Source organism: Rhyacophila brunnea, unplaced genomic scaffold (genome assembly GCF_057557595.1).
Source record: "Rhyacophila brunnea isolate RB1 unplaced genomic scaffold, BYU_Rbru_1.0 scaffold_88, whole genome shotgun sequence".
Lineage (NCBI taxonomy): Eukaryota > Metazoa > Arthropoda > Insecta > Trichoptera > Rhyacophilidae > Rhyacophila > Rhyacophila brunnea.
Window position 1 is genome coordinate 1,504,773 of NW_028233359.1, and position 72,089 is coordinate 1,576,861.

At 34.2% G+C, this 72,089-nt stretch overlaps 4 protein-coding genes across 4 annotated transcripts in view; 1 reads left to right on the forward strand and 3 right to left on the reverse strand.

Moving 5' to 3' along the window:
* The first annotated feature begins 13,269 nt into the window (after positions 1 to 13,269).
* Positions 13,270 to 13,959, forward strand: LOC147063770 (uncharacterized). The gene has a single exon (XM_085959332.1). It carries the CDS (start codon positions 13,270 to 13,272, stop codon positions 13,957 to 13,959), a length of 690 nt encoding a protein of 229 aa, XP_085815458.1.
* A 4,153-nt stretch (positions 13,960 to 18,112) lies between these two features.
* On the reverse strand, positions 18,113 to 22,943 carry LOC147063771 (uncharacterized). Its single transcript, XM_085959333.1, has 2 exons — positions 22,355 to 22,943; positions 18,113 to 18,132 (listed from the first exon to the last, which is right to left on the reverse strand). Exons 1-2 carry the CDS (start codon positions 22,941 to 22,943, stop codon positions 18,113 to 18,115), a joined length of 609 nt encoding a protein of 202 aa, XP_085815459.1.
* Positions 22,944 to 25,981: 3,038 nt separating this feature from the next.
* LOC147063772 (uncharacterized) lies at positions 25,982 to 42,438 on the reverse strand. The gene is made up of 5 exons (XM_085959334.1): positions 42,254 to 42,438; positions 41,795 to 41,947; positions 31,775 to 31,921; positions 29,536 to 30,321; positions 25,982 to 26,101 (listed from the first exon to the last, which is right to left on the reverse strand). Exons 1-5 carry the CDS (start codon positions 42,398 to 42,400, stop codon positions 25,982 to 25,984), a joined length of 1,353 nt encoding a protein of 450 aa, XP_085815460.1. The 5' UTR covers positions 42,401 to 42,438.
* Positions 42,439 to 61,905: 19,467 nt separating this feature from the next.
* LOC147063773 (uncharacterized) overlaps positions 61,906 to 72,089 on the reverse strand; it is a 12,122-nt gene continuing 1,938 nt past the window's right edge. Inside the window, exons 3-4 of the mRNA XM_085959335.1 lie at positions 71,426 to 71,578; positions 61,906 to 61,989 (exon numbers count right to left, since the gene is read on the reverse strand). Of these exons, the coding sequence (XP_085815461.1) occupies positions 61,906 to 61,989; positions 71,426 to 71,578 (237 nt within the window). The remainder of the gene's footprint in view (positions 61,990 to 71,425; positions 71,579 to 72,089) is intronic.

A 72,089-nucleotide genomic window follows, 5' to 3' on the forward strand; every position in this document is an offset into this window, starting at 1 on the left:
ATATCCATTTACTATGCGCAAAAAAATCTAGAACTATAATATGATAACGGAATTTTTTATTAAAAGGTATTTTCGCGATTTAATTCGCTCTTGGGTATCAATTGTGCAATGGTCGAATGTATGTTTGTGATAGTTTGTCGACACTTGTTGGCTAACCTCAAAATGGACTCTCAGTTTAATTCAGAAATACAAGACCTAACCTAAACTAAACTAACCTAACCTAAACCTAATAATAATAGGTAATATTATATTATGTCCAATTAGAACTAATAAAACCATCCGTATTAAATTTACTTTTTCTAATGCCATGTTAACAGTTTAAGAATTCCATACCCTGGCGAATTCACGTAGTCGGCAGATAATTTACTTAATTCATGAATCAGGCAACAGGCTTGAGTATTACATGAAATAGCCAAAATTTAGCCCATTTCATGTAATAGTCAATTTCGCACATTCGGCGAAACATAAACAATAAAACAAATTAACGTTATTTTTTTTACATATTTTACCTTGCATATCTTAAAAGGCACTCGCGGGAGATTAATTTAACCTACAGTGAATCGCAATTTTAGATACCTATTCTCATTAAAAATTGCTTTACATTCGAATGATTGTGATGTATAAATTATCATAATTAAATACTCATGATTTAACGAAAGATGTACAAACCTACACATATATTGTATTAATATATTATGTGTGAGCTAAAACCAACAAATGAAACAAGTGGAGAGAATTAATAATGGTCAAAGATGCATTTGCAAATTCCAACCTTCTATATAAGACAGCACACATTATAATATCTACTTACAATTGGTCTGTAATCTGAATAGGAACAACCCGGTTGAGGGTATTCATCATCATATATTGGGTGTGAAACATCTTCAATAATTTCGCGCTTGACGACGGCTTGTTGATAATCTGCCTCAGATTTTATATTGGAGAGGTCAGCCATTAGGCACTGAAAGAAGCAATTATTGTATTTTGTAAACAGGGTAAAACCAGTTTCAGTTCAGGTAACACCCATATAACAATGTATAATAATTATATTGAACATGAATTAGTCGATAACCTAACCTAACATATAATATCACAGATGTATCGTAGCTGTCAAATTGCTTAACCAAGTATTCTTTTGTAAGAAAGTTAAATGTAATCGAATAACCTTACATAGTTTGTAAAAAAAGCAACATTTTATTATATTACACGTATCGCTGTTATTGCCAATCTAAAGTGTTTGTAAAAGATATCATTATCCAAAAACTAACCTCAAAATTGCAACTTGAAACGTCCGCATTCTCTTGCGTTACATGAATGCGAGGGTCCGGGTTGTTTGAATGGCCTGTCAGCGTGTCAAACAAAGGCTTGTCTTCTATATCCGAGTGTTCTCCGTCACATTCTTGCTTTACATCCATGTTAAGGGTATATATTCCAGAAGCAACGTGTTACGTGACAGATAGGATCCTTTTAAGGTAATATTAGAAAAGTGTTGCCGCAATACTGAAAAGTATTTCCGTGAAAACTACTTATAATAAAAATACACACTTGACACGGTGACACAATTTAATAATATGTAGGTATGTTTTGTTGTCTATACAAAACAATGGTACGAATATGATCATCAGCATTTCCTCAATCATAGCGAGAACAGCGCATCTCGGTATAAATAATAACTAACGACAAATGAATCTTTTTTCTCCAATAATGTCAACACTGACGATATCTTTTTCGTGACGGCTCCACTCTCTGCTAATCTCCAGCGACAGGACATACGTTTTAGTTAGGTACGATAAAAGTTCTACGTTTAGTCGGTGTTCTTAAAATTAGCATCTGTAGGTACCATAATACCCACAAAATTCAATGGATACATTATTGTTTATCAGATATCACGAAATATTAACAACTTTACTGCATTTTGGCAACACGTACATATTATAATACTACAACAGAACAGAAAGTTGTCATGTTGTCTCTAGCACATTGCATACAATTGTTGATACGCAAACATGGAAGTCAAGCGAGAATCTGATGGAGACCAGTCTGGTACTGAAGACAAGTTTGAAGTAACGACTGGCCATCAAAACAGCACTGACTCGCGCACCTATATAAAGCAGGAGATCACCGACGATTTTAGTTGCGATTTTTTTATTTATTAAGTCCTTTCCTGCAATTTTTTTAATTATTTTAGCAGAATAGCTACGATAAAATTATATTTTTTACAAATCTTTTAAGAACATACGAGGATGTCAAAGTTTCTTTCAAAAACCTTTTGACATAAATTTAGACAGCTACCTATCTCAATTATATAAATAGTTAAGTATTGTTATAAAATAGGTACTTACGCGAGCTCAAAATTGTTTTTTTTATATGATTACAAAAATGTATACCAGTCGTTTCTTTCAGAACCCGGCAACGCATCTCGCTGAAATTAATCCCGAGCATTTTGTCCAGGGACGTCACTGGTGGCGGCAACTATAATTATTATAGTCTACATATAGGATATAATAATTAACCTTAGGAATCTAACAATTAATAAACAATAAGAATAAATTTGTTTACTGTTTAGCATAATTTTATTTTATAAAAATAACCGTTGAAAATATAAAGCCACGTGTTCAACAAAGAAAGACTTTTCATTTATTATTTAATTTTGTGATTCCTGGGTTCAGCCTACATCTTGAGAAGAAGCCAATAGAACTTGGGATATGTCAGTTAGTACTTATTATTTAATAAGATGAATTATTATTCAATTGATTTTAACAACAGCTACTAACTTTGATTTTTTTAATATAATATATCAATGATTGTACCTATCTCTATTACAATAATATTATCTGATTTTATGTAGTTATCTCATGTAGGTATACTTCGTTTCACAAAATATTATTTTCTTGATTTTGGCAACACGAACGAGGACGCTTCTTTTTCCTTTCTGGCACTGAGCAGGGCCGTAGATTATTATACGCAGACCAAAGCCCAAATATTGCAGCAAGGATACTATTATCAAGCGCGATCCTGTTGAGGAAGTGCAGCCTTGGTTTGAAGTACCAATAATTACGAACCCAAACGTCCCGGACGCCTCCACCATAAAGCAAGAGAATGCTGATGATTCAGGTTACAATTTTGAGGTTAGTTTTTTTTAAGAATCATCTGTCAAATACTACTGCAAAACACCAGTATGGAGTATATTATTATGTTTTTATATTTTACAAACTATTTAAAAATGTTTTCAAATTTTGTTCAATTAATTTACCCTCTAACATTCAATTCTACAGTTTTATTGTTTTATTTTAGTAATAATTGTTCATCATTATGTAAGTACATGCTAGGCGTAAAACTCGTTTACACGTGCATGGATTTACTGCTGACAGTACGTATTATCGCGGCCATAACAAGAAAATGAACGTATTGTCATGCAAATTGCAATATTGCATGCATCAATCAAATAAGCTTCTGAATTTTTATGCGACAAATCTGCGCCAGCGCAGTAGAACGATAGTGGCGAACCGGGTGAAAAAAAAACAAACTTCACCGCTCATTTTGAGGTGAACCGATTTTTTTGCCGTGAAATGATAACATCGCGTCTCGCTTACTCTTGATGAATGAGATTGGAGAGAGACAGCACTTTTACGTTTAAACAACTATTGTCACGACAGTTTAAAATAGGTACTCACGATTGCTGCAAATAAATCAATGCACGTGTACAGGCACTATTAATCTATATATGCTGCTAGATGTGTGTATCTTACTAAAAGATACTGCGTTTTTAAACGAATATAGCTATTTGTCAAACACATTTCGTGATTGTATTTAACTTACTTATCATATCATAGCATATATACCTACTCAAATTTTGCATGGGTAGGTGATTATTTTTTAACTCTGTTAATGAAACGTACGCTAACTTCTCTTTAATAAGTAATAACATAAAATAGGTACTCCAATTCTCCTACAAATAACAAATATATAACGATACTTGGGCTAACTATACTATTTATGTTATATTGTGATCTTATAGTATTATGTTCCTTTCAGTACCCCGCAAAATCTGAGAAAGACTGTGGGTTTATTGACGTCAAGCGCGAGCTTATCGAAGATACGGTAAACCCATTTTATGATGAAGATCCTCAACCAGGATGCTCGTATTCAGATAACAGACCAGTACAACAGGTATGTCCGATTTTAGATGTAAAGATTTCATCTCCTCGGTGACGTCTTCTGTCGAAGGTCGGCAACCAAATTGCATTCTATCTCAATTCTGGATCAGCTACAACTATAACTCTATGTCACTTCTACATTGAAGTCAGCAGTGCTCGAAATGGACCGGAACGCACCGGAGCGCCGTTGCGGTTCGTGCAATCGGTAAAGTTATCGTTTCGTCTCGTGGAAAAAACAATTTGACCGTCTGACCTAGATAGGCCATATAACAAAAAAATTAACACATTAATTTTCAGAAAATTGTCAAGCGCTCCGGTTCGTAAACTTTTCCATTTCAAGCGCTGGTGTAGGTAGGTACTCTAGTTAGGTACTTACCTTCATATAAGTACTTGAATTAGTTTAGTATTTGAACGTTGTACCTGTGTGTGCTAAAGAAGCAGACGACTATAGTATTAAGATTTCTTCATTATCACATTTGAAACCTAAAACTCCAAACCCTTCAAACTCCATAGTTTGTATGTTATTTTTTTTTGTTAAATACCCAAGCTTATTTCGTTTGTGTGAGCGCATTAACTTGTTTTATGTGTGTAAAAAGTAAACCGGATACGGTTTGAGATTTGACGTTTGCCTTAGTGTTCCAATGAAAATCATACCATTCCAAACTGTCAAAAATGGTTTGAAATGAAACGTCAAACCAATTATGACGATCCATAGACTAATGACGATCTGTTAAAATTAAAGTGATGAAAAGCCTTATTCGGCATTTTTATATCGTGAGCTGCTCATATTAATATTTTAGACATTTACACCATAGTTCACTTGAAATAGGTATTTATATTAGGTATATCTTAATAATCAATACCTACCTATTATTCATAAGTTACCATAGGTACGCGAACAAGATATCGCATTTGATCTTATTATCCCAAAATTCCAGCCATATTTTCTATGCAAAGAGTTCGATTTAATATCATTAGGTAACCACCCATGTTATCATGTCAGACCAATAATTTATCTTCATTTTATTTATATTTTGTAACGGAGATTCTAAACTACAAACTGTGTTAAATCAACCCGGAATGATCAGGTTTTATATTACCTAACGAAGTTTATCAATTTGTGTTCGATTGTTGTCAGAGTCACAATATTCATGAAGCATTATTTATATTTTGTACATTTAAAATTAATGAATACGACAGTTAACTTTGTGTTATTGTAGACGCCGAGTTATAGGTTCAAATTTCATAACAAGTTGACATTTTAATAAATGTGTTGCTGTTTTAGAGACAAACAAGTTATTGAATTATTTTTGAGTATCGGCAACACTAATTAGTAGGTAGTCAGAAATCGCGTTCCCGTGGAAATTCTGCCAAATGGTCCGAAATCCAACTGTCCGGTTTGATTGGTTTGATTCAGTGTCAATGGAACGAAACATTCTTATTATATTGTAATTGAATCTGCAAGTATAGTAACACGACAATGACTAATAATTTTATCGCTCAAACTAAAGGCCGGTTCGTATTAGTCGAGCAATTTAGTCGGGTGGCAAGTAATTTAGCAACTAAACATGTATGAACAGAAATTTAGTCGAGTAATTATTTAGTAAAATCATTTAGTCGAGTCAAGCAATTTTGTTCAAATTTTTCGGTCAAGTAGCGACCCCCACCACCTCTCACTAAATACTAAACAAGCCTCGAGACAAGTCTGAACACGTTATCTTTAGCTAGGTTCATTAGTTGTCGTAGAATTTCTTCCTCTAATTCTTCTCATATATGTAGCCATTACAAATGAATTTATTAACTTAAACGGTGGCTTAAACGTTGGAATATCACGTCGTGGGTCCCAGGTTCGAATCCTGGGTCTGGCAAGTACAAATATTGTATTTCAATTTGTGTGTGAGTCAGGGTATGGACCTAATAGGTTGAGGAAGTGGCTGACATCCATTTCTCGTAAAAAACAAAACCTGTTAATACAACCTCTGGTCTGTGGAGGCCCCAATGATCCTATTAGGATCGTGACATGACCCGGCTCGCGGCTAGCTCTTAAATGTGGCTGGGCTGTCACTAAGGATGCAGAGGATGAACTGGGGAGGTGTGGTTCTCCCTTGTAATAATACAACTTTTGATTCCCCAAATAAAACTCTCAGTTGGTGTGGTACCGAATTTATTCAGGTTCTAGTTCACGGCTTCACAATAAAGTTATCTGTCATTGTTCTCGCAATTAAATCCCATTAAAGTGTCAGTAAACTATTTATTTGTTCGCTATAGGATCTCTGTGAAATCTTTCACAAGTTTCCAAAAAGTCACACCTAACTCAGGGAATGTATACGCAGATATTCTTTGAATATTTTTATTTCACGAAATATTTTCTCGTAAGAAAAATTATAATTTATTCTTTAGACACATAGTATTGGATTTATAAAAAGAATAGAATTTATTTTATTGTTGTTTACAAATTTTATTTATATTTACAGCATGTTTACAAATATTTATTTGTGTTTACAAACTTGTTTACAAAAGGTTTGTTTATGTTTACAAACTTGTTCACAGTTGTTTATTTATATTGACAAATTTATTTACTCAAATTTGATTTTATAATTATTGTTTACTTAATAAAGTTTCAAAAATTTATTTTATAATCCCGAAATAATTTCTAAAATTTATTATTACAAACTGAATTTATTAATTTGTTTTTATCAAACAAATTCGATCGCGTAATTTATTCCGATTACGTCACCTCGTACGATGCGTAATGAAAAAGAAAATTTCTCCGCGACACACGTCACTACCGACAGATACGTGGTATTCGCGTTACGTTTCGCCCGCCGAAGGGGACTTACTTTACGTATATATCGCGAATGCTACTGAGAACCATGTCTCGCAAACTTGCAGAGAGGACTGCTGCTCTGCTGAAGATCGCTGGTGAATAGTGTAGAAAACTAACGAATATACGGAAAAAAGTGTCACCTTTTATACCCTCAGGATAGAGGTTTAATAGGAAACAGTCCGTAAAAGATGGAAGATCTATCCCTTTCTCTCATGAGATAAATTTACGTATATCTCCCGTTCCTGACAACTTTCTAATAGAGATAACTTCCACTTTAGTCGGGTTGAATTTACTCTACTTTATTTTTGCAAAATTAAGTTTCAATAGGGGTGTTTTTAACACCTTCTAGAACATGTTTCTTAAATGCGCAGTTACGATGACGTAACCAAAACAGTTGATTTTATATAATTTTTCGTGTTCAAACGAAGGGGAAAGTTTTTAGCTTTCCAACGAGGTATCGGAATAGGTATTCGTGTACTAGATAAGGGGATGGCAGTCTTTAAATTTAAAACGTCAGAACGAAAGGGTTACACCCACGTCCTGGTCCTTTCCACCACTCTCGGCCATTTTAGGCCAATAGAATTTTACTAAGTTTTAATAAAACTGTTTGGTCCCTCTGAGACTTCTTTATTCGATAATTACCTTTCGGGCAAATATTATTACGAAAAAATACTATAATTTCATATTCAACACTTACACGTAAGTATATAAATGTTCGATTTTAACAAGATGTTAATTATGAGTAATTACCAATTTATTTAATCTTTCACAGTAGCTTTTTAATAGTAATTTAAATGCAATCTTTAATCTATTTTTGTCTCGCGACGTGAATCAGCTGGGCGGCGCATTCGACCGAAATAGAATTTCCTAAAAGTTCAAGGTCGCGCGTTAATTTGTGTTTTTAGTTGCGATATTTGATTCTTTTATTTACCTAGGATGCGATTAAGATTTATTATTGTTAATGGGTAGAAACCCATCTATACCATAATCTCAAGTTTTTCTAATAGTTACTTTTATAATATTTATTATAGTTAGCGAGTTATAGTATGACTAAAGTCTATAACTAATAATTACGCGTCTATAAACATAGGTACGCGTTTGTAACATTTTTATAACGATAGTTTGCTTCTATCTTGTTTCAATAAAATTAGTGTTAAAATTCTTTACTCATAATTACACAGTACATAAATTTATAAATGTTAAATTTTCTTTTTCAATTTCCATACATTTCTATTACTTATATAAAAATTATTCAAGCATGTACTTGTCAAATTTTACGTAAACCATCTCTCCCATAACTTATTTTCTAAGTTTAATGGAGATTACGTCGAAATTCACGACGTGACATTTCGAGGCCTGTGATCACAGTGTTACATCTACACTCGATCAGTCTCGATTTTCTGAAGCGAAACTTTTACGTAAAATTTTTATTACATTTACAAAAGAAAAGGTTAACAACATACATTTTACTTTCTACTACTAAACGATTACGCTACTGGTTACCTGTTCATGGTCTTTTTCGACCATTTCACCCCTGCTCCTTCCATAGTTTAGAACCATGGGACTTATATATCCTGTTTGTACTTTGTCGTGAGGTTGTCGCACGGCTATTGAGAAGTAGAATTGACTATTAGGCTAGATTTTTATAGTTTTGTCGTTAAACCATACTCTGCCATAAACACTAACTGAAGGTCGGCGTTTTTGTTCGTGTCACTAACCTAACCCGCTCCTGAGTGTGTGATAATGCTGCATCGAAATGTATGGAAATATCAAACTCTAAAAAATTACAAAAATTATTCGATCTGGAAGCATCTCCGCCGACAGAAAAGGGTATTTAACGTTATTGTCTACGTGGGATAAACTGTTTCCAAACAAAATAATAAATGGTCATGCGGTCATCTGCGGCACTATAACCGAAATACATTTATTATGTACCTACTTACCAATCCATTGTGATTATAACTATTGAACACTTAATGAAGTTACGTTAGCTGAAACTGGTTTTACTGTGTATACAATGTGTAATAATGCCTCTTTCAGTCCCTTGAAGCGGACCTGTCTGATATAAACTCTAAGACAAATGATCAACCAACCGTCATCAAGCGCGAGATTATCGAAAATATAATTGACCCATTATATTGTGATGGTGACGATCCTCAACCGGGTTGTTCATATTCAGATGTCATCCCAATACGTGAGGTTGGTTCAATTATTGTATAATGTGTTATTTTTCTTACCATGGTGCAGCCTTATATCGAAGGTTGGAATTTGCAATATATATTATGTTTTAAACTTAGAGCCGTTTCACACACGACACCATTGCCTAGAGACGCTACATGAATAGGCGCTTTCAGCCGGAGACACGAATAAATGAATAAAAAACAGGTAAATAGTTATGTCAAAGCAATCGCTGTGGACAAATATTCTAAAGCAGGTTATTTTATGGCGGGCAGGCCGTAAAACCCAAGATTTACAAAGCGTTCTGACGTCTTGCAATATTGGATGCACGTTATAGTTGCGTAACAGACAATGCATATTATTAACATACAGACGTAACTATTGAAAAATAACACATTTCTTAGTTTATCCCATAATTTTCCATATTAAACATCTATCTGTAGCCTGTCATACCATACCAGGTAGGTTAAGCCAGTTCCCTGGTGCGAATATTGTAAAAAAAATAATCAAAACAATATTTTAATTGTTTGAAATATCGCTCGGTGAGTATATTATATTCGCATGCCAAATAAAGTTGTACATTAGCGGTCACTGATAGCAGAAGATAGACTTGTAGGCGGCCTACTTTGGCTGAACTGTGATACTGTTGCATAATATTAATAATGTTGTTTTCAGAATCGCGAAAACGTTCTGATAAATATAAAGTCAGAAAATGTAGGAGTGGTCATCAAAAAAGAATTTGTTGTCAATGCAACCCGCCCAATCGATAATGGTAATACTCAACGTGACTGCTCGAATCCATTAGAACAGGTACGTTCCAATTATTATAAATGTGTTTTAAGCCCGATAGAACTTTAAACTGTAAAAAATAACACAAGATAAATTTTGATAGTTTTTTTAATTTAATTGACAGACGTGCATGGCATTTACATTTTTAATGGTTTATGACATATTGCCACTGCAGCTGTTCTCAACGAAGCAAATCCTGGTCGCCCAATTTAGTCCAATTTTTTCGTGCAATGCCAGTTGTATAACACGAATAATGTTGGCTTTCAATGCGCCAATTTGCTTAACTATCAGCATCAGCCAGTGAATTCGCAAACCTCCACAGAAAATATCGCCTGACTTTAGAGATCAATTGATAAATCCATCTATGGAACTAACTTATCCCCAAAATTTGATACCGATGAGTGCTGTCGTGGTATGGCACATTTCGTCCGGATGATTTTCATTATATTCTCAAAAATATTATTAATCAATGTTTCACAACGCAATCTTCAGCCTCATTTTGAAGAAATATTGTCCGGTAATGCAATCAAGGGACATTTATGGATCGATCTCAATCCATGTGCGGCATATTTCCATACTAACAAAGCTGTTAAGCTACAATGAGCTAAATCACTAAACGCAATTTTGCGAGAAAATGCAATTATAGGTTGCGCGAATCGACAACATATTATTTTATAGGTAGATTTAGTAAATTTGTCAACGTGACTCTATTCGTGTTTTTTTTGCTAGACTTAACCAATCAGTAATGTCATGAAGTCAACGGGTGTCACACATCACACAACGATTTGACTGTTATAGACTATTTTCGACAGTTTTAGACCATTAGACTATCTTAGCAAAAAAAAAAACACTTATACAGATACAGAAACATTTGTCTTAACGCAGATTTCCTCAGGACAAAACACTATGCACAAACATCGTCCTTAGCTAAGATCATGTTGTCTATGGTTCACCTCGTCTTAAAGCTTCGGTCGTTTTTTCTATTGAAAATAATACCATGTTGAAAAATTCTCTTTCCTATAGGTAATTATTATTTTATAATTGTTAAACGATGACAAAAATATGACCACTGCACTTTTTAAATGCAATAACTATTAATACATATTAATATTTAATTATAATACTCTTATGTTTCCGTTGTAAGTCATTATACGTGATTCTACAGGCACAGCAAGATATTTTATTAACATGGTAACTCTTGTTTCTTGCGCGGTATCCGGCGAACATGAGAGGGGGAGAAAAAAAAAAGAATAGGCCTGTCTATCCATTGAAAAAGTGTCGATACATGGAATGGGTATCGTATCGAAAGAAAGTATCGTCCTTTAAGGAATGGATGGCCCACACAACCTGAACCGGGCCCCCACTCCCCAGGCCAGGATTTTTAAGTTTACTTAGGATTTAAAGCAATGTGACGCTCAATATTAGCGTTTTCAAAATGAATGCTGTATTTTGAAAACGTTACAAGTCACTATTGTGTTTTAGTCAAAATATTGAAAACAATCCTATAGGTATAAAAAATAAATAGGTAGGTAGATGTAAAATATATTATTTTATAGCAAATGTTAACCGTTGTCTTTAAAAAAAACTACTAACATTTGTGTATTTAGGTAATATGAAGATTTTTGCAACTTATGTCACTATTTTTTAAAATGTGTCAAGCAACGTTATCGAAATACAGCATTCAAACGGTGTTCGAGGTAAAATGAAGGATATTCACTGTATTTTTTTTGTCATTTTGTGTATTTTTTAATATATGTCTATATTAAAAGGTCCGCAGTCCCCATTCACTGAGGACCATTTCATTAATATTTAATTATCACATTTAAATAACATGCTAATTATATCTAATGTCCATCTGATGGGCAACGCACCAGTTGCGTTGGACGCAGTGAATGGGTCATTTTTATACGACCCAAGTCGGTGTGTCAATTGTATTAACTATTGGTGAGTGTGCACAGTGCCCGAAGATGCCGAAAGGAGATACCCATGTCGCAAAAAACGATTCAAATGGAATAGTACAAAACTTAAAACCATTAGAATTTATATCTATTTGAATTGCAGAGTTGTCAAGTATCGCGACATACGATAATAAAAAAATGCATCGTACTACTATTGTTAAAATCGTTGAAATAAATAGTGCGCAGGCGACTTTTTTAGTATTAGAGCAAATTTGTGATGTGTGTTTATTTCACTTATCTGATTGACCCCCAGGCTAGAGCCCTGTTAGCCCCCCACCTTGGGGGGGACTTGTTTGTAACAATCGTTGTTAAATTATGGTTGTTTGCGAAGGATTATTTATAATTTTATTATATATCCATCGTTATCGAAAGAAATTATCAATAGCAAAATATCGATGTATCTTTCATAAAGTATTGATACTTCAAAATATCGATATTTTTGTTACGGTCCTGCACTCATGCGTAATACGGAAGGGGGCGTGTTCATAACAAAAGTAGTCTATGGTTAAGGATTTCTTAACTCTATACTCAGGATTGTCTATAGTTAAGTCATCCTTTTCGGCGACTTATTCTTAGGAACGATTTCTTAGATTCTGCATGCGGCCCCTAGCATTTACAACTGTTAAAACAAAAATTATTTTTATTTGCTTGTAATACTGTTGAATTAAAATATACAACCCTATTCTTTTTGTAGATTTCTTCCCAGCAATGTTTCACATATAATCCATTGGACGTAGATAGAAAAGATGCGCTTGACAATAACCTGACCAATAACAGCATAACAGATTCAACCAATACAATGGAAAATATGATACAATATTCAGAGTTAACTACAGATGAACTAAACGTAAAACAGGAAGTTTTGAAATTATACTTGCCAAAGGTGGTTCAAATTGTGTTGAGAAGAAATACATATTTTCCACGTAACTTTATTTGCAATAATTGCTATGGAGTGTTTGAATCTGTAAATCATCTAAATAGTCACTACATTTCATGCACGGAGTCTCAGCTACCTAAGTTATATCAAACACATATTAGTAAAAAACCACATCAGTGCGATGTGTGTTTTAAAATTTTTCTGCAAATTGGTAACCTTAAACAACATAAAATGACACACACCGGTGAAAAACCATATCAATGCGATGTGTGTTTTAAAAAGTTTAACGCAAATAGTAAACTGAAAAGACATAAAATTATGCACACTGGTGAAAAACCACATCAAGGCGATGTATGTTTAAAGAATTTCCAGGACATTGGTTATCTCAAAATACATAAAATGACACACACTGGTGAAAAGCCACATCAATGCGATGTTTGTTTAAAGAATTTTAGGCAAATTGGTGATCTCAAAAAACATAATATGACACATACTGGTGAAAAACCACATCAATGTGATGTATGTTTTAAAAAATTCTCTCGAATTGCTCACCTTATAAATCATAAATTTACACATACTGGTAATAAACCTCATCAATGCGATGTGTGTTTTAAAAAGTTCAACGCAAGTGAACTAAAATTACATAAAATGACACATACTGGTGAAAAACCATATCAATGCGATATGTGTTTTAAAAAATTTGTCTCAAATAGTTATCTCAAAAAACATAAAATGACACACACTGGTGAAAAACCACATCAATGTCATGTATGTTCTAAACAATTCTCTCAAATGTCTCGTCTTGAAGGTCATATAATGACTCATACTGGTGAAAAACCATATCAATGCGATGTGTGTTTCAAAAATTTTGTCTCAATTAGAGATCTCAAAATACATAAAATGACACATACTGGTGAGAAACGACATCAATGTCATCTATGTTCTAAACAATTCTCTCGAATTTCTCATCTTAAAGGTCATATAATGACTCATACTGGTGAAAAACCTCATCAATGTCATGTGTGTTCTAAAAAATTCTCTCGAATTACTCATCTTAAGGGTCATATAATGACACATACTGGTGAAAAACCACATCAATGCGATATTTGTTTAAAGAATTTCCAGAATATGTGGAATCTCAAAATACATAAAATGACACTGCACTGCAACTAATTGCAATACTGAATTGTGAAACCTGTATGTGCCAATATTTTAATTAGTATTCCTGCTATATTATTAGTCACTTAATATTGTAATAATTATTGTTCACCATTTTATTTGTTTTTCATTATTACTGAAAAAATAAAGGGTTTGTCCCAAACTAAACTGAACATCTTACATGTAAAAATGTAACAACCAAATTAATAATCTGTAACTAATTATCAAAATGTATGGAAGTGTGAAAGAGTGGGTGGATGATTTGCTATTTGGCAGGTAGTAAAAGTAATATTTGAGACTAGTTTTATGACAAAATTCGGTATGTCATAAGCAAGCGGGCTTCTTTCCATTATTTACAAATTTGGATTTAGGTATAAAAAAATTACACAATTTCGTTTGAGGATTTTTGGTTCCTAGATTATAACTAATTATTAAATTAATGGAGTAGAGAATGTTCGGTTGATGTACGTTGCGCTAGGGGAGGCCTTTTTCCAGCACTAGATCGACCCAGGCTATTGATGATGACGATGATAGTAATAGAGTGTACTAAGCTAGTTTTACGAGTGTTTTAATTAAAAATAATAAAATTATCAAAAAGGAAAAAAGCCGTTCTGTTTTTAACCCACTTATTTAAAAATACTTGGCAATGTGTATGTACAAAATGTATGGCAAGTGACGTTACCCCGGTCCTGGTATTACCACAAAGGCGTCGTACCTTCAATCCGCCCTGCCCTCAGACCAGGTTGAGAACCTTTGCTTAAGCTAGCTCAGCCTCTTAAGTCGGAGGGGGTAATCAGCTAAAAGTTCTTATCGACACATTCGAACCCACCACAACAATATTGTTATATTAATCGTTCTGTTATGTCCTAGTGATAAGTAGCTTAAGGAAGTAGGAGATCTGGGTTGGCAGGTCCTGCATGGTTTGATGATATTAACCTTCCTTAAGTTTCTTACCAGAATTGGGACACTCTGTGAGACTCCTTGATGTAATTCTTCACAGTTTTCTTGTACGGTTATAGACTGTACGTCTTGAAGGTAGTTTGTCAGGAGATTTACCTTCTAGGATGCTTGAGCAGTGGGCGTTTGTAATTGATTGTGAACACGGGGAAATAATAGAGTTTTACGTAAAGTAAAACATTACTTTTTAATTCAGTAATAATTTTAGTACAAAGTGTTTGACAGACAGAGGTTACGTACTGTACAATGGTTGGAGACTAAAGACAACAGGGGTGACATTCCCTGGGATTTATATACGATTCTCTTTAATGGGTTTTTGACTTGAACAGACACCATTTCATCTGCACGTGTTCATTATGATATATGCTTTACATTAACAAGAAATAACATTTATAACATTATTTGACTATGCATGTGTCCATTAGTGTCTAAACTAACCCAAAAAGATCCACACTTGTGCAATTAATGTAGATAACAGATTGCTTTACCCTGAGTATTAAACATAAGCTCGTAAATAATATTGATGTTTCCAGTTAAGTGCGTTTTCAGGCTTATTTCTATCCTTGCAAAAGCGTGGGAGCAATTTCATAATGATGCGTTTGTTTAAATCAACATAGTTAAAATAGGGTATTAAGTGCAGGTGTTTCCCCCAAAAGGGTGGGAACAGATTGCATGAGCTCGTAAATAATATTAATAATCAGTTAAGTGTATTTCTTGACTCATGTCAGTATTTTATAAGAGGGTGAGAAAATGCATCTGTTCGAATCAGTATGGATAAGGGACTGTCTTACTTTGACTTAAAAGTGCTATTTGTATAAAAATACATATATCATCTTATTTATTTCTGCAGGTGTGCATTTGGTTCAAGACGTTATTTTAGTTAATTTACTGCTTTTAGATGTTCAACTGAATGTTGTGAGATTCTTTTGAACATTTCTTAATTTGACACAATCAAGTAGGTACATAAATGTTTATATTATATTATATTGTTTATTATGCTATAACCAAATAGTATTGTAAATTAAATAGATGTGATGCCTCATTATAACAGTTACACACCCGCGTGCGCGAAACGTCAGGAAACAGCTGATGGCTTGTCATTCGGTTCATAAGCCGAATTGTACTTGCGAAAATAAGATCGCGGATTTATTTAATCAATAAAATCTTTACGAGTATTGTTTTAATTATTTAATAAAATATTTCTTCGTAAATTAATTTATTATAATTATATTTTATCAAATATCTTAGCACTATATTTTATTTACTAACAAATCAACGATATTTATTTATACTTATAACCTATTTTAGTTACTTAATTTTATTGTATATAACTATTCTTTTGTATTTTAATATTTATTTATTTAATTACACACGTCACACAAATTCATGAGGTGAGAGTTAACGTCCTCTAGGTTGAGGGTTATTGATTTTAGTACTTAAATCCTCGTAAGGGTACTGTTAACCGGTTGCCATTCGCGGCTGATGATGAATTATGTCATCGTAAGATGCAATTATTTGCATCGAACGCGGATAATCGACAATTACGATATCTTTATAAGTACTTAAAATGCCTCTTGAACTCAATTCGTGACAAGGGCTTTCTCACGGAAAACTAATAAATGCATCGAATGCGCCACTATTTACGCAATTAAATCTCGGCTTTTCTCCCGAGTGGATATTTTCAACTTTTTCCCTGCAGAGGAACCGACACAACCTTCCTTTGCGGATTATACTTCCCCACTACTTTATTCAAAATTATAACTCAATATCTTGGACGCTATCGGAAAAATGACAATATTTCTGGCGAATCATAGTCCAGTTAAATGATGACATTTATGTTTAATTTTATACTGTCGCCCATTGGTCGAGAATGTCTTCGGATTTGATCAATCGAATGCTATAAAAATGTCATCATTCTACTTAAGATTCTGCATTGTCTAAAATGGATCGAACATGTCGACTACCTCAAGGAATAACACACCAATTCAAAATAGTGTGTTTTATGTTTTTTGAGCTATTGTTCCAAAGAAAAAAATACCACACCAGCCAATTTTTTTCTCGAAAAACAGCCAAAATACTGTTTAAAATAATAGTCATAAGTAGATAATTATATAACATTTTTTGTAATATCTTAAATAACATGGAATAATAACCCACCTTTAGTTGGTATCACAAGTTATTGTTATTAATTTTTATGTGACACTGAATATGACACTATGCCGAGTTGGTGTGATATTACTCGGAAAAAATATACATGCTCCCTAGACAAATCATTTTAGTGTATCATTTAGCTATGATTTCACCGTGGAATATGACACTAATTCAACTTTCACCTTCAAATCTCGCCTTTATCAACATAGAAAAACACTGTATTGAAAGATCATTATCCTTTGTAATGAATCGCACCTAATTTTAATATTAGTACTATCGACCGATGGTAGGCACTTGATGGAATTTGAATTTAAATTCTAATGGATTTAAGTTATGTAAGTATAGTATAATATGTATATATAGAATATCAAAATTAGCTCAAGAGACGAATGAAATAAAGGATGGAAATAATAAATAATATGTAGCTTTAATAATTTCCTAGTTCAGACAACACATTTATGGGTTATAATTATAAATGATTCAACCGTTAATATTTTGTCGGTACTATTGGCTCCCACAGGATTTTCAATATTCATAATATTCTGTGTTTCGTAATATAAACTATAACGTCTTCCTATCATCAGTAAGCATCGTATAAATGCATATTTGCAACATTAGTTTCTAATTTACAACCTATTTTAATTATTCTTCTTGTATCGATTCCATGACGACTTGTTATAAGTAAGTAAGATAATACTTGCCTTTTTTGCATGTGTATTGACAATACTTTTTACTAGGCTTTTATTATAAATATGGTAGTCAAAAAAGTCAAAAAGAATCATTGCATGTCTGGATGAAAATTGCATAGTCCACGATGATAACCAGGTTGATTTTACCCCATCAGAAGACTCCCAATACATATAAAATTCCAATAATACTCTTAGTGATCCTGAATAATTGTTGGGTTTTAGTTGGTTTTCCAGTGTGCCAGATATGACACAAACATTTGGAGAAGATTTGGAAATTATTGATGATTTGATCGAAGAAATTACAAAATCTCCAGCAGATCTTACACAGAATAAAATATACGGCTCTTTCAGAGCATAATAACATTATACTTCTATCTGAGTACTTCGCCACCTTTAGACACAAATTCACTTGTAGACATCACATCACCAGACACGACGTTGTCCTTACCTAGTGCATCTGTACAAATTATTTCGACCATTGACATACCAGAATCAAGAAAAAGAAGAGAGCTGTAATTTAAAACTTATGGAAAAGGAAGAAAGCCAAAAAAGTATTCAATTCAGGTGAAGAATATTAGAATATTTGAATACCATGAAAGCATCGTGTAAAAATTTTGCCGATTCAAATATGTGCCCCAAAAACGAATGAATCCGAGCGTCAAGTTAGTTTTGATTAATTTTGGATGATTTGCAATCATGAGAGATATTGGGATTTTATCTTACGATATGTCAAGTAAGTGCAAAAGAAAACCTATAAACTTAAAGCTTTTTCAAGACGTTCAAAAGCACTTATTTATAATAAGAAATAATAAAAGTGTGTAAAACTATGTTTTTACAAACGCTTTCAATTTCAAATATGTGGGTGGTGAGTGCTTATTTAAAAAATGAAGAGTCAGAATTGCTATTGGATAGTCGAGGCAGGCACAACAACCATCCTCATACACTCAATGAAGCAACAAAAAATAGTGTAATTGAACATATTAATAATATATTTCCTAAGGAAAGAATCCCACAATGTTAGAAAAAAAAGCCAAAAAGAATATCTAGACGAGAATTTGAATATGGTGAAAATGTTTCGCCAATATAGCATATGGCTTGGATCAAAAAATTATCAGTTTACTGAACGCCAATATAAAGACATATTTTCCACGTATGTCAAACCTTTCCTTTTTTGCCCTAAAAAGGTCCTGTGTGAAAAGTGTTTTATTTCCATTCGTCTGAACAGGAACGGAAACAATATCTGGAAAGTGATTATCAGCAACATTTATTATTTACAGATCGTTCGAGAGAGATGAAACAGGGTGATATAAATCGTGCAAAAAAATCGCATTACAACTGTTACAGCATGCTTTGATTAACAAAAAGCTTTAACTGTGTCACAAAGTGAAGTATGAGTCTATCATTATAAGAGAAAATAATATGCCATCTATAATCTCACTGTTTATGATATTGTTAGCAAGGATAGCTATTGTTATATTTGGCATCTACAATCATCTAAGCGAGGTGCGATAGAAATAAGTAGCTGCATATAAGTACCTATAAATAAGTCTTATAAGTAATATTTTTATATATTTTAAATCTAATTTTAAGAATACAGTTGTATGTTAGTTGATAGTTTTCCCACACTATAAAAAAATATTTATTTACATAACGTTTATAATTATCCATGTGGGTACCTATTTACTTGACAATGCTGCAATGCAACCGTTATTTACGTAATTATTTTTCTAAATTTATAATATCAATCATTATTATGCTGAGTGAAATATTCATTTAATACCTTTTGCAATTATCATACTATAATATTATGTTCTTTAAAACAATTATCTAAAACTGACTGAATGATTAAAATAAAGTTTATTGCAATAAAATATTGTTTAATTAAAAAATTTTCTCATATCCCATATCCCCTTCTCCATCAGAATATCTAAAAATATGTTTAGTTTAATCAAATATCACCGAGAAAAAAAACACTAAGAGCACATAGTATGTCATTCCTCGTAAAATTCAAAACAAAAATCACTATAAGTCGAGATATTTAAGATTATCGTTCAGAATTAGCATGGAAAAAAACACCATCTCAAGTTACGTGGTACTTTTTTTTATAAAAAATAAAAATAATAACGTGGAAAAATAAACCAAATATAGATCGTCAGTGTTTTGTAAAAAGGGCGAATCAGCGATTTTGGCGAAATTGAGATTTTAACAAAAACACAATATGTACCTTACTAGCCTTGTTATGTAAAAACGGCGAACTTGTATCTTCTCGGGAAAGCACTTAAAAACGATAATCGTAAGGCGAATATTCACTTTGTGTTTTGAATAAAAGGCGAAAGTGACATATTAGGCCTTTTAAAATAAAATCTGTCCTAAAGTAGTGGTAAGTGATATGATGTACGGGCGAATATAGAATATTCGCCCTTTCTGCATATCTACCTACATATCAATGTGACTACCTATTGTTAGTCAAGTTCGCCCAACGTCACTATCATTCGTGTCATTTTATTATTGACAAAGCTTATTGGCGGGATTGTTTTTAGAAGTTTCCTCAGAGTAATTTATGGCTCGATGACATTGAGCTACTTTACAAGCTGCTTGTCGGCGAATTTAAAAGCGGGCGAGTCATCTAATGCGATTGTGATGATGACACACAAAACATTTCACTCGCTCAGAAGCCAACAAGCTAGTGATTAGAAACCATCATTTTTGGTACTATTTTGACAGGATGTATTGAATAGTTTTTTTTTACCGGCTGGTGAACCACTATTGCTCTACTGCGCAGACGCAGATCGGCCCACACGCCAGCGTGTAGCGTGTAAAGTGGCCCGGCATTCAACTTTTCTCGATAGACTGTTTACAATCTGCTTGTTAGCTTGTTCGATGATAACACTTGGCGAGTTTATAAGCAGATTGTAAATTCGCCAACAAGCTGCTTGTAAAGTAGCTCAATGTCATCGAGCCATCAGTGATAAAAGAATGTTTAAGTTGATAACTTGTCAAACATTAGTTTGAAATATAGTTATTTGCTTTTTCTACTAATTGAACAGCATTTGTATTCAATATTAAGTATTCATCGAGTGATACAACATACTTTACCTCAAAATGGGCGAGATTTAAGTTTTCTTGATTAATTTTTCGTGTTGTACAGTTGTTAAGCAATTTTGGTTTCGTAATGTAATATTGTAATTTTACATTGACATATTAATATTGTTTGCATTATGTATACATAACATTATTCTTCTTCTTCTTTCACCCTGTCACGTCCCAACATTGGGGCATAGGGCAAGCACAAGTTGGCGCCACTTCCCTCAGTCCATCGCCAACTCCTGTGCCTCTCGCCATCTCAGACCTGCAGCACGTAGGTCGCTTTTGTAGCATCGCTGTAGGGTGAGGGAGGGCCGGCCACGGCGACGGAACCCTTGAGGCTGTGCCACAAGGGTACGAAGTGCCGCACTCTTTGGCGGCATCCGGAATACATGTCCCAACCACGTGAATCGTCTCTTCGTATTAACTTCAGTCACCGAAGGCTGTTGTGTCTGCTCACGAACTCGGGTGTTTGTAACGCGGTCGTACCAATGCACCCCTAAGATTCTGCGGAGACATCGATTCTCAAAGCTCAAAAGCCGAGACTCTTGAAGCTTAGTAAGATGCCATGTCTCACAGCCATACAGGAGCAAGGGTAGCACGCACGCGTTAAACAAACGACATTTGGTCCTCACAGAATACAGCCTTGACCTCCATGCGACTCCAAGTTGGTTGAATGCAGATCCCGCCACACCCATGAGGATTCCAAGCTCACTAGAAATACCACCATCATCGGCAACCGTGGCACCCAAGTATTTGAATCTGGACACCAGCTCGACGGGCAGACCAGAAACCCGAAAAGGAGTGTCGGCGTCGATGCAAGCAGCACTGCACATGGATTTGGTCTTAGCGGCATTCAGATGAAGACCCACACGCATCGAGTTCGTGGCTAGCCTGTTCACGGTCACCTCCAACCTTTCGATCGTCGAGTCAAACACGACTGCGTCGTCTGCATACTCTAAGCCGCACAGTCTTTCTTCGCATAGATCGCTTGTGTCATCATGATGTAGGCGTATCCCACTGTCGGGGCAAACCGTCTTACGCATTATGAAATCCATCATGATGATAAAAAAAGGGCGCATGTACACATCCTTGCTTGACACCTGACGTGATTTCAAAGAGGTCAGAGGATGTTCCGGCTGCTCTCACGCGACACTCTGTATTGGTGTAGAGAGCACTTATCACGGCGACCAGTTTCCGTGGGACACCATAGCCTAGCAGGATTTGCCACAGAGATTCACGATGAGGACTGTCAAATGCCTTTTCATAGTCCACGAAGCAGCAGGCGACAGGTATATTCATCTCTTGGTACTGTTGCAGGAGGCATCGGAGAGTTGAAATATGCTCTGAGCAGGACTTCCCCGGGACAAATCCACTCTGCTGCGCACGCAAAACGTCCAGCATGGGACTTCTAATCCTGTACAGGAGAATCTGCGCCAACACCTTCCCGGGAACGCTGAGGAGAGTGATTCCTTTGTGATTATTACAGTCTTGTGGGTTACCCTTTTTGTGCAGAGTAACAACGGTACCATCCCTCCAGGCTTTGGGGCACTGCTCCCTTTCCCACACCTCGTACAGAAGGTCACACAAGGACGGCAATACAGCGCTCAGTCCGCAGAGCAGAAATTCTGCATGGATGCCATCATCTCCAGGAGCTTTCCTGCGCTTCAGTCTTTTGACAGCCTCTTTAACTTCAGCAGTTGTCGGAGGATCTTCGCAGAATCCCGATGCAGTAGTGATTCCGAGGGCGGTGATCTCCGACGGAATATCGAAGGGATGCAATGGAGGTGGGCGATTCAGGACATCACTGAAATGTTGGCGCCATAGCTCCTGGACCTTTGCAGGTTCAGTGACTGTCACTCCGTCAGAGTTGCGTAATGCGGTGACCACTGGACGTTTCCTACCACAAATTGCTCTGGTGATGCGGAAGAGAGCACTTGGATTATTCTTGCAGGCAGCAGATTCCGCATCCCGAATGAGGTCATCCAGGCGTCGGCGCTTATCGCGGCGGGCAGAACGCTTTACCACGCGGTCCATTGTCTGGTATTCCGCGCTGCGCTGTGGGTCGTATGTACCATTGTCTCGCAATTCTTTCAGGAGCTTCCTCTTCTCAATCATCTCCCATGTACATACCTACTTATTAATAGTCTATTTATTATTTTTAACACTTCCTTATTTCGACTTTCTTTCTTTCTGACACGCTTAAAATTACGAAAAAGTGATACCTACTTGTTATTTTATTGTATTTCAGATTGTCTCGAGGACAACAGTGGTTAAATTAGTTTAGTTCAAATTAGGTGTAATTACTGCAGAAAGATTGAGTTACGCTACCGTTTTTTATACTAATTCGCTGGCGATTTTACCTGAGAAATCTTTAGAAATCCAATCCAACCAAGTAATTGCTGTCTCAAGTAGAGTTGGGTATTTCCCAAAAAATCTCAATTTCGAGATTCGAGATTTCCCGAAATGATAAAATTTTTAATTCTCGAGATTCGGGACTTCCAGAACAGAATTCTCGGGAATTCTCGAGATATCGGGAAATTTTAAAAAAACCTGTAAAATCCTATAATCAGTGTAAAAACAGACAAATTCCAAAAAAATATGATTTATTTTATTTATGTAAGACAAACAAAATAAAAAAAAGAAAAAAAAAATAATAAAAAACATTACCTACTTATTAAAATGGAATTTCAAAACACAGACTGGCAATCGCATACGATTTGGAGATACAAAATACCCTGATGTTGCAAAAATTGCGCTCATTTGGAGTCGACGTTGGTTTATTCGTCTTAAATGCCCCGACCAGTCTTTGAACGTTTTGTGTTTTCTATCCACTTTTTCATATATATAGAAAATCGTTTTTTCAAATATTTGATAATAAAGAAATCCCGAATCCCGAGAAAAGATTGTCGAGATCCGGGATTTCCCGAGATGTTAAAAATTTCTATTCTCGAGATTCGGGATTGAAAATTTCTCGAGAATTCCCGTCGGGAAATTCCTGGAACCCAACTCTAGTCTCAAGTGATTACTTTTGTCGAAGTGCTGAAAACTATTTGATTTTGGATAAGAAAACAGGGAGCTTTGTGTCCGCATTTATTTTTAACGAACGTGGGCAAAATAATCGTTATAAAAGTAAATTAAAAAATCATTTGATTAATAGGCTTTTGTAAATACACATTAAGGGGGTACATGCTCGTCTTAGGTCAAATTGAGTTTGTATTGTATTTTAAAATCATGATCCTGGACACTCCTTAAACGTTGGAGATAATCTATTTATATAATTTTGAAGCCTTATTATCCTTTATAGTTATTTTAAACATTTGATGACTGCATAAAGTATTTTTGTTACATAAAATAGTATTCTTTTAAACCTCTCGCTCTTATGTTTTAGAATATAGTCATATTTCGGTACATAACTGTGCAGTGGTGTTAAGATTTTTTACATTTATTAATTTTTAACGCATTTATAAAACCATTAGAATTATTTATGACGAGATAATTTTTGTAAAATATTCACGATAAAAAATTATATTGATAATCTCTGTGATCCCAAATTTGACAAGAATTAGGCATTTTATTATTCAAAAAATTGGCAAGATTAACACATTTGAAGATGATTCTAAACATACTTATACTTCGAAGATGATTCTAAACATCTTAGATTCTAAACATATATATACATAAGCTATGTCTTTGACCATTCAAGTGTGATAAACATCTTATGAATAATGATTGCTATTCATTCAATAAAATAAATGTTTATTTATTACTTCCAAATAATATGTTGTCATCACATTATAGGGAACTTATTATATAGCTTGTATTCTGAATAGTCCACCACTTCATTTGTATCAATCTTATTTCTTATTTAGCAATATTAAAATGAATAAATATTATTGTAGAAAATTATGTCGATGTTCACGATGGCAGCGCGGCTTAAGCGTTGGTCTATAGCATGGGTTCTTAACCTCTTTGCGGTAGCGGGCGCATTTGAAATTTGGGATAATAGAGGCGGACGCACATTGGATTTAAAAAAAAAAAAAATATGTATTATATTGTGTTAAGTAGGTACATTTATTATATCGGGAGGTAGATAATACATTTATTGACATTTTATCGCCTGTGAAGGAATTTACAAAAGAAGCATAAAACACCCATACAGTTTCATAATATAGAAAATAAAAAGAGATAAAATACAATAAAGAGTGAAAAAAATATTCAAAATAACACGGGCTATTAGTGCAATTTTCTACATTGCATTTCACTTACTGACTTTTCGAAATAGTGTAAGATGTCAGTCAGGATCATGAAAGATCAAATTATCAAGGTAAGTAAGTCGAGTTCCTGTTTTTGATTTCATTTTGTTAAAGGTTGAAAATAAAGATTCGCACAAATATTATGTGGAACCGAAACTGGATTAAATTTGGTAAGCTCCTTTTTTCAAAGTTTCTTAAACTACTTTGCAGGGAAAGCATGACAGTGACTCGGGCACGCGGTTATGAGCCCCTAGGCTATAGCGTCGTGGATCCCAGCATTGAATTCTGGGTGTGGCAAGTAGCTAAATATTTTTTTTTGATTTGTGTATGAGTTAGAGTAGGTATGGACCTAATAGGTTAAGCAAGTGGCTGTCATCCATTTCTCGTAAAATCAAAATCAGTTAATACAAACTCCACTCTGTGGAGACCCATATTACGATCCAATTAGGATCGGACAAAAAAATGTTCTATTTTAGTTTGCTATGTAATTCAAATTGACATATTGACACCAGTTAAAGTGCAGCTGACCGAATCATCGGTTTTCCCAAAGAAAAAACACAGCCTGCCGCAGCCTACTGCCACATAATCCATGGGAACCACCACAGCCTACGACCCTACTCTTCGCTGCTCTCGCAACCCTCAGATAAGCCAAGCCTACTTCCACACTAATCATAGCCTACTTCAGCCTTGCTATAATAATCAAAAGTTAATAATCCATATCGCCGAAATTGCATTTATAACTCATTGCCAATTATTAATATCTCGTAAAGTTATCAGTTGTCACTGTCAAAAGTTAACAGTTATCACTGTCAAAAGAATCATTTTTGCCACGTAACTTCAGTGTTTTGCCAGTGACCTGACTTTGCCGGTGACTGTACACTTAATATTATAAAAATAACTCTAATCTTTGACTTTACCGTAGGTAACCTGATCATAAGAAAATAAATTCTGTGTAACATCGTGTGTTTCTGTTCCCACCCGTTTTTTGGCCTTGACATTGTCCTCGGTCTGCAGTCTCAGCTGAAAAGCGAAGAAGGCCGTGGACAAAATCAATCAACTTCGTAGCTATTTCTAAATCTGCTGGAATATCAAACTACCTACAAGATAGTATGAATGATGACAAGACTGATAATATTATTACTACTCGGGGCCATTACAACGACATTACTAAACTTGCATAAATTGCATTTCAGGTCATGTACCTATAATATTATCGTCAAAAGTGCGTAAAATTTGCTACTAATGTGTGTTACCAGTCAACCAGTTAACGTATGCGGGTTAAACATGGAATATAAATTTAAAAAAAAATAAGATAAGCGCAACGTGGCATGGAATGTGCATGTTGGGCATAAAATAAACTCACAAAATAAACTAATGGATACGGAAGCAGACAAGAGTAGGTAGGTTATGTGAAACAATATGTCGGTCGACGACTGAACAATCATGCTGCCTGATTTTATATTGGTTGTACAAATATTTCGATGTGATAAATTGGTCTTCTGAGAATTTTACTGAAAGTGACATAGAACAACCTGGAAATCAGGCATCGACATGTTGATATACAGTGGCACCGTTCCAATCGGGCACTAAAACAACCACAGGGATCTACAACCAGCTAGTTTGACAAACTCATAAACTTCGGTCGATGTACGTAGCATTGAAAATCTGGGTACCGAAATTGTGGTAAAAACTAAAAGAAGGATAAATATATCTTTTCATATTACAGGTATAAACCAACTCCAGAATATGACTGCTCAATATAACAGTATTATTAAATCTACATTTCGCCACTAATGCGATGTCATTGATGAAAAACATTTTTATTATAAAGATAATACAGATAAATTCAACTTGCTTTACTTTTTTAAATGTATAGCAATTTTATCGCAATCTCTCGCAAAAACCTCAGAAAAAGGCACACATTAGAATTACCTCAAGATAGATACAATTATTTTCACCATCATGGGAAATGAGAGTTCTTCAGAATGGAAAATTTGTTTGACAATAAAAAATTTCTTTCGCATCGTCAGCACTATAGTTCGGAGTGATGTGGAGTAAAAAGTGGAGGTAGGCTGTTAAGATCCGACAAACATAAACGAAAAAAATACGTACTTAGGATTTGTTTTCATTGAACTAATATAACTACGTGTTGATGGTGCTTTAAATTATGCATAGTAGATAAGTCTAAAAATATTCGTTTATCTATAAAATATTGAAAATTATGACATTAAACCATACTTACATAATTTTAGATGTTTTATAGATTGAACATTATTTGTTATCAATAATTATAGTTAGTAATAGGCAGGGCTTGGTTAATTAAAAAAAAGTGAACACCTTCCGTAACAAGTATTCTTAATTCAATAAAAACAAAATAAATAAGTATGATGAACTATTTTAGTTGGATCGCCCATACGCTACACCTAATTTGTTGGTTTGGTGGGGCAGAGTTTAATTGAATTTAATAAATTAACCGGATTAATCTGCGAATTGTACTATTATTTCAATGAAAATAAATGAAGTTGTCTGACAAATTTTAGTGTGCAAAATTTATGTGAAATCTTAACAGCCTTCCTCCACCCTTTGCCTCTGTTACATAGTGGTTGGACCGAAATGTACCTTGCCATACATATGTATTTATAAATAAGTGGGTTAAAAACAGAACGGCTTTTTTCTATTTTTGAATACAAAGTAGGTTTGAAAATAAATGTAACAAAGACGAAAGTCATGTTCAACTGCTTTGCAGGCCAAAAAGAGATCCTCATCAATGGCACTCAGCTCGAACAGGTGAAAAGCTACATCTATCTGGGACAACAAGTATCTATAGATGGATGTATATTTGATGAAATTGTTCGCAGAGTAAAGCTAGGCTGGAGTGCTTTTGGCCGCCTGAATAATGTCTTCAAAAGTGACCTTCCACTGTGCCTAAAGCGCAAAGTGTTCAACCAGTGTGTGCTTCCCGTGATGACATATGCGTGTGAAACATGGACCCTAAGTAAAAGAGAGATCCAGAAACTTAGAGTAGCACAACGTGGTATGGAGAGGTGCATGCTGGGCATAACGCGAAAGGACAAAAAGAGGAATGAGTGGATAAGGAAGCAGACAAGGGTTTGCGATGTAATAGAGTTTATTAAAAGCCTTAAATGGAGATGGGCTGGACACATAGCTCGAAGAAGAGACAATCGTTGGACAAATCTAGTCATCCAGTGGTATCCAAGAAGTACAAAACGTCCACAAGGTAGACCTAGAGGCCGCTGGATCGATGAAATGATAAAGTTCTGCGGAAGTACGTGGCAACGCAATGCACAGGACCGAGAGAAGTGGAAGCAACTTGAAGAGGCCTTCATCCAGCAGTGGATAGATTCAGGCTGATGATGATGATGATGATTACTATCATCGAAACCAAAAGCCTGGGTCGATCCATTGTTGGATTAAGGCCTCCTCTAGCACCACGTACATCCACCGAACATTCTCTACTCCATTAATGTAATAATAAGTTATAATCTAGATACCAAAAACCCTCCAACAAAATTTTGTCAATATCTTTGTAAGTAAATCTAAATTTGTAAAGAATGGAAAGAAGCCCACTTGCATATAACATACCACATTATGTCATCATACTAGTCTCAAATTTTATTTTTATTACCAAATACCACAACTTTCACACTTCCATACATGTTAATAATTAGTTGCAGATTATTAATTGGGTGTAGCATTTTTACATGTAAGACGTTCAGTTTAGTTTGGGACAAACCCTTTATTTTTTCAGTAATTATGAAAAAGAAATAAAATAACATTGATGTTTTTTTTAACCAGTATGTGTCATTTTATGTATTTTGAGAATACTATTTGATACACATTTTTAAAACACATCGCATTAATGTGGTTTTTCTCCAGTATGAGTCATTTTATGTATTTTGAGATTACCAATTTGCTGGAAATTCTTTAAACAAACATCGCATTGATGTGGTTTTTCACCAGTATGTGTCATTATATGACGCTTAAGATGTGTAATTCGAGAGAATTTTTTAAAGCACACATCGCATTGATGTGGTTTTTCACCAGTATGAATCATTATATGACCTTTAAGATGAGAAATACAAGAGAATTGTTTAGAACATACATGACATTGATGTGGTTTTTCACCAGTATGTGTCATTTTATGCATTTTGAGATCTCTATTTGAGACAAAATTTTTGAAACACATCGCATTGATGTGGTTTCATAGCAATATGAGTCATTATATGACCTTTAAGCCGATCAATTTGAGAGAATTGTTTAGATCATACATGACATTGATGTGGTTTTACACCAGTGTGTGTCATTTTATGTATTTTGAGATCACTATTTGAGACAAATTTTTTAAAACACACATCGCATTGATATGGTTTTTCACCAGTATGTGTCATTTTATGTCTTTTTATTTTATTTGTGTTGAACTTTTTAAAACACACGTCGCACTGATGTGGTTTATTGCCAGTATGGGTAAATTTATGATTTTTAAGGTTAGCAATTCGAGTGAATTTTTTTAAACATACATCACATTGATGTGGTTTTTCACCACTATGTGTCATCTTATGTTTTTTGAGATCACCAATTTGCAGAAAATTCTTTAAACAAACATCGCATTGATGTGGTTTTTCACCAGTGTGTGTCATTTTATGTATTTTGAGAGAACCAATTTGTTGGAAATTTTTTAAACATACATCGCATTGATGTAATTTTTCACCAGTGTGCATAATTTTATGTCTTTTCAGTTTACTATTTGCGTTGAACTTTTTAAAATACACATCGCATTGATATTGTTTTTCACCGGTGCGTGTCATTTTATGTTTTTTAAGGTTACCAATTTGCAGGAAAATTTTAAAACACACATCACACTGATGTGGTTTTTTACCAATATGTGTTTTGTATAACTTAACATGCTGAGACTTCGTGCATGAAATGTAGTGACTATTAAGATGTTTTACTGATTTAAACACTCCATAGCAATTATTGCAAATAAAGTTACGTGGAAAATATGTAACTCTTCTCAACACAATTCGAACCACCTTAGGCAAGTATAATTTCGAAACTTCCTGTTTTACGTTAAGTACATCTATAGTTATCTCTGAATGCTGTATCATATTTTCCATTTTATTGGTTAAATCTGTTATGTAGTTATTGGTCAGGTTATTGTCAAGCGTATCCTTTTTAGCTACGTCCAATGGATTATATGTGAAACATCGCTGGGAAGATATCTACAAAAAGAATAGGGTTGGTATAATTAATTCAACAATATTAAAGCAAATAAAAATAAATTTATTTTGACAGGTGTTTTTTTGGTAAGATAGAACTTACAAAAGGGTTAACTGTCAAATCCATGTGTGACACGCGTTGACTTTATGACATTAATGATTGGTTTAGTCTGGCAAAGCAACACAAATAGAGTTACGTTGACATATTTACCAAAACTACCTAGAAAAAATGTTTTCGATTCGCACACCTTATAATTGCATGTTCCCGCAAATTGCGTTTAGTGATTTAGCTCATTCTCGCATAACGGGTTTGTTAGTATGGAAATATGCCGCATATCGAATGAGACCGATCCATAAAGGTCCCTTGATTGCATTACCGGACAATATTTCTTCAAAATGAGGCTGAAGATTGCGTTATGGAACATTGATCAATAATATTTTTTGAAAATATGAATGACAATCATCGAATCAACGAAATGTGGCATAAAAGGGTAGCACCACGTGCTATACGGCGACAGCACTCATCTATATCAAATTTTGGGGATAAGCTAGTTCCATAAATGGATCTGTCAAATGTCCTCCAAATTCAGGCGATATTTCCTGTGGGGATTTGCGAATTCACTGGCTGATTCCGATAGTTAAGCAACAATTGGCGATTGAAAGCCAACATTATTCGTGTTATAAAACTGACAGTGCACGAAACAAGTGGACTAAATTGTGCGACCAGTATTTGCTTAATTGAGAACAGCTGCAGTGGCAATATGCCTTAAACCATTTAAAAATGTTAACGCCATGCACGTGTCTTTCGAATTTAAAAACTATCAAAATTGACTTTCGTTATTTTTTTACAATTTAAAGTTCTATCGAGCTTAACGGGAGAAGGGGGCATGCCAGAAGAGGTACATAGCGGAAAAATACGCAGCTTGCAATTTGAGACATTTTTGATAATTTACAATATCAACTGTATTAATTAATAAAAAAAATGTATCTGAAAACATTAAAAAGATTTTTTTAAATATACATAACAAGGATTTCAAGTTATACAGATTTATATTTTTGTCAAAATCTGTTTTTTAAATAAATATAAAAAAATATTAAAACGTTAGTTAATAAAAAATCTGTTAAAAATCGTTAAAAATTGACAACTTAATAATATAAATTTTAATAATAAATATGACCATAAAATATATTGTAATAATAAGATGGCACCCTGCAACAAATTCACATTTTATTACATTTTTTTACAATTGTAAGTTTATGTTTGACTTAAAAAAAACAAACATATTTAATGTTTGCAGATACCTACATGTTTATTAATTAATACAGTTGAAATTGTAAATTATCAAAAAAATGTATCAAATTGCAAGCTTAGTATTTTTCCGCTAGGTGCCTCTGCTGGTATTCTGCTGGAATAATAATCCCTTTAAAACCCACATTTAAAAAAAATTTAACGTACCTGTTCTAATAGCATGTATTGTGGATCAGAGCCGTCATGTAGACAATCGTCATTATTGATTTGGCGGATTGCGTTGACAACAAATTCTTCTTTGATGACCACTCCCACATTATCTGACTTTATATCGATCAGACCGTGTTCGCGATTCTGAAAATAACATTATTAATATTATACAAAAGTATCACTATTACGTTCACCCAGAGTAGGCCTTCCACAGGTCTTTTTTCTACTGTCAGTGGCCGCTTGTATAACTGTATTTCGCAAGCGACGTTCCGGCACAATGCCATTTCATTAGTTTAGCTTCTTGTCGCATAATATCCAACATGCACCCATACCGTGTTATATTAAAGCTTCTCGTAAGGTGTTGATTATTTTTTTTACACTATTCGAACCAGGTAACTGGCTTGCCCTATGACATCAACATAAATGTATTGATCTTAAGTTGATGCTTGTAGTAGTAGAATGATGACGACATAACTGCAATGTTACCGCCTTGTAGTCAACCCTTTCATAGTTTGAAACGACGTTAACCTCCCACAACAAAGCCGATACAAAATCCTAATATCCTAATAATAATAGCTGTGGATGATAGAAGTCGACCTGAAAAGGTCATGAACAACTATAAGTAAGTAATATAAAAAGGTATCACATAAGTGTGTTTTTTGTAATTTCATAAGTGTCACTCGCATACATCGTGAGTCAATATGTATTTGAATTATTTTATAATATTATCAATTTAAATCGCTGAACAAATTTAAGATGTTATTTCCAGTGTACAGAATCATACAGAAAATTACGCTTTCATGTAAAATGTCATCCCCTTGTGAATTCGTACAAATGATATCACACATCTTCTTTCTCAAGTAAATGCTATATAATCCTTTGTGCTAAATAGAGATAGCACTATTCATGTATTTTACTCACACGCTTTGTTCAGTATGGGAAACTCAGTAAGTAAGAAAGAGAACACTCTAAGACAGATTCTCTATAGCCAGATCTCGTACGTATGAGCGAGACAAATTCACAATCTTAAAATATCGTCGTGGTAAATGCAATAGGTTGTATGTCAAAAATACCAAACTTTTCAGGAGAGACAAAAAACTATCCCATCTTAACCCCATTTCACCGATTTTTTTCACAAATTTATTTTCATGGTTAAATTTGTTCCCTGTTAAGATGGTTATCAACATTTTTACGTAAGATGAATATTTAGAAAGTTAGGTTGACATACGACTATTTGCTCATCAATGTTGGCCACTTTTGTTGACATAAGTCCAATTTTTATGTATACATACCTATATTTAATTCACTAAAATTTGGTATTTATAATGAAACGAATATAATATTATACAGATTATATTATATTAATATACATATTGTTATACACTTGTACATAAACGCTTAAAAAGTAAGCTTAGACTAATGAAAAAGTAGATTTATTATAAATTGGAGATCTGTTTAATTAGGTACTTTTAAAAACAATTACAATTTTTAAAAGAAAAGATTAAAGTTAAAATACAATACATAAAATATTTTTTAAAAAAGCATTAAAACAGAGCAGGTAAATACCTACTTAAAAGTAAAAATAGCAGTTTTAAAAGAATACTTAATTTTTTTTATAAAAAAGTATTTTTTTTATTTAAACGGTAGTCTGGTGTAAAAATCTCTGTAGTCCTCTGGAATTAATAGTTTTAGTACCTGCAAGTGTTGGTATTTACTCTCCTCAATAGGGCAAGGCCCATTGTATAATTTTAATCGTTCACTGCTTGCGATTGAAACTCGCGCTCGTGTTGGAAGTGGTTTCCATGTATGGCCGAAGTCCAATTTAAAGTTTATTAAACCTTCTGGAGTATACTGGTATGCAACGACATCGTTTACACATGGGTCGCCAGTTTTCTTTCCAGGCCGAATACTGCTGTAGTAGTCTGTGCTGAATTGTTGAAAATCGTCATGGCTGAGATAAAGTGTTTTGTATGGTTTCTTTACTCTTGCACTTTCAATGATAGCCATGTAGTCGGCAGGGACGAAAATTTGTTTTCGATTTCTCAGCTTCGTTTCGATTGTTGAATGGACGCTGTCAACCTCCATGTGTGTATGCCCTACTTCCAGATATTTGTGTTCTATGATAAGATTATTCTTCATACTGATGTCGAGTAGTGCGTTTGATAATTTTACATTCCTATTTTGATACGCACAACCATCGCTCCATATTATAACTTTTTGCGGTACCAGATGGCCGATTTCCTTCAAGATAAATTTAGTAGCTATAGTGCAAAAGACGTCACTTTCAAGCCCCCCAGCTCCCTCATGCCATACATAACACGAGACGTCCTTCGTGGCTTGGTTATAATAGACTTGGTTGTGTACTTTTAATTTTGTTTTATAATAATTTGCTGAAGCATTTAAACGAGGCGAAAGAAGAACAGCTTGCAAATCGACTGTGTAACATCTGATGTTTTCATTTTTCAGAGCTAAGGATTTATCAGACTCTTTTTCCGCATTAGCATCGTTCTTTTTTTTAATGTGTTTCTGAAAACTTTCTTCGTCGAGTGTCCCGTTTTTGTGCAAAGTGCACTCATTGCACTGATCTTTTTTTGGCGTGTAAATGTCTAGATTCAATTTTTTATAAGTATTTTGAAATGTACCCCATGATACTTTTCTTTTATTTTCAGAAGCACATTTTTCTAGATATAAGCGATGCATGTCTCGAAAACTGTAAAAAATTGGCTCCAGGTATAACTTACTTGAAGAGGATCGACAATAGTGCGATTCAACTTTTGGCAGAGAGTTAAACCAGGTCTCTAACTCTTCTGAAATAGTTAGTGTTGCATCTTTCTGTTTATTTAAATTCGTTTCAGATGACTGCGGCTCTTCAACCTTCGAGGTCCATAATTTTAAGCATTTTTCCCCTATACTTAAAGTGTTTAAAAAAAATTTTTTGCAAACTTGTTTTTTAATTATATTTTCAGTTATTTCTTCAGTTTCTTCATTTTTTGCTGTAAAATAAAAGCGAAAGCTTTGTTTTCTTCTTGAGTTTTCACTGGCGATTCTTCTGTATTTTGGGGTGGTTTGCAAAACGTTTTCGGTGACAAATGTTTTTTTGGAATCCCAACTTGTTTTTTTCCAAAAATTTGTGAATATCACGGTGCGTTGTTTATCACTAATTGTATCGCACTTAAAGGCTGTTTTTGGCCCACCCTTTTGAGGACGCACATTATGCCCACCACAACGTGGACCTATGGTCTTAGATTTTTTTTTAGACGTTTGTCTATACTTGCCGGACTCTTCACTCTTCTCAAAACCCACATAAGACTTGCCTAGCAATCGCAGTTGAGAGTTTTTTTGCCTCTTCCACAGTTTACAATTAATGCTTTGCCCTTTTCGTTTTCTTTGATTGACTTGCTCATTAGGTTCATCACCATGGGTGTCAGACTGCATAGCAAACTCCTCTAAATCTTCTGATGAGCTTGATTGATTAGCTTCAGGTTGATACAGATCTTCAGAGTCACTACTGCTGTCAGATAGTGAATGTTCAGGGCCACTTAGATGTTCAGCCATCGTCATATCATAATTTATATTTTGTCTCAGGGCTGATTGTGTTGATACAGTGTTCTCTGCTATCTCTATGTCCGAAGGTTGCTTCAACAATGATTCTGCTTGTTCTAAAATTGGAGTTTCAACAGTCAAAGTATTATTAACTTCAGCAAAATCGAGTTCTATTTCTGAGCCAATATTTTGAAAAATTTCTTCTAATGGATGCTTTAAGAGTTCAATTTCCGCCGCATTCCCAGGTTCAACTTGTAACGCCACATCGTCAGTGGTTCCTACGACTCCACAGGTTACTTGAGGTCCTGAAGAAAATAATGATTTTTAAATTTGATAATCGTTCATGCTCCTCAGCAAAATGTCATCTCCACTCCACACCGTATTGTTTTATGACGAGATAAACTTATTTATTCTTACCGTTATTCTTAGATGAAGTAATTTTGCTGACTGCTAAAGATACCAAGTACCGCCCACGACTTCCATTAATCATTTTGATAGCTTTTTGGTAATCTGGAACAGATGCAATTGATCGTATGTCAAAACCGATGCTCGGAATTCCCTGATGCAAAAGGTTCTATGTCAAAGATTCGTGTACCAAATTTCTATTTAATTAATAATAATTGCATTATTATATAACTAATTTTTACTCTAAATAAACAGTGTCTTATTAAAACTGTCGATCTTGAACAAATAATTACTTTGGCAATAATAAATAAATGAGACAAAAAGTAAGGTTAGTATCTCTAGAAAGAATCTTGAAAAATTTACTAAAATTAACAACAGTAATGTAATTATAAAGTAGATTTAAATAAAACAGTGGTTAGAAAATTACTTACATCAAATTATTTGATGAATTCTTGAATATAACGTCAAGAACGAGGAATAGAAACAAACAAAAACATTACTGTCATGATGAGGTTTGACATACAACTGTTTGGCTTGACCAATATCAATGACGTGACGATTCGTCTTTTTGCAAGTGTTGAAATAGTCGACTTCTTATTGGTTCAACGACATAAGAGCTATTCGAGGTCGTGTAGATGACTGAGCTGATCACTATGGCGCAATAAAACAGTTTTGAGATTTTTTTGACATACGACCTATTGCATTTACCACGACGATATAGAATCAACCAAAGGGGAAATCTTTTCATATCGATCTTTTGAGATGCGATTATTGATTTATATAACTTAAATGTAAAAATGAACAATTTTTATGTTACTAAAATGAACTAATTAAGTCTTCTTGTAAACTTTATTAACAAATTGTAATAATTTGAGAGGTGAGACGATGTGCCATAATACTTGTCACCTCTCTCTTTCTAGGCGAATCTATTCGATTCTCGCCTCACGAGATGAGTTGTACGAGGGTGGGTCAATAAGTCCTTAGAAAAGCCGACAGGTGGCGCGACTAGTACTGTAAGCGGTTTGTTTTCATGCAGCGGCACTACCGATTCAGTATGCTGCGAAGTTTCAATCAGATTGGTCGGGTTGTTGTTTTTTATTTTCGTACATTTAAAAAAAAATTTGCTTGTTTACAAAAATGGAGAAAATTGAGTTTAGAGCTGTTATTAAACATTTTAATATAAAAGAGTTAACAGCAAAGGAAATAAAAAATGAGTTGGATTTAGTTCACGGCATATCTGCTCCTTCACTTGTAACTATTTATAACTGTTTAAATGAATTTAAACGTGGTCGTACATCAACAAAGGATGAACCACGCTCAGGACGTCCTGTAGAGGTGACTACACCAGAAATGATCAATAAAATCCACGATATGGTGTTAAGTGACCGAAGATTAAAGTTGAGTGAGATAATTGAGGTTACAGGGATCTCAAAAGGTAGCGTCATTTCTATTTTACATGACAAATTGGGCATGAAAAAAGTTTCTGCAAGATGGGTGCCGCGTTTGCTCACAGTCGACAATAAACGCAATAGGGTGGTGGCCTCTAAAGCCCTGTTGTCGCTCATGCAACGCAATCCGGATGAATTTTTTCGTCGCTTTGTGACTGTAGATGAAACATGGATACACCACTATACTCCCGAGACGAAAGAACAGTCAAAGCAGTGGATTGCGAAAGGCGAACCATGTCCAAAGAAGGCGAAAACCGTAAAATCAGCTGGTAAGGTTATGGCTACTGTATTTTGGGATGCACATGGAATTATTTTCGTTGACTATTTGGAAAAAGGAAAAACAATAACAGGGGATTATTATGCATTTTTATTGGACCAGCTAAAAAACGAAATTGAAGAAAAACGGCCTCATTTAAACAGGAAAAAATCCTCTTTCATCAGGACAATGCCCGTGTTCACACATGTTTACGATCAATGGCTAAAATTGAAGAATTGAAGTTCGAATTGGTCGATCACCCACCGTATTCGCCAGATTTAGCCCCCAGTGACTTTTTCCTTTTCCCAAACTTAAAAAAATGGCTAAGTGGACAACGTTTTTTTTCAAATGAAGAAGTCATCGATCGGACAAATGCTTATTTTGAGGACCTTCCGAAAACTTATTTTTCTGACGGCTTAAAAAAAATTGAGAAACGTCTAACCAAGTGTATTGAGCTCAAAGGAGATTATGTTGAGAAATAAAAAAAAAATACAAAAATAAAAACTGTTTTAATGCTTTTTTCTAAGGAATTATTGACCCACCCTCGTATAAAGAACTAAGAAGGTCGAAATATCCTATTTCCGATTATTCTAGCTTTCTTAAAAGTATCCAATTTACTATATATTAATCAATTCTGCCTTATGCATACATTTTCTGAGCAAATCATTACATTTGCTGACAACCACGTATTTCAAGTTGTAAATTCGAGGTTAGTTTTTGGAAACTAAATTCCTTTACAATCACTTTAGATTGAAAATAACCATTGATTCGTTTAATACTATACACTGTGGCTTTTTTACAAACTGCGTAGGAACATAAGGTGATATTATACTTTGTTTCAAAAAATTACATGTTTATACAATTTGACAGCTATGATACATACGTGTGATATAAGTTAAGTTATCTACTAATTCATGTTAAATATAATTATTACAAGTACATCGTTGTATGGACGTTTAGTGAACTGAAACTTTACTGGTTTTACTGTGCCTACAAAATGTAATAATGCTTCTTTCAGTACCTTATAGCGGAACTCTCTGATAAAACATCTGATAATCAACAAGCTGTCGTCAAGCGCGAGATCATTGAAGATATATCACACCCATTATCTCCTATATATTATTATCCTACAGCTTTCCCGGGTTTCGGCAAGCGATTGTGTGCCTTATTCATGTCCGATGGGTTCAAAAAAATAATCGGTTCTCGGATCGTTTAAAATGGGTTTTCTATAGTTGATAGCTGCATGATTATATTCCATTCGAATTCGATAATTTTTGTTCATTTCCCGATACATTTTCCAGCGACACGCGACTTTATTGACAACTAATTATGTCGGGAATTTTTTTTCACAATGTTTGCAACACTCAAACCAACTCACCGAAGATGGCCGCTTTAAATTTAAAATGCGTTTTATCCGATTTCTACAATCAATTTTCACAAAAAAATCATAATAAGATTAAACGATAAACATATTAGAAATGATTTATTTAAATTTTTATGAATTAGGTTCATTGTTTTAAGTTAATTTTCTAACCTCTGACGGAAAGAAAGTCTTTTGACACTTCGTATTTATCATGCTATGTATACTAAACTAGATTATTTCAATTTACTCACCACATATTTACTTATCTGATGCATTCGAGTGGCTATAATTCGGAGCGAGCACAATTTTATAAAACTCAACACAATCACAAAAAATCACTTTTAAAAACTACCATCCGTCATTCTTAGGTAGTTGTTTATGTAAAAAACGACAGGTGATATTATTTACGTCTCATAATGATTTAAAAATGCACAGCACTATATAATAACTCACATTTCTAGCAAGTACCAATAGATAACTATAATTATTCAAATAAACAATAACATTTATACGAATTCCCATTAAAAACAGTTCATTTTATCTATATAGATATTTTCGCATTTTCACGATAAACTATGCGATCAACCCAGTGTTGCCAAGTCAAAATTTAAAAATTCAGTAGATTTTGAAAAATGTAGTATATTAGATATGATTTAAAACTAATAAGAATAACAATAACTAATAATATTAATTTTGTGTAAACAATAATGATATTAATGGGTAAATTGGCGCTCTTGGGTAGAGTTACAATGCTTTTTATGTCAATTTAGAAGTGTATAACATCAAAAAAGGTCATGCGTAAATCATTTCAAGTGTATTATTAAAAGAATCATCAGTTAATTTACAATTACGGAGAAACACAAATATCAGTAGATTTCTTGAATTTCGAAAAAAATCAAAAATTCAGTATATTGGCAAAAAATATCAATTGATCTACTGAATTTTCAGTAGACATGGCAACACTGGATCAATATAATATAATACAATAGATAATATTTCAAAATTTGATAACGTTACATTTTTTTTATGGCTGTCAAATGATATTTTTTTTAAACCAATAAAACTTATATACATACAGAAACTTATATAGCTCATATAACCCAAAAATATTTAAAAGGTATTCTACAATAATTGGTGTTTAATATACATATTATTTAAATCACTATCAACCAGGATCAATCCACTGCTGGATGAAGAGTGCCGCAACATGATTCAAATACGAATTTGTGATATTATACCTATTTCTTTCATCCTTATCAACATCAACCTGAACCAATCCACTGCTGGATAAAAGCCTCCCTAGCCTGATTCTACTCCTTTCTGTCATTTGAATTGCTGTATTTATCAAAATCAGTGATATTATATTTATCTACATTTTCATATCGTTATCATCATCATCATTAACAAAGATCAATCCACTGCTGGATGAAGGGTTCCTTAACCTAATTCTATTCCTTTCTGTCATTTGAATTGCTGTATTTATCAAAATCGGTGATATTATATTTATCTACATATTCATATCGTTATCATCATCATCATTAACAAAGATCAATCCACTGCTGGATGAAAGGATCCTTAGCCTAATTCTATTCCTTTCTGTCATTTGAATTGCTGTATTTATCAAAATCGGCGATATTATATTTATCTACATATTCATATCGTCATCATCACCATCGACCTGAACCAATCCACTGCTGGATAAAGGCCTCTCTACCCTGATTCTACTCCTTTCTGTCATTTGAATTGCTATATTTATCAGTGATATTATTATCTACCTATCTATATATAATGCCATTATTATCACGAGCCTCAATAAGTCTACTGCTGGATGAAGGCTTCTCTACGTTGATTGTATTCTTAACAGTATTGAATTTCTATATTTATTAAAAATGCTAATGTTATTTATCTACATATTCAAATCGTCATCATAATGATCACCATCTTCAACCAGGGGATGAAGGGTTCCGCAACCTGATTCTACTCAACTTGGTCATATAAATTGCATTATTTTTTAAATTTGTGATTTTATATACCTACCCATTTATATCGTCATTACTTATCGTCATCGACCTGTATCAATCCACTGCTGGATGAAGGCTTCTTTAAGCTGATTCCACATCTTTAGGTCTTACAAATTCCTATTCTTATCAGCATTGTTCTATTCCTCTCAGATATAATATGTATTCCTTCATTATTTATCAACATTTGTCTCGATATGAATGTCCCGCACCGAGAAACTATAATATTGTTTAAGGTTAATTTGTAATTCAAATTTTGATTTTTTAAATATTATTCTATGGCTGCAAGCATTTATTTTTTATAGACAATGAAACAAAATAATGTTAATATATTGCTTTATATTCGAATGATTGAGATGTATAATTATTTATCATATTTAACTGCACATACCTACACATATATTGAGTTAAAATTAATATGTCAGTGGTAGCAATCGGAGATTTTGCTAGGCATAGCAGCCTAAGGCGGTGTTAGACGATATTGTGAAGGCCAGACTTCTGAATAGACTACGCATATGAGTCCAAATTTATATTGGCAGTGACGATTTGCAAATCGTAAAAATGACAAATCAGCGAAATGTCAATTTGTCTGATGTGAATAAAAAACCCATCCCGAAGGGAAAACTATGGCGCCATCTATGCATATTTCACAATTATATATTAAAAACCAACACCGCCCAGCCATCTGCAAGACCTAGCGAGACAGACTGGCGACCGCCAGCTGGCTCAGTTAGTCGCATTAATTATTGCTTCACATTCGAATGATTGTGATGTATAAATCATCATAAATAAATGCTCATGATTGGACGAAAGATTTATAAGCCTACACATAAATTGTTTTAAAATATCAGTGTTATCAGAGCTAAAACCACTAAATGAAACAAGTTGAAGCGAATTAATAATGGTGAAATGAGTTTCAAAAATGCTTTGCAAATTCCAACCTTCTATACAAGACAGCACACATTATAATAGGTATATACTTACAATTGGCCTGTAATCTGAATACGAACAACCCGGTTGTTGAGTGTTTTCATCATCATATATTGGGTGTGAAACATCTTCAATAATCTCACGCTTGACGACGCCTTGTTGATCATCTATCTCAGATTTTATATTAGAGAGGTCAGCCATTAGGCACTGAAAGAAGCAATTATTATATTTTTTAAACAAGATAAAACCAGTTTCAGTTCACGTTACACCCATTTAACAATGTATAATAATTATATTTAACATGAATTAGTCGATAACCTAACCTAACATATAATATCACAGATGTATCGTAGCTGTCAAATTGCTTAATCAAGTAATCTTTTGTAAGAAAGTTAAATGTCATCCAATAACCTTACATAGTTTGTAAAAAAGCAACATTTTATTATATTACACGTATCGCTGTTATTGTCAATCTAAAGTGTTTGTAAAAGATATCATTATCCAAAAACTAACCTCGAAATTGCAACTTGAAACGTCCGGATTCTCTTGCGTTACATGAATGCGAGGGTTCGGGTTGTTTGAATGGCCTGTCAGCGTGTCAAACAAAGGCTTGTCTTCTATATCCGAGTGTTCTCCATCACATTCTTGCTTTACATCCATGTTAAGGGTATATATTCCAGAAGCAACGTGTTACTTGACATATAGGATCCTTTTAAGGTAATATTAGAAAAGTGTTGCCGCAATACTGAAAAGTATTTCCGTGAGAACTACTTATAATAAAAATACACACTTGACACGGTGACACAATTTAATAATATGTAGGTATGTTTTGTTGTCTATACAAAACAATGGTACGAAAATGATCATCAGCATTTCCTCAATCATAACGAGAACAGCGCATCTCGGTATAAATAATAACAAATGAAAAATGAATTTTTTTTTCTCCAAAGATGTCAACACTGACGATATCTTCTTCGTGACAGCTCCACCATAGATAATATACGTAAATAGATTCGAAAGAGGCTAACAAAAGTATTCCCACTAAAACAACACCATCTATGGTAAAGGCTTTGAAATAAAATTAAAAAGCCCACCAAATTTGAATTTATTTTCATATTCAGGCATGGGAAACGAAATAAATAAAAGGCAATTATATAAATTACACACATTTATTTATAAAATTTAAAATCAATAAGTATAGTAACAGTTGTCAAGTAAAATATTAACATTCATTTAATTAAATATTATAAACATTATTATTGAGTAAGTAGTTTGTTTAACTGATACGAGTATTAAAAAAATAAATGGAAACATTATTAAACTATGTTTCGCTCTCATGTAGGAAAGCCTACCCATCAGATTTCATAGACAACCACGGCATAATATAATAATCATTTACGATGAATAAAATTTAATCCTTCTTGGAACATCATTTAAATATTTATATTATATTTTGCCTTTGTAACTAAGGATCTATGCGGCACATTAATAAGGACATGATTTCACTATATATTATAACAAAAACACGATAGATATTTTTCTGTAGTTGTCTATGAAATTTGACAGGTAGGCTTTCCTACATGAGAGCCGTTTGTTTTATATTATAATAAATTATAACTGATCACTGAAAACACTACAATTATTTTAATCACTATTGCTCGCCTGTCTTCTTGCATCTTCTAACGTCAAGTCCGCTGTCAGCCGAGCCATGTCTAGTTGGATGTGATGGGAGACTGCATCGATGGCTGTTCCATATTTAATATAAAAGTAAAAGTAAAAAACAAATAATAAATCACTCCGAAATAATATTAATTATCGTAATTATTGAAAGAAGTAAAATGAAGACACACGCAAAATGCATGTAAAAAAAATTATCCATCAGTATTAGATTTTTAAAAAATGTACAAATGATACTAATTCTAAATAAACATGATATAGGCTTCTTCATTTACTTTTTTTTGGGCGTTCCGTAGCACTTGGCTGTGCGAGAGCCAATGTCGCTCCTGCGCCTCAGGTAGACGATGTAAAACCGGACTCGCTTGAGAATCCATTGATGCATATGTAGCACGCAGCCGAGCCATGTCCAGTTGGATGTGATGGGAGGCTGCAACGGCCACCGTTCCAACATGTAAACTATAAAAATAAATGAACAAATAATAACTCACTCCGTAATATGTCAATTATCGCAAATATTCAATGAAGAAAAAAGTGATAGATGCAAAATGCAACTACAAAACAACTGAGAACAAACATTATCCATCATTATTGATTTAAAAAAAATGTGCAAATGATACTTATTCTAAATAAACATTACGATATAGGCTTCTTCACTTATCTTTTTGTTTTGGGCGTTCCGTAGCATTTGGCTGAGCCAGGGCCAATGTCGCTCCTGCGCCTCGAGTGGACGATGTAAAACCGGACTCGCTTGAGAATCCATTGATGCATATGTAGCACGCAGCCGAGCCATGTCCAGTTGGATGTGATGGGAGGCTGCAACGGCCACCGTTCCAACATGTTAACTATAAAAATAAATGAACAAATAATAACTCACTCCGTAATATGTCAATTATCGCAAATATTCAATGAAGAAAAAAGTGATAGATGCAAAATGCAACTACAAAACAACTGAGAACAAACATTATCCATCATTATTGATTTAAAAAAAATGTGCAAATGATACTTATTCTAAATAAACATTACGATATAGGCTTCTTCACTTATCTTTTTGTTTTGGGCGTTCCGTAGCATTTGGCTGAGCCAGGGCCAATGTCGCTCCTCCGTCTCGGATCTGACGAATCATGGTCCGCTGCCATATCTCCTCATTACTCTCAAAAAATGTTTAAAAAAATGCAGCCTCAATGGTTTGACATTGACATCTCAATTTAAATAAATATATGATTTTATTTTATATAATGGTTGACAATAATAATTACATTTTAATTTTACCTTGTAAGAGAGATAGAATAACTGTCATGAGGTGTCAAAGTCAGTGCACTGCGAATGTTGTTAAATCCCCCAAAATAAAGTGAATAACCAGAGCATAAAAATTAGAAAAACGCAATATGTAACTTAAATCACAACTGTAGTAAACAACTGGAGTAAAATTAAAAATTATTTACCAGTACATAGGTACTAGTGTAAAATCTGTACAAATAATTTTATTGTTAAACAAATATTATCGCACAGGCCTTCTTCGCCTAGGTACTATTATATTTTTGACCAGCTGCTAAATAAACTTTATTTCTCCCCGAATAATTTAATTTGCCATTTAGAATTTTATTTGCAGTATTACAGAAAGCATGTATTTGTAAAGAAAGCATACATTTTATGAATCTACCCTTAATCTCTTCTTTATGGAGAGGGCACGAAAAAACGGTGAAATCAATTTTCTGAAGAATTTTGGTTCTTAATTTTGCCTGAATATTATGCGTAGAAGCATTTTCTGATAAATAATTTCTAATTAATTTTCCAGTTGAATTGAAGCAGTCAAGCATATTGTCAGAGGCATATTTTAATTTTCTATCCTTTCCGAATTCTCGCATAGCTACGTTAGCGTGCTTGCTGGTAGGCTCGGTGTTCAAGTCGCGTTTACAATGCGTACAAGAGTTTGAAATTTTACGAATAACATAACCAGCAGTGTACATTTTACCATTCGTAGAGGTTAAATTATCTTCCAAATAATCCTCTGAAACTACGCCTGAAATGCTTTCATCGGTTTGTTTTAAAAATCCTAATAAATTCTCAAAAAGACCATCAGCATCGTCTTTCTCACAATTATTTCTGATGGAATATCTAGACATTAAATTGCTAATCAAAAGGCTTTTAAAGGATCCTGAAAATTGACATGGTGTGGGATTGACATTACGAAAATTGTGGCTTCTTATACTGCCAAAGAAATTTTCCAGCAAATCCTGGTTGAAATTACGAAAAGCTACATACTCAAATCCCACATCATGCAATATATCCAATATTTTAATGCAACCAGCCAAAGTTTTTTCCCAATTCAGAAGTGATGGCACCTTTGGTACTGGATTTTTAACCTGGTCTACAAATTGCATCTGTCTAATTTTTACTATACTATCAAACCAGAATTGTCGGTGGAATGACTCCTTTCGGTGTAATGACTCCTTTGAAGCGCAAACCCTTTTCGTTTTCCAATACGGATGTGGTTCCAGTGAGGTTCCATTCACAGAGTCAAAAACTTCATCCCAAAACAATAGCATTTTGCCGGTGTATTCAGCTTCTCTTGGGATGATTTGTCCGTTTGGCATCACTACCCCTGGAATCGAAATAAAAAGATATTCAGTATCTTCTGAAAATAGTATCTACTCGCCTAGCTAATTCGGTGTACTTCCATGTATACTTTATAATTTGGAAATTACTCTTATATGTAATTAAATAAATTTGAATGACTTTGCAGCAGGGTTAATTCAGGTGGAAATATTTAATTAATCCATGATGGCATAACTGATAACTTTAAAATTATAAATGCTTTTTTAATTTATTTTAATATACTGTTATAAAAATAATCAGATTTTGAGTTAAATGTTATTGAATTAGTTACATAATATATAAAACCAAGTTACCTTGTGTGGCACAGAACACCAGGTGACTGCCAAATTTCTGGCTTAGCACTTGGGCACAAGTCGACACCTTCATCTTATTCATTTTCGATGCAAAAATATGTGTCTCATTTATTTTGGGAATGAGCCTCAAATTGCCGACGTTCGCCTGATCTATCTTATACAGATCAATAATATGTTTCCACGATGCGTACCTAATTGTCTTGCCATCGAAATACATAAGGTCTTTTGTCATCAAGTTATTTCTCATCCCTTTCAATAAATGAGGCACATCAAGGAGGGCGACAATCTCTTGTCCTTTGATAATTTTTATTGTGATACCTGAGAATAAAACGAATAAGTGAAAAGCATATAATAATATGTAAAATATTAGAATTAATTTGACATATACACAGGTAATAAATACATACGTTCATATCCGGTATCGGCTCTTTGTCTCTCTGTATTGACACGTAGACTTTTCAAAGCAGCAATGTTCGTCGCGCTTTGATCGCATACTGTTGCGATTATCTTTATACCTGTAAAATATATAATACAGGTATAATACACATGTTCTAACTGAAAATACATATTCTACTTCAAAATATAATTTTGTGCAAAAGCTTTTTCAAAATCCATAGAAATCATTTATTTTGGAATGCGTTTCTTTCAATTAGAATACGTGCAATAATAAAATATATAATATTTCTTCATATAATGCAGTGGCGAGGGGCGGAAGTAGACTGTTAGCATCCAACATAAATAGTGCCAACTAAACTTGTCATTCATACTTATTTGATTTCATTGAATTAAGAATTAATTTGTTCAATAAAAATAAATACATATGATTAACAAAGTTTAGTGTGCTCTATTAATGTCGGATCTTAACAGCCTACCTCCACCCTTCGTCACTGATATTATTTCTATAATTATATTATGAACAATGCAAAGCTGTGGAGACTACTGCCTTATAAACCTCTTTAATGCAACGAACTAATTGAGCAGACTTAGTTGCAGATTCACAATAATAATACGCTATTGGCTGCTTTTTATTACCAGCCACACTTCGTATCATGAAGACAAGGACATGATCTGCAATTTTTTTAGAACGCAGATGCCCAAAATCTTCAAAACCTTCGATCAAGTCACTTTTTTTATTATAATCTAAGTGCGGTTGTAAACTCATTTCATCCCACATGAGTGTATAATATTTTTCATGGTCAGTAAAACCACTAACTATTGATTTTAATTGAGAAATAATGACACCAGAGATACCGGTGGAGATAGGAACAGATGATAATAATGTTTGCAAAGTTCGGATAGATGGTAACGTAAAAAGTTTTGACAGAAATTTATATCCTCTTCCACTTTGCTTAAGTAAAGTGAGGGCTAAGACTTTGTCTCTTTCGGTAAAGCGTCGCCTTTTAGGTTTTAAATTATATGATTTTAATTGGAGTTTGAAAAAGTCTCGCTGTATTTTTGACAGGCCTTTGGTGGCTTGAACGAAGGTTAGTGAATCTGCAAATTTTTCTGCCCCCTTTATCCTATGCTTGAAGTTCGTCTTATTTCTTCGTCGGATGTATTTTTCCAAATGCAAACACTTGCGGCGATACATTCGAGCCTTGGGTGTCAAGGCCGTCAGATTCATAGGAAAATTTTCAGGTGTACGATCTGCAAGACACATTATACGGCATTTGAAATATTTTAAAAACATACAAATTAATACAATATTATTTAGCAACATGTCAACATAGTATATAGGTATGAGGTACTAGGTAAATTCTAGCTTAATCATATAAACTAGCTGGGCAAGCTGGCTCTCGCCAGTCTGTCTCGCTAGTAAAAATAGTTGACAATATGATTATAATTTAATGTATGGATATCCAAACGTGTTATTTAGGTACATGCACCCATTATGTTATAATATATAAGTAAATGTAAAATGCATAAGGTGGATTGGAGTTTCAAATAATATGAGATTAATCTAATTTTCAATAAAAATAGATGTTTAAATCACTCACCTTTGATAAAAGCAGGTATTGCTACTGGACTGCAAGGGCTCACAAGATCAATATTAGGCGATGATTCAGAGGGAATCGCAAGATCAATAATACGCGATGATCCAGAGGGAATCACAAGATCAATATTAGACGATGATCTAGAGGGAATCGCAAGATCAATATAAGACGATGATCCAGAGGGAATCGCAAGATCAATAATAGGCGATTCAGAGGGAATCACACTACAATAATTATCAGAAATACCGCGTGCTTCAAAGTTTAATACTATTCTATGAGTGGAAGGATCATTTGCTTCCGTCAGATTTATGTTTGAATCACTATCTGATAATGGGGTTGTCAAGTTTTGAGATGGACACACACCCATTTTTAGCTTCTTTCCACAGTAGTCTGTCGGGAGAAAATGATTTCTGCACACTCCCACGTTGTCAGGTGATTTTAACAGTTTAATTGTACTATTGCCGATTAAATTGATCCATTGCCGTCGTTGGTAGTCTGCCTTTGGTAATGCGTGACAGATCACTCCCTTAATTTTGCAATCGGGTACCCAGCAATGACGAGGCATCTTGAAATTCTGGAATGATCTGCAATCAATCTGGAATATCACATAGGTAATAATTGTTTGGAAGTATCAATTTCATCGAATACTATTGTATGACATAGGTACCGAAAGATTAAAATGCTTAACTTGCATTGTCAAATTTTTGAAAATGTTTGGTTTAGTACGAAACGTTATAATATTCCATTGATTACGAAAACCCCTCAATTGCATCAAATAATATGCATTGTGTTACTGCTCGAGTAGTTAATTCATATTGAAATAACTGGCATAGCACTATTTTTATCAGTATTCAAAGTAAGATCAAATTATGTTTCTCATGGGATGGTATATTATTTTACACTAATATATCAAACAGTTGTCTTGTACAACAAAATTAACAGAAGTAATAGACAATACATACCAATTGTTATAATATTATTCTGGTAGACAAGTACAATAAAATATAATTAATAATAAAATGCGTAACGTTGTAATTTCAATTTTTCAAAGCAAAATAAATGGCAGTTGGCAATTGGAAATGTCAAACGTTACTGAATAATTTGAAATAATTTGCTAGTTCGGATAAACTTCACCCTGATCGATGATTGGCTAACCTTGGTTCAACACCATAGATAAGAATAAAAAATCTTGTTTATTAACCAAAAATAATTATTATTCAGCCATCTGGCGAAAAGCCGACCAAACACAAAAAAAACACGTGACCGAAAATTTGACTGTATGGAACTTTCATCCCCCTGAGCTCCACTCTCTGCTAATCTCCAGCGACAGGACATACGTTTTAGTTAGGTACGATAAAAGTGCTACGTTTAGGGGGTCGGTGTTCTTGACATTAGCATCTGTAGGTACCATAATACCCACAAAATTCAATAGGTACATTATTGTTTATCAGATATCACGGAATATTATCAACTTTACTGCATTTTGGCAACACGTACATATAATCCTACAACAGAACAGAAAGTTGTCAAGTTGTCTCTAGCACATTGCATACAATTGTTGATACGCAAACAGGGAAGTCAAGCGAGAATCTGATGGAGACCAGTCTGGTACTGAAGACAAGTTTGAAGTAACGACTGGCCATCAAAACAGCACTGACTCGCGCACCTATATAAAGCAGGAGAACACAGACGATTTTAGTTGCGATTTTGAGGTTAGTTTTTATTTATTAAGTGCTTACCTGCAATTTTTTAAAATTATTTTAGCAGAATACCTACGATAAAATTATATTTTTTACAAATCCTTTAAGAACATACGAGGATGTCAAACTTTCTTTCAAAAACCTTTTGACATAAAATTAGACAGCTACCTATCTCAATTATATAAGTAGGTAAGTAAGTATTGTTATAAAATAGGTACGCGAGCACAAAATTGTTTTTTTAAATGATTACATAAATGTATACCAGTCGTTTCTTTCAGAACCCGGCAACGCATCTCGCTGAAATTAATCACGAGCATTTTGTCCAGGGACGTCACTGGTGGCGGCAACTATAATTATTATAGTCTACATATAGGATATAATAATTAACCTTAGGAATCTAACAATTAATAAACAATAAGAATAAATTTGTTTACTGTTTAGCATAATTTTATTTTATAAAAATAACCGTTGAAAATATAAAGCCACGTGTTCAACAAAAGAAAGACTTTTCATTTATTATTTAATTTTGTGATTCCTGGGTTCAGCCAATATCTTGAAAAGAAGCCAATAGAAACCAGGATATCTCAGTTTGTACTTATTATTTAATTTGATGAATAATTATTCAATTGATTTTAACAACAGCCACTTACTTTGATTTTTTTTGATATAATATATCAATGATTGTACCTTACTATATTAAAATAATATTATCTGATTTTATGTAGTTATCTCATGTAGGTATACTAACTATACTTCGTTTCACAAAATATTATTTTCTTGATTATGGCAACACGAACGAGGACGCTTCTTTTTCCTTTCTGGCACTGAGCAGGGCCGTAGATTGGTATACGCAGACCAAAGCCCAAATATTGAAGCATGGATATTATTATCAAGCGCGATCCTGATGAGGAAGTGCAGCCTTGGTTTGAAGTACCAATAATTACGAACCCAAACGTCCCGGACGCCTCCACCATAAAGCAAGAGAATGCTGATGATTCAGGTTACAATTTTGAGGTTAGTTTTTTAAGAATCTGTCAAATACTACTGCAAAACACCAGTATGGAGTATATTATTATGTTTTTATATTTTACAAACTATTTAAAAATGTTTTCAAATTTTGTTTAATTAATTTACCCTCTAACATTCAATTCGACAGTTTTATTGTTTTATTTTAGTAATAATTGTGCATCATTATGTAAGTACATGTTAGGCGTATAACTCGTTTACACGTGCATGGATTTACTGCTGACAGTACGTATTATCGCGGCCATAACAAGAAAATGAACGTATTGTCATGCAAATTGCAATATTGCATGCATCAATCAAAAAAGCTTCTGAATTTGTATGCGACAAATCTGCGCCAGCGCAGTAGAACGATAGTGGCGAACCGGGCGACAAAAAAACAAACTTTCCCGCTCATTTTGAGGTGAACCGATTTTTTTACCGTGAAATAATAACATCGCGTCTCGCTTACTCTTGATGAATGAGATTGGAGAGAGACAGCACTTTTACGTTTAAACAACTATTGTCACGACAGTTAAAATACTCACGATTGCTGCAAATAAATCGATGCACGTGTACAGGCACTATTAATCTATATATGCTGCTAGATGTGTGTATCTTACTAAAAGACACTGCGTTTTTAAACGAATATAGCTATTTGTCAAACACATTTCGTGATTGTATTTAACTTACTTATCATATCATAGCATATATACCTACTCTATTTGTTGTATTAAAATAATAAGCATTGCATGGGTAGGTGATTATTTTTTAACTCTGTTAAGGAAACGTACGCTTACTTCTCTTTAATAAGTAATAACATAATATAGGTACTCCAATTCTCCTACAAATAACAAATATATAACGATACTTGGGCTAACTATACTATTAATGTTATATTGTGATCTTATAGTATTATGTTCCTTTCAGTACCCCGCAAAATCTGAGAAAGACTGTGGGTTTATTGACGTCAAGCGCGAGCTTATCGAAGATACGATAAACCCATTTTATGATGAAGATCCTCAACCAGGATGCTCGTATTCAGATTACAGACCAGTACAACAGGTATGTCCGATTTTACATGTAAAGATTTCATCTCCTCGGTGACGTCTTCAGTCGAAGGTCGGCAACCGAATTGCATTCTATCTCAATTATGGATCAGCTATAACTATGTCACTGCTTCATTGAGGAACTCTATTTAGGTACCCACATTCATTTAAGTACTTGAAATAGTTTAGTATTTGATCGTTGTACCTGTGTGTTCTAGCTGATGACTATAATATTATTAAGATTTTTGAAATTATACTTTTTTTAACGCGTTTGGGAAATCAGATTAGAGTGTATTTTTGGCGTGTGACATGAACACAATTAATTTTTTCACACGAAAAAAAAAACGTACTCGATTGGATTCGTACCACCGAATGTTCGGTTATCAGGCGAACGCACTACTTTTACGCCACGGTATGGTACTGCAATCGTGACGATTATATAGTATTATATTATAGTTTAAAATTGTTTCATTGCCTAGGAGGCAGCGAATTTATTATTGTCGGCCATTTGCAATTCCTTACGTAAACAAATGAATAAACGCCAGAGTGACAGTTGGAACTTTAAAAATAAAAACAATGAGAAACCATTTTATAATTTAGTAATATAATTAAAGTTTATAGAAATAAACCAACGGCGTTCCAATAAGCGGTTTTGAGTGTGTAATTTAACAAGATAATTAAGAGCTAGTCAAAGAATCTAGTTTATCATATTTTTTGTTTCTGTTTTGTTACGCCAAAGAAGTATAAATTCCAACTGGCGTACATAAGTACACACACATTTTTCATTACTTATCACATTTGAAACCCACCATCACTCCATAGTTTTTGTTCATTTTTTGTTAAATACCAAAGCTATTCCATTTGTGTGAGAGCATTCACTTGTTTTACGCTATTCACTCTTTTTCACATTCTATAGTAAGTAAATTACTTTGCTGGAGATAAAATTTATTGGGCTCTTTCAATTATATCTATCTCGCTCTAAAAGCTAACACAGCCAAAATAGGGGCTGTTAGAACATGTCACTTTTGACAGTTTAGCTTTAGACGGTTAACTTATTCTAACAATTAGCCGTCTCAATACATAAATATGATAAACTACCCTCGATAGCCGCCGATAACACCCTTTTCATAGAATAAATGGGCTGGGATGCATAATAATATATAATATTTCATCATCATCAGCCTTTATCTATCCACTGCTGAATAAAGACCTTTTCAAGCTGATTCCACTTCTCTCTTTCCTGTGCGTTGCGTTGGCACGTAGGTACTTCCGAAAAACTTTATTATTTAATCGATCCAGCGGCCTCTAGGTCTACCTTACGGACGTTTTGTACCTCTTGGGTACCATTTAATGACTAGATTTGTCCAACGATTGCCCCTTCTTCCAGCTATGTGTCCAGCCCATTTCTATTCGAGGCCATTAGCGAACTATATTTTGAATGAAGACTATTTAAAACTTATTAATTCTGGCAATGAATCTCATAGTACTTAAACAATTTCAAAGTAAATGACTTTTTTTTTTAAATCATCATCAAAATGGAGAATGTTTTATGTAGGTACTTACATATCTTAATAAAATATGTATCATTATTACATTGAAAAAAAAAACCATCCAATTATGTCAATATTTATGTGGATAATATCTACCATATGCATGGTTATTATGTCTCTTAATATTGTACATTTATAAATACTGTCATGTCAAAATCATCATCAGCCAGGGTCAATCCACTGTTGGATGAAGGCCTCCCCAAGATTCTTCTAACTCTCTCGGTCCTATGTCGTTCGCTGCCACGTATTTCCGCCGAACTTTACCAGTTCGTCAATCCAGCGGCTTTTAGGGTGACCCTATGGCCGTTTCGTGCTCCTTGGTTACCACTGGATGACGGCATTTGCCCAGCGGCCGTCTTTCGGCGAGCAATGTGGCCCGCCCATTTCCATTTCAAGTGTTTGGCAACCTCTATTACATCGCGTACTCCTGTCTGCTTCCTAACCCATTCGTTTCTCTTACTGTCCTTTCGCGTGATGCACAACATACACCTCTCCATGTCTTTGTGTGCGACTCCTAGCCTTTGTACATCTCTCGTGTTGAGGGTCCACGTCTCGCAGCCATACGTGAGCACGGGTAGCACAAATTGGTTGAACACCCTACGCTTAAGACATAATGGTAGGTCACTCTTGAAGATACTATTCAGACGTCCGAAAGCACTCTATCCCAGCCTTGTCCTTCGAGAAATTTCATCATGCATGCTTTCGTCTATGGTCACCTGCTGTCTGAGATAGACGTAGCTGCTGACTTGCTCGAGTTGGGTGCCATTAATACAGATAATCGCAAGGTACTAAAAACAGTTCCTCCTCACTTTTGTCTTTGAAACGTTTATTTTTAGACCGACCGTTTGACTGACATCCGCGAGTTCTTGCATTCTACCTTGGAGGTCTTTCGGGTCTTGTGAGAGTATAACAATATCATCTGCAAAGCGCAGGTGACTGAGGTGCTCCTCATTAATTGGAACACCTTTTCCTCTCAATCAAGCTTCCTAAATAAGTCCTCAAGAGTAGCGGGGAGTAGTTTAGGTGAAATGGTATCATGGATGCGTCTACACCTAGGAAGCAATCAAGCTGTGAATTTTTAAATTGTCGGTCTGCAGTTCTAACTTGTCAGCGAAAGATTTAATTTTTTCTGTAATTTTAATGATATTTTCGTTCACTCCTTTCATTTCGCACGTCCTCGTGAAGAAAATTATAAACCATATTGTCAACATCTAAGAAAGAAATAATTTCTGCTCGCAAAGAGATAAATCGTGGTAGTACTTTTCCTTTTGAGAGCCAAAGTACTTCAGTATGAAACACTCTGACACAGCGACAAACATTTATTTGAATATGTAAATATTGAATTTATTTAAAATTGAAGAAAATTTAAATGAACCGTTTTGAGGTTTTTTCCTTCGCGGCACACCCTGAGACTTCTTGCGGCACACAGTTTGGCAGACAATGATCTACAACAATGTTTTTTTCTGCACATTTATGATTTAGGATCAATGTTGCATGTCGGTTATATAGTAGACTTGCTTAATGTGTAGAAAGCAGCGAATTACGAAATAATGTTTGGTCTCATTTTCAATACGAATTATGATTTCCCTCAACCTAGTTGCTCTTATTCCGATTGCAACCCAAGGAGTCATATATATATCAATCTATTTATTTAAAATAATCAACAATGACTGCTACGACTTATCAAAGTACACTTCTTCGTCTAAATTTGATCCTCCCAGCATGTCAAGATTCCTACATAATTACTTTAAGATGTTTGATTTTTTAAAAATTATTCTTTCATTTACCTATGTCGTTTGCCTATGTTAATGCAATACTTCAACTTAGTTGCTTCCTGCAACCACTGACGTGACCTATTTCGGTAGTCTCGGATTGTCAAAGAAAATGTTAGAAGTACAGGAGCCATACGATGAATTGCAGATTGACTCTAAAGACATTAAAAAAGAATTTGGGATATATGCAACCAATGAAAATATAATCAGTCGCACTGCTAAGTGTAAGAATATACAATCTAACTTGATAGATCCCAAATTATTCGTACCTGTTGATTGCTTAAGCATTCAAACAAATTTTAAGAATCTATACAAAATTAATCATTCTGGCGAAAAGCCATTTACATGTGAGCAGTGTAATTACTCTTGTATAACATTAAGTGATATGAATAGACACAAAATGACTCACTCTGGTGAAAAGCCATTTAAATGTGATCAATGTAATTACTCTTGTATATCATCTGTTACGTTGAAAATACACAAAATGTCTCATTCTGGTAAAACGCCATTTAAATGTGATCAATGTAAATACTCTTCTATTACATTATGTGGCATGAATAGACACAAAATGACGCATTCCAGTGAAAAACCATTTAAATGTGACCAATGTAATTACTCTTGTATACAATCCGGTACGATGAAAACACACAAAATGACTCATTCTGGTGAAAAGCCAATTCAATGTGATCAATGTAATTACTCTTGTACAACATCTAGTAACATGAAAGTACACAAAATGATTCATTCTGGTGAAAAACCATTTAAATGTGAGCAATGTGATTACTCGTGTATAAAATCTGCTAAGATGAAATTACACAAAATGACCCATTCTGGTGAAAAACCATATAAATGTGACCAATGTAAATATTCTTGTATAATGCCTATTGCGTTGAAAAGACACAAAATGACGCATTCCAGTGAAAAGCCATTTAAATGTGACCAATGTAATTACTCTTGTATACAATCCGGTACGATGAAAACACACAAAATGACTCATTCTGGTGAAAAGCCATTTCAATGTGATCAATGTAATTACTCTTGTACAAAATTAAGTAACATGAAATTACACAAAATGACTCATTCTGGTGAAAAACCATATAAATGTGACAAATGTAAATACTCTTGTATAATGTCTAGTACGTTGAAAAGACACAAAATGACGCATTCTAGTGAAAGGCCGTTTAAATGTGACCAATGTAATTATTCTTGTATAACATTTAGTAACATGAAATTACACAAAATAACTCATTCTGGTGAAAAGCCATTTTAATGTAATCAATGTAATTACACTTGTACAACATTTAGTAACATGAAATGCCGTTTAATTGTGACCAATGAATTTACTTTTGTATATATTTTAGTACGATGAAAAGACATAAAATGACGAATTCTAATGACACGCTATTCAAATGTGACCAATGTCATTACTCTTGTAGAACATCTAGTAAACTAAAAAGACACAAAACGACTCACGTTCGTAATAATATAAAGTCATTATATTGAATGTTATTATGCAATATGTAAACAATGTAGTACGAACACAATTCACGAATAGTTTCACGCTTACCTTTTTCAATCGTATTAATTAATCTTTTTCATATGTTTTAAGTCAATGATTATGACATTATAATATTGTTTAATAGGGTTTTTCTCATAAGCCTAAGAAAGTTATAGCCGTTAAAAAATGTATTGCATTGATTGTCGTAAGTATATTACATACTTACTTACCAATGTTTTGGAAATTATCCAGCATTATTTTTATTTATAATAATAATACGATATAAATGACTTAAACCCCACTGTTGTGTGTTGCGAATATTAAGATCGAAAACGAAATCAGTGGAGAGGTAAAAATTTGTCGCGGTGTAAGACCGGGGTATATATTGTCCCCTCTGCTATTTAACGTGTACTCCGAAGCTATTTTTTAAGAAGCCTTACAAGGTGAATCGTTGGGTATTACGGTTAATGGCAAACATATTAACAATATACAATATGCCGATGATACTGTGCTGAAAGTTTAAAGAGTTTACATCAACTGGTAGAAAAGGTTAATGAGGTCAGTAATTCTTATGGTTTAAAAATGATCCTCAAGAAAATAATACTATTACTAGTATCAAAAATAGTGACACCAGACACCAACACAAATTTTGTCATTCACAGCGAACCAATCGAACGTGTAACCCAATCTAAATATGTAGGTACATGGGTCTGAGACTGTGTATGGTACGTTGTTATGTTCTCTCAATTCTTTTCTATGGTATGAAAGTTTGGACGCTAAACCAAGAGATGTCACGGAGACTTGAAGCTTTCGAGATGTGGCTGTATAGACGCATCCTCAAAATTCCTTGGACTGACCAGGTGACAAATGTTGAAGTTCTCAATCGAATGGGGAAGGACCGAGAAGTTCTACGTAGTATCAACACCAGGAAACCACAGTACCGCGGCCACATTATGAGAGGCCAAAAATACAGCATTCCCAATTTGTCATTCAAGAAAAGATTAATAGGAAGCGTAGCAGAGGAAGGCGCTGCATTTCGTGGCTTAAGAACCTCCGTGATTGGTACGAGTGCAGCTCCACTGAACTGTTCCGGGTAGCGGACGACAAAGAAAAGATCGCCTTGACCTCCGCTAGGGGATGGCACAATAAGAAGAAGAACTGTTGTGATATTATACCTTTATCAATTGTCACTGTTATATATAAAAAATTCATCGCTATGATTTACGTTCTCACAATTACAAAATAAAAAATCTATAATAAAAGCAAACATAAGCATGAGACATGAAACCGGGTCGTGAAGTTACCTGATCTTTTCCAAGCCAAACTTTGCTACTCCTTCAGAAATCTCGCAACTGATAACTAGAATTCGATGATTAAGAAAGGGATTCGCACGGCTGAAGGCTCGTGGAATCAAGAATAACAAATTTCTTGGCATCACACGATCTTACAACTGTGAAAGATAATATTAAACAGTGTGGAAATATAGGAACAGTCAAATAAAAGAGAGATTTATACTTGACAGAGACTATATTATCGCAAAGACAAGAATTTCAAATACATTAAATGGATATAAGTCAACTCGATACTGAAATTTGAAATAATATCTAACTTTAAATAGAAGCGGCTAAGTTTGAAAAGAAATAAAGCAAGAATGGTGGATTTTAAAATAACCAATTGGAACGATCAGAGACTCTTGACATGACGGCTTCATCGTGCTCCGTTAGGTGACGACCATGATTACTATTGGGTAGACCCAACCGGAGAACGACTGTTCTGAGCGGCAGACAAAATCAAAAAACGATGTTTCTACTGTCACACCACGCAACCTGATATTGTCTCCAGAAATTCCAACAGCGACATCTGTTTATTCGCCGAACGCTCTACCAACATGACCATCGATAATAATTCGAGTTGCCAGCGGGCTATAGTTGGTAATGTTTCAAAATGAACATAACATCACATGATAATTAATGTTCGTTTTTTTTAATTGTATCGTATGCCTTGGATTCCTCGTTTACTTTTTACCTGTATTGTATTCTCATATTTATAAAAAAATATTGTAAACTATGGAAAATGATTCATGTGGTGCGTAGTGTTACCTAATAAATGGACATTATTTATACATAAACACAGGTTAACGAATTGTCTATTAATCAAAAAGTGGTAGAATTGTTACCACAAAATGCTACAAAATAGTTATCAATTTCCTAGAACTGAATTGTCATCGGAATTGACATAAGTACTAAAAGTTTCATCGTTTTGTTTCGAATTATGCTCGCTACTCACCTAAAAAAATGTCATATTTTTTCTACTGTTAATCCATTAATAACTCACCTTCTTCCTTTAAATGCACCACTTCTAACATTTTGTATTGTATTGTTTTTTATTTATTTTTTGATGTTATTGACACGGCCAAAAAATGCTTGCCTTTAGTCAGCATTTTTGTAATGATATTTTGACGTCATAAGTATTTTGGTCCGATCTTTGAAGTCAATTCCTACACTAAAATGTGAACGTTTACCTCACGGCGAAGTTAAATGAAACATTCCATAAGTACCACAGTTTGGTCTGATTAGTTTACAGCTATTCAGAGTGAACTGTGGATGATTTGGCCAAATGATCATTAACAGTAAAATGTAAGTACTAAAAGGTCTAGTGTATAAGATTAATTAAGTAAATATATGTAAACAGTTTATATGTTATCATTATTATCTAAATGTTGCAAATCACAATAATTTCATAAGTAGGTTCATAATCTTGTATTGTATAAAAATAGACCGCTAATCCGCGGTGCTTTGAATACGTACGTAAGTACGATAGCGTAAGATGCCGTGAGTAGGAAAGAGAAACCTCATCAGCAAATAAGTTCAAACAAACGAGCGAGACAGAATAATCCGCTTGCATAAAAATATTTTTTGTGCAAATAATGATTTCATGTACTATTATAATATGAAAGAATAATCGAATATTGAAAGTAACGTTGTGTGAATTTAACATAAATAATAAAATGGTAATTTCAGTCGGCCAGGTACAAAATAAAGTGTATACTTGTTTGGTTGTAGGTACCTACTTGACTGTCAAATAAGTAAAAATATTGTAAAAATCATAATTCTAGAATTGTTGATAGCAAAGCACTATTATTTTGTTAATTCACAGCTAAGAATGATATTCATAATTGATAAGATGAGCCTTGTAGGCCTTTTCTAATTCAAGAGAAAGTGAACTAAAACAGACAAACTTTGGAGCTCGTAATTTCACGTTTCAAATATCGATTCCACCATATACCCAATCTTGTTAAGAGCGTACTTCAGTGAAACGGCAAATAATTTTCAACAGTAGGTGCGACGAAATTTGGCACTCGTCGCCAATCGGAAACGGACTGTAGAAGTGTGCACACGTCGATTTGTTTTGTCATGGCGTTGGATGAAAATATACATAAATCGTGTAAAGATGACTAAAAAACTTTGCGTATGTAGGTACTTAAAAAAGAAAACATGTCAATAAATATACTATTATTTTTTGTAATAAAACAATAAACTTAACAGTAAATGGACGGATGTTGGATTTTTATGACATTATATTTCATTCTGCACGGGTCATTACCACAATCCGCGCATCGCCTAGCCACGGTTTTTGTAGACCATGCCTCAACTGAAGTAAAGCCGCTCAATTTTATATTTAGAATCATTCTCACGCCGACTGTAGACCTGAGCGGTCATGCAAAGTATAGTGCTCCGGCACATATCGGCTGAATGCATCTTTTTCTAATAACAGATTTTCCTTTTATACCTTTGTAGCGCCGACATTCAGGTTGGTAAATATGTATCTAGATTATGTGAAAACCCATAGTAACGCTTTCCGACGATATTGAAAGTCGTACCGTTTGTAGATATTTAAAGACAGGTTATTTCCAATCTAGTTGAAAGTTCACAATTTTCCGGGAAAGCGGAAAAATAATCCACTTTCCCGTGATTGGTTTAAAGATTTTGCCATTTTTCTAGTAGAAGGGGGAAAGCCATTCTATTATTGGTCTGGAAATTTTACCAATTATCTTGTAAAAGGGGACCAAAAAAAAACCCCATTGGTTCATCGCCCGAGCGTTGAAATGTCATGTAAAATTCATGTACGCATATTTTCCTAAGTTTTAGAGTCTCGTAATATATTTCAAATGAAGGGTAATTCGGGTCCTCATCTAGCCTTAGTATTCCTTCATTAGATTACTCAAGGTTTTAAGAGAGAATTGATAGGCGGTGCCTCGCGTCCGGTGACGTCAAATTTTCGGGAAAATCCCGCCGAGTCCTTATAAAACATCGACGTTTTTCAAACAAAATTTAGTAGGTCTCGCCGCTTCAAACTAAACAGTCGTAATCCGCGCCACTTTGGTGTCGGATTTTCCGGTGAAAAATCTATAGTAAATCTATATAATGAAAAGTATATAGACGCGAAGTACCATAAGGTACATCTAGGAAAGTGCCAGTAGTTACCAACCTTTTCATAAAGTGCCGCATAGTAAAGTTTCACGTAACCGATACAAATAAATTTAGAAATAATTATTGAGTTATAAATTTAGTTTTATGTGAATAAAATAAATTAAAAATATAGTTTCATATAATTATTATAAAGAATGCATAAATACTATATCGAAGTTTTATAAAAGATACTTACTATACAATTATACGAATGACAACTTTTATATGAAATAACGATAAATAAATAAATTATAAAAAAAATGGACCTTTAATTAATATAGTTCATGAATCCCAAATCAATTAGTGTTGCTATATGGCTCTGAGCAAGGCCAACAATAAGATTGTAGTGACATTGAACTTAAATCTTACGGGTTCGTAAATAGCCATCAGCTGTCTCTGATACATAGCGCTGTGACCGAGACGTTGACAATTATTATGAATAATAATAATTGACGTAACCCCTGACGTCATCGCGATAATGAATTAATACAGTGGTGTGCTACCATAGAGTGCTACTAGTGATCACTAAGAACTCTTTTTTGACCTCACCCTCCGCCCCTGCAGAGCCAGCCGAGAGCAGGGGTTCTCAACCTAGTTTGGAACTGGATCGGTTCAAAATCATGGTTCCACTGCACCACACCAAGACCAGGGTGTCGTCAACACCCCGGCAGAAAATCTAACCCTGCATATCCTGGGTTTACGCCCCGTCCGTGCATTACCTCTACGCTACAAGGTGACATTCTAATTGCGACAAATTTGAACTATTGGCCTTTTTAATACCTACTCATCAGCGCTCTTCAAATTCAAGCTACTACACATAAGATTAATTGAATATGCAGCGACGATATGAAAACCCTATCGGGGCTCGCGATCTATGTGACTTCGGGCATCGCAAGAAATTTATGAGATAATGAAACAAGAAAAATATTACTTTTTCAATATAACCAAATACTTGTACGTACCTATAGTTTTTTGAAAAATTTGATCCCATAATGAAATAGGTGGGTTCATTGGCATATGTAAGATGCAGTACTATTAGTGCATAACAATATTGTGAGGCGACTTAAAGCTGCAATTTACCGAAAGGTTAGATAATTAAGTAAGGTAATATAATAATAATGCTGGATTAACAAAATGCCTAGATGTATTTTTAAACTTTAATGGATTTAAGTTTTGTATTATTCCAATAATTGAGTCGTTATTTGCGACTCGGGTTTCGCCTTTCGACATCATCGGGCACTGTGTATACTCACCGAAAGGCAAATAAACACTGACAACGAATACTATTAAATAAGAAATCAATACAATATAGTACCTATGTAAAAATTTCATTACCAACCTATCAAGTCAAGGGTCACAATAATAAAATTATGAAAAGTTAAAGTGTTTGTTATAACCTCCCTATATTATTATAAATAATAAATTTTCAAAAACTAATAGATCATTAGTAATTATTATAAACAATAAAAATACTAGTCAAGAGGTGTCAATCATCTATTCTGACTCATTACCGAGTTACCGACTAGACGGCGCTGATTCGGCTTCATCCTCTTAGGATCGCTCTTCGCAGGCAGCACGAACATATCTGAATTTGACCGACATGTCTACCAACCTAAATTTTCGCCGTATTACGAATTGGAGATAGCCGCCGATAACTGTTTAATGCATGGAAGGCCTTTCGTATTAATTTGGACAATGAAAATAATGGAATCGTACTAAAGTGTAGACCGTTAAGAGTAAACATGCTAGAAAGATATTTCTACGTAATTTTTTTATTAAAAAAGTTTCTGATTTTTCTTATTTGAAAGAAGACATAATGTCACACTCCTCTGGAGGCTTGGAGAGGCCGGAACCATTTCCGAGCTGACTCATAGTAATGGTCGATAACGAGAAAAAAAATATCCGGCGACGTTGTTTGTCAGAACGCAAAAAAATGCATCGCTGCATTTGTGATGGGAGATCGCTTGTAGCGCTTCTCGCTGATAGCAAGATCGAAAGCGAAAAATTTAGGCTTCTAGAGATTGCAATTGTAAACATACTATACATCTCGCGTTCCGAGAAATTGATAAAAAATGTAATAAATAGTAAAAGTATAAGTCAAATAAAAATCGCCGTTTTAGACCATTCCGAGGTATTTATTTGTTCACTCCCAAGTCTTAAATAACAGACGTTGGCCAGCAACCAGCATACCGAGCAAATAAAGGGAATGCGTCTTCTTCGCTCTGACGCGAACTGGCAATAATTATATATTATGGGTTACAATGATGAACCTCATATTAATGTAGTTTCTTTGTGCGAACCGGTGCCACTTATTATGAATGGGATAGTGTGAATAAAAACGATTAAAACCAAATAAGTTTCCAATTTTCTTTATTTATCTATAAAATATAATACATATTGTTACTAAATACAGTTATTAACCAAGCTATTGACATACCTACTCAGCAGGTTGGTACCTTCCACTTGTCAAACGGCTAACAATGTTTGGTTCATTCATTCAAAACAAAAACTTCCGTCGGCTGACATTTTATTTAGACAGAACCAAGTCTATTCTCGTTGGACATAACTATTATTAGCATAACAAGGCAAACGCTTAATAATTAAGAGAATCATGCATAGATTATTAAATAACACCAATTTACAGGCATAAACGAAAATACGAACAGTTGTACATTATTTTTGTTATTTATTGACGTCACACGTATAACGATTCAATTCAGGAGCACTTGATAGCAATCTTGTGTACAGAATAGATGTGCAGTGGCATCTAGTGCAAAAATACGAAGCTTGCGCACATTTATATTTTTATAAAAATTGATGATTTTTGAAATGAATATAAAAAATATTAAAATATGGATTAGTAAAAATCTCTTAAGTACATCATAGAAAACTTATTAAACAAAATTTTAATAATGCCTAAATAACATGACCATAAAAAATATGTACCTAAGTAATAATAAGATGGGGTCCTTTGACAAATTCACATGTTATAACATTTTTTTAAATTTGTAAGTTTATCTTGTTTTCAGATACACTGTAACGTAATTTATTCAAGTACCTTAGAATAAATACGTTTGAACATTTTAATGGCAACACTTTGCCTCGGAAATTAAACGTTGTTAACATGGCAGACTGCAGCGGAATCAATCTTTAAGTTGGTATCACCTGCGCGTGGGACGCGATTGCGTGCGCGTGGATCGTACGTCAGTCAACATCCGGAGAGCAACGAGGACAGTCCAGTTTTGAACGAGGTGCCGGGTTTCGAACGCCTGGCCGCCCCAAATGGCGGACGCACTCAACCGGTATTTATTGTATCACTTGTCTAGAGGAATAGATTCCTGTTTTATTAACTTTGTAATAACTCCCCACAGAAGCTCTAGCTTTGTTGTGTTAGGCATGGCATTTGTTCGATTCAAATTGTAACTCTTTATTACTATACTTTGGCGGTTGATCCGCGTGTAACTTGTTACTTCTACTTGTTTCAATAAATTTCATAGTGTCCGATCTCGGAACGCATTTAAACGATTTTATTATTTAATTCTTGTCCTGATATGTCCCGTGTATTGAATACGGCGTTGGAGGAATCTGGGCAAGTGGCGCCCCTTTATACTTTACACTATAAATAATTTAACATTCTTAACCCGAAGTACTGGAACCTTGAGGAACTATTTTGAACGTACATCATGGTATTCACGACCCTCAGATAAGTAGGTATTATTTCTTACAGGGATGGGGATTCATATGCTATACCGCGGTTTGTTTTATTTTGAGCTATTTCGGATGTTATAACATTGTAGGTACACACATGTATATTAATATTGCTAAAGCATGGGTGGTATTTAGAACGTTACAACACATTTATTAATTATTACAGTAGTTGATATTGTAAATTATCAAACAAATGTATATCGCCTTAAACCCTGCGAAACCAAACCATAACAGAATATACTTTGTCAAAAATACTTATCTATCTATAAAATATCTAAAATTATGACATTGAATCATACATAAAATAAGATATTTTAAAGATAGAATAATATTTTTATCGATTATATTTCTGTTTGGGCAGGGCATGTGAATTAAAAAAAAATTAACAAACAACATGTGTGATATGTATTTCTAATTCAACGAAAACAAATTAATGGACCGAAAAAGTGTGCACAATATTGTCAGATAGCCAAACAAAGCTATGAACCAGCTTACCCCAAAATGGCCGTGCGTCTTGAGCGTCGTGGGTTTTAGGTTCAAATCCTGGGTCTGGCATATACACATATTGTTTTTCAATTTATGTAGGGTCAGACTATGGACTTAATAGGTTGAGCAAGTAAATGACATCCGTTTATCGTAAAAACAAAATCTGTTAGAGGCCCATTAGGATCGGATATGGGTTAAAAAAAAAAATACTAGCTTACGGTAGTGGAGTTCGAAACACTTCAATTTATGTCACTAAGAACTAACGTGCACTTACACCAATCCAAAATACACTAAACAACAAACGAGATTTATTAGAGCAAGTGGGTTTGAAGTATTCAAAAACTGTTTTTAACACAGATTATGTCTGTTAATATTATGTCGCTATAGAATGGGCTACAAAAATATAAATTGTTTTCGTTATCGGTTGATGATAAAAAAGACGTACGCACGTTCGATCTCTTCTCGACTGACCATTATTTGAAAGTCTTTACTACAGATACTGTATCCTAGCTAATTAGTGAACGGGTAGCTAACGCTTTTATTTGAATAGTATATTATATTGAAATTATGTCCCAAAAATGCGGATTTTTTTAAAAATAATAAAGAAATATGCTACCAGAAGTTATTCATGTGTAATTATATCACATTTATATGGCCTTGTCTGAATACGCCAATTAGGGTGGCTCTAATACAATAGATAAATTCCAACCCACCTCACAATTTGACCCTTGCCTGGCGCGACAAATAACGGTCGTCATTCATCAACCGTGCGCATATAAACACTTACCTACGCTAAGCCGTCAAGTGCCACGCACCCGATGACCCAATGAATAATACCGAACGAAACTGATTATACGACCAGAATTGACAACCAAGCCATGGAGCCAGCCTCAATAGCATAAAACGTCAGTGCCAGGTATCCTAGACACACCCTCCCCTCTCAGCATCCGAATCAATCCTTCACAGTTTACAGTTCACTGAAAAGCACAGTCAGTGTCTTTTACAGACAATTTGCATGCGTATAAGAATTACACTTAATGGCTTTTCACCGGAATGAGTCCTTTCATGTAATATTATCTCATTAAAAGATATGCATGGGTAATTGCATTTATCATAATAATTATGTAACTGACTTTTCACTAGAATGAGTCATTTTATGCAATTTCATGCTACCAGATCTAATGCATGAGTAATTATTACATAAATCACATTTAAATAGCTTGTCACCAAAATGAGTCATTTTGTGTTGTTTCATAGTACCTGACTGTATGAGTAATTTTATTTATCACATTTCAATGGTTTTTCACTAGAATGAGTCTTTTTATGCAATTTCAGGTTACCAGATTTTATGAACGAGTAATTATAATTTAAGTAGCTTTTCACCAGATTGAGTCTGTTTGAGCATTTTCATGCTACTAGACGTTTTGCATGAGTAATTACATTTTTCACATTATGACTTTTCACCAGTATGAGTCATATAGTGTATTTTCATGCTACTTGATTGTCTGTATGAGCATTGCACTTATCACATTTAAAGGGTTTTTCAATAGAATGAGACATTTTATGTTGTTTCATGCTACCAGACGTCGTGCATGACTAACTGCATTTGTCACATTTAAATAGTTTTTCATCTGAATAAGTCATTTTGTGTGTTTTCATGTAACTTAATTGTCTGTTAGTAATTGCATATAACGCACTTTAATGACTATTTAATGGAATGAGTAAGTTTGTGTCTTTGTAAGTGACTTGATTGTCTGCATGAGTAATTGCACTTATCACATTTAAAAGGTTTTTCACTGGAGTGGGTCCTTTTATGCAATTTCATTTGACTAGACGTTTTGCATGAGTGATTGCAATTGTCACATTTAAAGGGTTTTTCACCAGAATGACTCATTTTGTGATATTTCATTTGACCAGAATGTATGCAAGAATAATTGCACATATTACATTTAAATGGTTTTTCACCAGAATGACACATTTTGTGTGTTTTCATGTGTCCAGACTGTATACATGAATAATTGCACATATCACATTTATATGGTTTTTCACCAGTATGAGTCATTTTGTGTGTTTTCATCACACCTGCTTGTCTGCATGAGTACTTGCACTTATCACATGTAAATGGATTTTTACTAGAATGAGTCATTTTGTGTGTTTTCATGTTACCTGAATGTCTGCATGAGTAATTACATATATCACATTTAAATGGCTTGTCAAAAGAATGTGTCATTTTGTGTGTTTTCATGTGACCGGATTCTCTGCATGAGTAATTGCATTTATCACATTTAAATTGCTTTTCACCAGAATGAGTCATTTTGTGTATTTTCATGTGACCTGACTGTTTGGATGAGTAATTGCAATTGTCACATTTAAATGGTTTTTCACCAGAATGACTCATTTTGTGTTTTTTTATGTCACTTGAATGTCTGCATGAGTAATTGCATTTACCACATTTAAATAGCTTTTCACCAGAATGAGTCATTTTGTGTTTTTTCATGCCACTTGTTTGTCTGCATGAGTAGTTGCATATATCACATTTAAATGGTTTGTCACCTGAATGAATCATTTTGTGTTTTTTCATTCGACCAGATTCGTTGCATGAGTAACTGCATTTATCACATTTAAATGGCTTTTCACCAGAATGACTCATTTTGTGTCTTTTCAAGTTACTTGAATGTCTGCATGAGTATTTGCATATATCACATTTAAATGGCTTGTCACAAGAATGTATCATTTTGTGTGTTTTCATGGTACCTGACCGTCTGCATGAGTAATTGCATTTATCGCAGTTAAACGGTTTTTCACCAGAATGAGTCATTTTGAATGACTTCATGACGTGACCAGGACGAAATCTTGAAAAATGACCATCGTCACATTTAACCAGCCTTGCAACGGAATCGGTCGTTTTCGCAATTGTGGTTTTGTGTATCTCTTTGTGATGCAACATGAGGTCGAACGATGAAAAAAAATCAAAACAGATACTGCACACAACATTTTCTTTATGAAACGATTTTTTTTCCAGTTGTATAACAGCCACTAATAATTCTGTGATTACCATATTATTCGATTGAAAAATATCACGTTTACTATTGTGACAGGCGACATCTTTGTACCTTTTAATATATTCTTTGAGTTCTTTCTTAATGTCGTGTTTCTCAATATGTAGGTCTTCGCTAGACGCGTGTGCTTCAGTCACGTCCCAGGACGATACGAGACTCGCAACATTGGCTGGTACAGTGCTTCTAGCGATAATCTAAAAAAAACATTTAAAAGTATTATTTATTTTGAGATTTTTAAATAATAGTTTATTATAAGTAAAAAATATAGGTACAAATATTATACCTAGACACGGCAAATGTCGAATACAGTCGGCGAGATGTTACAAGTAAGTTAAGCACATTGATTATTGATAAATAATACAATAACATAACGTCAAAATTTTACTAGGTAGAGCAAATGAAAAAGCAAAATTTAAATTATTCTCAAAACACACCAGAGATGTATCAGACTTATTAAAAAGTTAATCCGTCTTAATCAATAAAAATAAACAATAAAATTGAATGACAAGTGAACACGACAAGAACTCTATAGAACAGAGTTAGCGAACCCTTTTACGTACGCGTGCCAAAATTTTCTTGTCTGACGAACCGTTTTTTACAGGGAAAGAATGAAAAATTAGTTTTTAAGAATTCTATTGAAAGGTTTAAAAATTACAATGAGAGTTTCTATCTTTCATCGTGTTCCTAGACGAAGGCATATCTTTTAATGTTTGAATATATTTTTCCTTGTTTTGAAATTTATCAAAAAGGTCGTGGGAGCATTTTAACCATGCTTCTTTTATATCGTCACTGTTCTGGCAGAAGACACTAATTCGAAAAAATGACATATTGAGTTATATTTTATACTAAAATGTTCCTTATTTCAAACTTTACCGTCTGGAAGCCTTCTTAATTTTAAAGTTATTCTTTTTACGATTATTTAATAAAGTCACATGTATTCCATTTCAAACATTATTACAACTTCAAAGTCAAATTATTACTTAAAACAATATTCTCCAGTTAGTGTGTTCTGCCAGAACAGAGACGATTTATTCCGCATAACTGAACGGTTTTCCATTTTCACTGTCTGTCAGTATTACTACTACTAGCTCCACCAAGTTTTTGTTTCTTATTTGGTACAGGCATTTTGTTAGTACTAATTAAATTGTTTGTTACTGTATTATAGCTTAGTTCTTTACACACAAAATTACACCAGAATTGCTGCGATCAGATGAAGCATTCTCTCGCTACACTGGTCTCAAGCATTAGAAGTCGGTCAAAATCAAAAGTTCGCGGATTGGCTATCTCCGCCGCCTGATGAGGTGAGTGCGGTAATATGATGTGTCATGCATAAAGCATTAAGCGCGAAATGTTCAATTATATATTTACATTAAACATAAATTCTTGAAAAGTATTTGCCTATTATCTTTTTCAGTCATTTATGCACGGGTTTCGTCGGTTCCGTTTGCGCATAGATTGGTAAATACTATTGGTGAAAATAATATGGCAAACTATAGAAAATACGCAGCTATGTCGTCATTATTTTTTAATCGTATATATAAGTACTTATATTTATTAGTATCACTGTTTTGTATTTTTTTTATTATTATATTAAGTAATATTTTTTTCTCTTTAAAACAGTCGCGTGCCATCACTGCTATAAAATAATGATAAGCAGTGGGAGTCGCAGTAGAGGTAAGACTACTTGTTGTCGGCTAGTTTCCGAATGCTTAGGCTTGTAGCTTGCGGAGTGGTCGATCGATTAAAACCAACTGTGGTACTGGGTGGTGTAAATTGGTACCTACATAATCTACGTTTTTACATCGAATTTTGGAGTCCCGAACATACTTCAATTTAAATCAAGCACAATTTTAAAAAGCTTGACATAATCATAATTATTAATAGATACTTATATATCATTTTATAAAACGCGTTTTCTATCAGAAACTGCGCTTTTTCAGATCTTTATTTCCATCGTGCACAAATTAATTATCGTAAAGTCATTAAACACTTTCTATAAACCTACTCGATATATCATAATCACAATTATTATTAGGTACTAAAAAACTATTAAAATCTGAAATAAGCACACTGGTGTACGTATGAATTGTAACAAGAAATAAAAATGTATAGGAAAGCTTATTCATAAAATAGAAATAGTTCCAGGTTTAGTATTTATTCAGAGTTTACCTTTACTAAAATACCTATTGCAGTACCTTTACTTAAATAGATTAACAAGATAAGACTTAAAGATAACCACAATTAACACTAGAAACGAATCTTGACAGTGCAAAGCGCTTAGTTTCAAAATTGAGCGCCCGTATGATCAAAAGGGTCAGACCTTATCAGACTAAGATGACTGGCCGTAAGACTGAGATAAAAATTACGGTATTAACATATGGTTAAATCCTAATCCGTCTATAAAGCGCTTGCTGCGTCCAGTCAATGGGCGGCGCCATCTGTGGGTCTCTTTTCGCCACTACAAATGGACTTTAGTTCGAAAAACTGATTGCTTTAGTTGATTTCTAAAAATTGACCTGACAATTATTGGCCTCCTCCAAGGTCATGCGATTTGATATATCTGGATTATATCCTGTAAAACTTCGTGGAGTCATTGGTTTATGCTGATAAACCCGATGGAAACCAATATTGTTCGCGATATACAACCACCAGTGCTCGAATAAGTGACATCCAAATTGGGTGACCTTAATTTTCTTCGTTGAGAAACACTGCGGTGACCATATTAATTTTAATCCAATGTAGATATCGATGTTTCGAATATAAAAAAAATGTTTAAAAGTTGTGTTATTAGTGAACCAGTAAATGAACGTACCTGGTCTACTGGGCTGTATTGTCGATCGGAGGAGCCGGGTTGAGGATTCTCATTATTGATTTGGCGAATTGCATCGTCAACAAATTCTTGTTTGATGATGACACCCTCATTATCATTCTCCGACCTTATATTGATCAGGCTGTCTTCACACTCCTGAAAATAACAACATGAATAATAATATGATGTAACAGTATCACCATTATGATCAGCCAGAGTCAATCCATTCCGGGATAAGACCTGCCACAGCTGCATCCTCGGCTTTCAGTGGCCACCAATGTACGACTGCATTTGGCAAGTGTATGTATACTCACCGAAAGACATTCCAGCTAACTGCAGCACATTGCGTACTTTATACTGCCTTTTTGTAAATATATAGCACATTGAGATCTATAGGGTTGTAACTGCAAATCACGTCATGATCTTGAGTAATTGACACAGCGAGGCATACATAGGTGTATGTTGGGTATCACGCGAAAGGACCGTAAGAGAAACGAATGGGTTAGGAAGCAAACAGGAGAACGCGATGTAATGGACGTTGCCAAACAGCTGAAATGGAGATGGGCAGGGCACATTGCTCGCCGAAAAGACGGCCGCTGGACAAATGCTGTCATTTAGTGGTACCCAAGGGTCACGAAACGGCCACAGGGTAACCCTAAAAGCCGCT

Excerpts from the sequence above, each read along its gene's own strand:
- LOC147063770 (XM_085959332.1), top strand. The coding sequence starts at position 13,270 with ATGACACATACTGGTGAAAAACCACATCAATGTGATGTATGTTTTAAA.
- LOC147063771 (XM_085959333.1), bottom strand. The coding sequence starts at position 22,943 with ATGATTGAGAAGAGGAAGCTCCTGAAAGAATTGCGAGACAATGGTACA. Across the intron at positions 18,133-22,354 it reads CCCCAAAGCCTGGAGGGATG|GTGGCGAAGTACTCAGATAG; the intron begins GTACCGTTGTTA and ends TTGTGTCTAAAG.
- LOC147063772 (XM_085959334.1), bottom strand. The coding sequence starts at position 42,400 with ATGGATGTAAAGCAAGAATGTGATGGAGAACACTCGGATATAGAAGAC. Across the intron at positions 31,922-41,794 it reads ATTCAGATTACAGGCCAATT|AATCGCGAACACGGTCTGAT; the intron begins GTAAGTATATAC and ends TGTTATTTTCAG. Across the intron at positions 26,102-29,535 it reads ATAAACCACATCAGTGCGAC|CTGAGACTGCAGACCGAGGA; the intron begins GTGTGTTTTAAA and ends TTCGCTTTTCAG.